This window comes from Ambystoma mexicanum, chromosome 12 (genome assembly GCF_040938575.1).
Source record: "Ambystoma mexicanum isolate Mex_15411 chromosome 12, UKY_AmexF1_1, whole genome shotgun sequence".
NCBI classification, from domain to species: domain Eukaryota; kingdom Metazoa; phylum Chordata; class Amphibia; order Caudata; family Ambystomatidae; genus Ambystoma; species Ambystoma mexicanum.
In genome coordinates, this window is record NC_090936.1 from 199,483,447 (window position 1) to 199,555,535 (window position 72,089).

The window sequence follows — 72,089 nt, forward strand, 5'->3', positions numbered from 1 at the left end:
TGCTTGCACACACTGCGGGGTGTTGAGAACCAAACAGCTGTTTGTCAATAAAGTACAATTGTAACTTTGACCTTGTGACTGGCGTATTTCTTGTATGCGGTATTAAGCCTGGATATTCTTTAATCTTTCAACAGCTGTAATAACATCGCACAATGGTGCAAACATGGGTGCTCTGCTCCCCTCGCAGGCTCCTATATCATATCAGGCCAATGCTTTGACAAATTAATTCACAACTGCAAAGGTCACCTACTCGTTCTCAGTCGACATGCATAAAGGAGGAGGAAGGAGAAGAAGAAAAGGAGAAGGCAAATCAGGAACAAATGAAACATCACAAACAAGAAATGAAGATGGAGGTGGAGGAGAATGTGGAGGAGTGGGAGGAGCTCAATGAGATACTATAATTCTGCATGGTGAACACTGGACTGCCCTATCTTGTTGTGTATATGCACAACAGGTTTCTAGAGCCATAAAAGCCTTAAATCGTATCTCAGATGTGGTAACCATCTAAAAGAAACTATAAGCTTTTACTTATGACCAATTGCTCTGAACGACCAGTAGTCCAGCTAGAATCAGTATGGATTAACAAAATCCCATGTGTTGTTTGGAACAGCTGATTTTAAGAATTATTAGACTATGAAAAATATGTAATGTGCATGCATGAATTATCAAAGGAAAGCTACATAATAAGCAAAGCTAAAATCTTGTTGATTGTGAGCAGTGCAAGTTCCCTTCTTTCTGAAGGTTCCAGGTGATAATATCACTGCAAAAATGTCGCCATACAAGAATGGCGACTTTTTATTATGGTGATATCACCCCATTGCACCTGCAGAGGACACCCCACAAGCCCCATATTTTTTTAAAGGGAGCGGGGGAACCCCGCCCCCATTTACCCTATATATTATCCCCATAAATTATGTTGCCTATGCCATTTCCCAGCGACCATATGTATGGCAACATTATTTATGGGGATTATTTTACCTGATACCTTTCTGAGGAGGTTCCAGCACCACACGACACATGTCTATAGTTTTCTCCTTGCATACTATATCCCACTGCTAATGCCATGCTACACCTGCTACACATTCTGCTCATGAATAATCAAATATTCTTTGCTGTAAAATTGGCAGAAGCATCTTGCTGGAGAAGGCAAGAATCTTGAATTTGGTGCCAAAATAATAGCTGCCACTGCACAGAGCTGTGATCATCATGAAGGCTAGGATTAGAGTAGGGTTCAGGAACCAGAGCCCAGCGTCTTCTCAAACAGCTCTTTCTCAAACTTTATTCCACCACAAGCTTGTTTGTTGATACAAAATGAACACCTGCATCAACCCACCCGAAAGGTGGCTTGGGATACTCCAAGCCATGCCGTGCAATGTTAATGAGGCCAACTGAAGTTCTTACGGTGAGACTTTGAACCTAACAAAGCAGCCATCGTGAGATGGTTCTCATGTATTTTGCTACAGAGTGACCACAGCCTAATTGTGGGTACTCTCCTATCACCAATTGATATGTCTGTACATATAAAATCATAGACAACTACAGTAACCTTGACAAAAACTCAGAACCGTATCTCCTTTTTCTTTCCATACCAGTTCTACTATCTGGTGTCTACCTCACCTGGCTCATCAGGTGTCTTGCAGTGATTTCCACATCAATAAATGAAAGTATACAGGGACCATAACTGTGTGGGCATGGTAAGCAAGCAGCACCAGCAGGACCAAACTGTCGTCAGCTCTAGCCAAATACAAGCAAGATCTAGCTGGTAACATGACCATGCAAACTCTACTTGCCAAAATAAAAGCAGGCAAAGACTACTCTGGTCAAGTCAAAGTGATAAGCTTCACCTAACACCACAAGGATCTTTACTTTGAAAAATATTGTGAAGTATATAGCAAGATTAAATTGATGCTTCAAGATAGTGGCAAATAATGATCTCTCATTAAAGAGTTCAAACATAGCATTTGAGAACTGTAGCAGACATCATTTCCACCTCTTAAGACTGATAGAAGAATTTGAGGTTCTGAGAATTGATGGCATCATCTCAGTTAGGAGGGCAGTCCAAAATACAGTTATCTGATATTTGTGAAAAATATGCATCTACAAAATTGTGCTAAAGAAACTGTCAGCATGGGGAACACCACCCAGGTGCTAAGGCCTAAACTAAAGTGATTAAACTACAAATATGGCCTCCACAATCTGGCCCTCATCTCTTTTTCTCTATACTGCTTTGGAAAATCCTTCACCGCCTCATAAACTTTGGCAACCAGACGTACTGCTTGCACGTCAAAACACCAAACACAGCCACGGCATCAAGGAGAGCTGAGTGCAGCAACCAGCGATTGTAAGCGATAGACACCGACTGCAATCACACACTGCTGCAATGTACTGTAAGGATGCAGATGTACGATTCTAACATAGTGGTGGCATGCTTGTTGGCAAGGGGTCATTACAAGTTTGGTGGTATCCGTCCAGTATTATTGGCAAGATACCACCAAACAGACTTACCATTACCAGCACTCGGTCTGCCGGAATTACCGGCAGATTCCAAGTGCCAGTAAGGTAAGTAAATCCCCAATCCATGGAGTCCTATACGACTCCATGGAGGGGATTGTCGGAATTACCGGAATTACCGGTGCTCTAAAAGTGCAGGTGGTGTTATTATTGTCCCTTTTGCCAGCACTTTGACCGCACTGGCAATGATGCCCAAGAGACTTTTATTTTTATATTTAAAAAAAAGAAAAGGAAAATCTATCTTGCCCTATTTCTATGAAGTGCTGCCCTACCTCACCTCAAAAAAAACACTAAGGACTCTGTCAGGATGTCCTGTAAAGTAAAATGTCCATCGTCCTGTGTTCAAACCTATAACTGTCCCTAACTAAGGAAAAACTGGGTGAATTCTTGCTCCAGAGGGATCAAACGCTAAGTCCCTGGCGTGTCTACATTTGTTCAGTGCAGAGAACTGAGACTGCACCAAACCATGAAGGGCTTCCACTGCAGAGCTGTTGCAGCACAGAACCAAAAGAGAGAAGGAGAGACCCCATCGAGGTCCTCAGGCATCAAGGGAAGCCGTCTACCTGTAGAGAACAAAAAACAAGGATGGCAAGGTAACCGGGAAGGGGCGAGGGCCAGGGGAAGTCCTGTGAAAGCTCCAAGGCATGGAAAAGAACTACAGACAAGGGTCTGGGGCCCATACCAAGTTAAGGAAACCCTGTGAGAGCCATACACAAGGGTCAGGAACCCCTATCGACTTGGTGTAGTCCCGATAAGAACCCAACCAAGGATCAGGGACCCATACGGAGTTGGGCAAGCCACGCAAGAGCCATACAAGGTTGGGGAAGTCCTGCGAGAGCCATATACAATGGTCAAGGACTAGGGGTGTACCGAATAGTGAAATTACTATCCGGCCGAATACCGAATAGTTAGCAAAACTATTCGGCCGGAGCCGAATAGTGAGCCGAATAGTTGGTTTTTTAAATACATTGTCCAGCACATGAGAAATAGTGCTTTGCAAGACAGTAAAGAGCATGTGAATGCACGCATCACTGATGCACACATTCAGCTGCCCTTTTCAACACCATTTGAGCATTTGCACAACCAAAAGAAGCCCTGGAAATAATCTCTTAGATGTACAGTTCTGCCACGTGCACAGAAAACAATGGGTTACATGAATAAGATGCTGCCAGGCAGTACGGTACGGAAAGAAACAAAACAACCGATGCAACCTCCAGTTTTGCATGAAGACGTGCATTGTCCTAGGATGTTGGTCAAGTGGAATGTTGGTGTCATTCTGGCTTTGTCGTGGTCACATGCCTCACGCGTTAATTGATTGTCATTTCAATACATGAATCATCTGCCTCAAGCATGGTCTACAACGGGTGAGCCTGATGTGTGCAGATGCAGTGATCTACGCTAGTGGCTGGGGTTCTCACTGGACCAGTGCACATTGCTGCCTCCCGCGCGGCTCTCTGGCTACACAATGTGTTGGTATTCCTCCTCCTTATTGCTGGACCAAACCATTGTAGCACCGGAAGGGAAGGCACCTGTCAAGGCACTCCTCTGGAGGCCCGCTGCCGCTCTATTCTGCTCTGAGTATAAGGAGTGCAGTTCAGCAGAACACTACCCCCAAATGGTGGGGGTGACCAGGCAGAGAGGCATCGGCTCGGTGCTGCACTCTCAGTGGCCCCTTGCCGCACCCCCCGGTGCCAGGCGGTCAACCTGCCCCTGCCCAGTCTGTCTGTCTGGTGCAATGGCGAAGAGTGGCTGAGCCCTGGAATGTCACTGTGGGTAGCAGCCTGAGCGGCTCGGTGCTCTGGGAGGATGGGGATGCTACAGTGGCGGAGACCGCAGGATCGTCGCATCTCAAGGCGGATAGCAGGTAAAGCAGGAGCGGTTGGGTCACGTGGGCTGCAACAGGGCAGGGTGCTCACATAGCTTCCACTGATTTATGGATCGAAATGCTGGGGAAACAGGAGGCAACGTGCAGGCAGCGCTTTTGTTTACTGCACGGGAGCTGATAGACAAGCGAAAGTGTTATCCTCTCTCTGCAACCATTGGCCATGATGCCTCCTTATCGTGTCTGGCCGTAGCCCCTGCACAACTTCACCTGCAGACACAGCTGCCTGCAATCAATGCCATGCGGCTGGGGTGAAGTGTGCACTTCCCAACGCTTGCCCTCTAAATGCACTTTATTGCCGTTCATATTCTGAAGTTGCCCTGCTTTGCATTTGCTATTTATCGAAGGTTTTGATTTGCTGGCTGCTGGCTGCAGTCGAGCGTGATTTTTCCAGGCTGCATATTCGGCCGCTGTGCAGGGTATTTTTCCTTGTGTTGCTTGTAGCAGCCAGTAAGCTATCAGCTATCATGGTATCAAACAGTGAAGACAGACACAAATGATCACAGTTCAAGGGTGTGTATTGAACTTCAAATGGGTTGGTTGAATGCCTATCGAAACCTAAATCTAAGGATGTAAGCAAGCTATGACCATCAAATAATAATAACGCAATCCTAGTCAAGTCTTTGTAAAATAAAAGGGCCTATACTAATATACTAATAAACCTATTGCCAATCCTTACTTGTAAATACAAAAGGATGTGGAACCATGGTGTATGCAAAAAGAAAAGTGTTCAATGCAAGGGTCTCCCTTCTTCAGGCTGAGACCGCCTTTGTATCACAATGTAAACACTTGGTCTCCCTCGTTCGCGCTTGGAACATCGATCTCCCTCATTCAGGCTTGGATCTTCTTGATATCGATCTCCCTAATTCGGGCTCGGATCCTCTTGATATGTATCTCCCTCGTTCAGGCTCGGATCCTACACTTTTAATATCAAAATTCAAGACTTTCGAATGTGCAATGGGTTTTGCTAAAACCGTCGTAGGACCACTTTGATTCATTTCACACAATTGTTCTCATCAATCTTCTACTTTAGTTTCTCTTGGCAGGATACCTTACAGAGACCTTCGATTGAGCACATCCATGGTGCTGGACCACTATGTCAACGTTATCGTATCTTTCCTTCTCATGTTCAAACATTCATCATAAGTTTAGCTTTATCACACACTTTTAATAATGTTTGTTCCAGCAGTAACAATGTTGCAGCTTGCAACCTTGACCTCAACACAGCCCGGTCTTGCATCGCACACCCCAACTCACCAACTGTGTTGATCTTTCTGGCGCTTCGATCTTTCTCGCGCTTCTTTATTCTTGGAGCCAAGGACGATACCATAGCGGCTGCTGCTGCTCTTTCCTGCCTTGGTCAGTTATGTGGGAGGGCCTTTGGTATCTCCGACACACAATGCAGGATTCTTCTGTCTGGTTTCCTGGCCTTACGCTTTCTGACTTGAAGGTTTCTTGAAAGTAACGGCGTCTTGCCGAATAGGTCAAGGGCAATTCCCTTCTTACAAACCCTTCTAAGTTTGCCGTCTTTCTCCCCTCATTCAACTGCCAACTCAAAACCACTGTACCTTTGTGTGCTTTGTCTCGCTCCGAGTGTGCTCTCATGCTCCGCCTTTTATCCGTGTGGGGAACTTTAATGGAAGTCAGGTGTGAGTAATTGTCAGTAATTGACTGACCTTGCCTGACCATAGAAGCGGGTCATATCAGTTGCACTCCTCAGGTGTGAGTCTTTTTTCTCCCAGAGTGGTGGGCCATCTATGTGAAAGTGTTGGAGAAGGTGAAAGAGGTTTGGGGGCTAAGGTTCCCACCTATCCTACCTGATAGTATGGGGTAAAGGAGTTACAGGGGGAGGGATACCATGTCTTGCCATCCTGTGTCCCACTCCCGGAAGACCCCTCACCCAGGCGATCCTCCCGCACTGCTCCACCCCCAGGATCTGGATCCAAAGGACGATGGTGTGCCCTGGCCACCTGAGAGAGAGATCTGCGGGGACTAGCGGGCGAGACACCTTCTGGTTTCTCTCACAGGGCAACCCATCTTAGAAATAGAGCTAAATAGGTTTTCTTTTCTTTACTTTTATTTTTCAATACAAGTTCTTGCCAACAACTATGCCACCACTGTGTCAGACTAGTACTTCTGCACCCTTACAATATGTAGACCTAGACCGTTTGCTATTATCTTAAGTTACTTTTCTTAGGGTTTGACATGAGCTCATGGTGCACATAGATGGAATATTAAGCGGGCCCCAGCCAGATAATACAAGTTTTATACATGATGATGGACTAAAATCTTGGTTTAATTTTCTGGTCATTGAATTTGTTTCTCCCTTACTAGAGTTTCCTTGTATCTGCCTCAGATTTTCATGCATTGATGCTCTACATCAACTCTGTATAGTAACACATGTGTGTAGTAATGTAGTAGTGTAGTAATTCTTATATTGTTAGCTGTTGATTCCAAGTTTAACATTAGTCAAGCTTCTGTTAGGACTGATGATTCTACTTGCCAAACATACCAGATTTTGAAAACTTTACTTCTATGGTGCTTGATACATCTATTGTCTCTGTTTATTTATTATTAGAGTGCTGTATTAACAACAGAACTTCAGTAGAACATTTCTGTTTCAATAAGTACATTTTGTGATTCATGGAGTAGTCCATTAGGGGCCTACCGATCACTCCTCATATATTGCTAGTGTAAGGTGGTTCTCCCAAAGGGCAGGGGGAGGGGAAAGAGCAGCCACCTGTAAGAGTCCTGAGCCAGGGATACTACACCTTACCGCACACATGTTGGAATGTGAACTCGGAGGGCGCGGTGGTTTAGGCTTTTCCCTATTGACAGCCCAGCCCTAGTGCTAGCCGTCCTATGGTTGCACCAGGTTAAATAAACAATCACAGTCTCATGTGATTTAGATAAAAACTCCTGATTTATATAACAGTAATTTACCAATCGATCTGCTCCTCAATATGCCCCAGTAATTTACAATGTCCTCTAGTTCAGTTGATGCACAGACATTTAGGATTCATTCTTACATTTCCTCCAATAGTTCTAGTTCTCTGTAATCCCAGTGTGGTCACTGGGTGGGGGGAGGAGGGGCACGACCATTCAAGGTGGATAAACCAATAAACAAATATTCCAGTGGGAACACTTATGACTTTGATCAGTCTCATTGGATAACTACATAGCTGTTCTCCCTTTGGTGGGAGTATTTTAGCGCAGAATCCTTCACATATTGTAAGTAACCAACTATTTCACAGGGATGTGGAGCCTTCACAAGTAAGCTTATTCACATTTAATAAATAAATTATTCCTTCACTTCATGAGAGGCATTTGCAAGTGAGATTTGTTACCTTTGATAAATATACCCACTTTCACTTCAATGGGAGCATTTGCGAGCGAGATTATTCACATTTGATATATAAACACTCTAATTTCCATGGGAGTATTTGCGAGCAAGATTATTCACATTTGATAAATAAACACTCTTTCATTTCCATGGGAGCATTTTCGAGTGAGATTATTCACGTTTGATAAATAAACACTCTTTCATTTCAACTGGAGCATTTGCGAGCGAGATTGGTCACATTTGATACATAAACACTCTTTCACTTAATGAGGGGCATTGGGGAGCGATTATTCACATTTGATAAATAAACACTCTTTCATTTCCATGGGAGGCATTTACGAGTGAAATTATTCACATTTGATAAAAAAAACACTCTTTCACTTTATGAGAGGTATTTATGATACGATATATGATATGGCATTTATAACGTGCCTCTACACAAGTGTTTCAAGGCGCGACGAGGCAAGGGGGGGAACAAAGGGAGGACAGACAACGATCCTACTAGGCCAGGTGTCATTCAGATCGCGCAAGTGCATGGGAAGGGGGAAAGGAAAAGTGCGTGGGGGAAAGGGAGAGGGGAAAGTGCAGTACATGGGAAAGTGGAATAAATAAGATAAATAAAACAAATAAAACAGCCAGCTAGTGGCAAGTGCAAGGAAGTGCAGACATAAGTGCTGGTAGGGGGACTGTGAGGATACAGAAAAACGGTCCCCATGTGCAGGGGTTCCCAGGGAGGCAGTGCAGGTGGGCAATTGACGGGCCTGGGCCAGAAATCCACAAGTGTGGCCAGGTAACCAGTGCAATTTCAGTCAGGAATTTGGAACGGGAGGGAAGGGGAGGAGAGAAAGCAGAAGCAAAGAGGAAGGTTTTGAGGTGCTTCCGGAACCGGAGATGGTTCTCCTCGAGTTTCAGGGAGGCAGGAATGCTGTTCCAGAGAGAGGCCCCTGCCGAAGAGAGTGATCTGCCACCAACTCATTGCTTGGAGATGCGACTGACCCTGAGGGAGTTGGAGGCAGTTGACTGAAATGTTCAAGAAGGAAGATATTTAGGATGAGAGAGTTGAAGGTATTGCGGCCCCAGACCCAAGATGGCCTTGTGTACAATACAGATGGTTTTGAACTTAATCCTCGCAGCCACTGGGAGCCAGTGCAGAGATTTCAGTCCTGGAGAGATACGATCCCTGGGCTTGAGGCCAAGAACAAGTCTTGCAGTCCTGTTCTGGATAAGTTGCAGAGGACAGAGAGTGGAGGCAGGCAGATTTAGGTAGAGGCTGTTACAATAGTCCATCTTAGAGAGGACCAGGGCTCTGGAGACAGTGAGCTTCTGGGGGAAGGAGAGGAAAGGATGAATACCTCTAAGGAGGTGCAGCTGGTAGTGTGACTTCTTAGAGACACCAGAGATGTGATGGGAGAAGGAGAGTGCAGAGTCGAAGATGACCCGAGGTTTTTAGCCTTGCAGGTGGGAGTGGGAGGAGGGCCAAGAGAGGCCGGCCAGAGAGCTGCAGGGAAGGAGTGAGTGGGTGTGCCGATGAGTAAAATCTCAGTCTTACTGGCATTAAGGCAAAGGTCATTGGCTGCAAACCATTCCTGGATGGCAGACAGACAGTCAGAGATGAGGGAAGGAGAGGAGGAGGAGGCCAGGGGTAGCCTGAAAATTAGCTGGGTATCATCCGCATAGCACTGAAAGTTGGGACAGAGAGCGGTGATGCGGTGGGCAAGGAGTGCCAGGTATTGGTTGAACAGCTAGGGAGAGAGGTTAGATCCCTGGGGGATATAACAGGTAGAGAAAAAGATGTCAGAGAGGTGCTAGGCCCTGAAGACCCTTCGCATATGGAAGCAAGGCATAATCACAATATACAAGTGATACGACAGACACGAGGTTCAATTTCCAAGTACTAGGCTTTATTGCAAATCAAATATATTCTCAGTCGGCTGACTGGGTCTAACGTCTCGCAACGTTTGTCATCCAGACCTCGTGAGACACTAGAGAGCGAACATTCTACAACAGTATTATATATATAAAAAGACAATCATACAATCACTTTGTGACACATCAAAACCGCCCATAATGTATCTTCTTGAGCTAGGGTCCGGTAATTGACATTTATGACAAATATGACACATTATGACACGTTTCTTACCTAATCTATATTATTCGTTTTAGCAACAGTTGCAATTTGCAGTAAGCAGACAGAGTTCTTTGTTATGGAGAACATAAGGCACTTGTTCAGCAAGGCTACTGTGTTCGTAGGAGAGATACGTTCCAAAGCGTGTTATCTACTGGTTTCTATTCGTGAACTAGGGGTCAGCCTGATCTAAGGAGGGCCCCGAAGGGGGGCCACTAGGAAAAGTATAATTCATGTTTAACGGCCTGTTTCTACAGTTTCTACAGTTCCAGCGAGACCGGCCGGCACCTTGGCCGCTGATTAAATGCCTCTCTGCTCGCCTTCAAGGACTTGTGAGGGAGGAAAACAATGTATTTCTGTACTGTTTGGCATTTCTGTCTGCGCCGGTCTCTCATCATGTAGACTGACTGTGGCCTCGCTCTGTGCATGAGCTTTCAGAATAAAATACATTTTTGCAAAGCGTTGAACAACAAAGAGAGAAAGCAAATGGCGGATGTTACAGTCAAAATGGATGCCCTATGGTTATGCTGACGATTCCCTATTGGTGATGTAGGGCATATGATGCGATTGGTTTTCGGTCAACATAATATTCTTTCTATACTTTGTAAGGGCAGTTTCTAGACTTACAAACCCTCCTTTTGGCTGTAAGCCAAGAGCATCATCCAAACATTGCATCTTCATCCAACCATGTATCTAGTTCTTTACTGTAATCGTCATCATCAATATTAATGGACATAAATTCTTTCATTGTTTCTATTTCGTTGTTTGCATTCGTATTCAACTTGGAAGTTCTTCTTTCTCTTACCATGTGTACACATTCATTTGTTATTTCAGAGCAAAGGATTGGCAGGCAGTGAATGCAACAACATGTCATGACGATTCCAAACAATGTTACTAGAATTGCAATTAATTTCCATCCCCATGAGTACAGTAGCTCCCAAAACCATGAACTTATATTCAGCTCCCAACCGCCTGTCGGGGTATGAATGTCAGAACTTAGAATGTGCAATTTCTTGATTGCCTTGAAAATTGTAGGGGAGGAGTCACTCACAAATACACAGCATGCAGACCCAACGATTTTACACACACCTCCACGGCCAGCCAAGATTATATCAAGAGCCATTCTATTTTCAAGTGTCATTAATCTAACTGTCTTTTCTTCTAATGTCATATTATATAATATGTCAGTTAATCCCCAATTTCTAGGCAACCAGGGATAAGCTTTTTCTCCACATATAAAATAAACAGGATTAACTACATATATTGGTTCTTCTTCTTTCTCAAGTACTGAAATATTCATGCATCTAGTGAATGTCCCTACTGAATAGGATGTAACGCTCACCTGACTCCCACGGGGGCGCTGGCCTGGTTCGCGCTGCTGTGACCTCGTCTAAGGTGATGCGCAGGGTTCGGAAGACGGACTGGACCGGGCCCCCAGATCTGGCTTGTCTGACTCATAGAAGTATCCTTCTGTAGGTGAGAATAGGGGGTTAACTGTCTGCGGGGTAATGCAATCGGCCTCCCACTTACCCCTCTCACCCTCCTCAAAACCCTTCTGTGCTTCCCCGTAGCGTCTCACCTTAGGGTCTGGAAGGACGAGCTCTCCATCCTGCTTCTGATGCAGGGATGCGTTGGTATCCAGTTACGTCACTGGATTTTCGGATGGGTGAGAACCAAACTTGCTTGGCTTCCAGGTAAGTTTTTCTATAAGTGGTTCCCCTTGTGTCCATGCATTAATGTTCTAATGCTAGTGTCTTTTTCCCCATAGGGGCTGGGGTACGGAATGCCGGGGAACAGGCACCGACCCGAGGTGAGCGGTAAAATCCTTGTGGAAATCAGGTAAGACTTTAATGAGTGTTTTGGTAATGTCTTTTCATTCACTCATTAACGCTGATGTCTTTTTCCCCTTAGGGGCCGGGGTCCGAAAATGCCTGGATGCGGCGCGGACCCGAAATGAAAAGGGAATGACCCAACAGGTAAGTCTTGACATGGAGTTTTAGCTTCCCTTTTCCCTTCTTTCTCTCACCTTTGTTCTTGTCTTTTTCTCCCTAGGAGCGGGGGCGCGACTGCGAATCCGGATGGTCGCTGCTGAACTTGGAGGCGCCTTGTAAAGGTGAGTAGAATGCGGCGCTGCAGCGATCGATGCGATGTGCTTTTAAAAATAAATGTCTTCCTTTTCAGGATTGTCGACGAAATGTCTCTGGGATGCAGATTTAGCAGGTGAGGCCTTTTCCTTCTTCTGTTCTCTTGTTCCCTTCCTTTGGAGGTGATTCAGGATGCTGGGAGGTGTGGCAGAAGCCAAGATGCAGGAGCAGACACGGTGAGCGTCCAGCTGCTAGATGCAGAACAACGCGAAGCACGTGTGGCTGATCGGGTGTGGTTTAAATAGCCTTGGAAGAAGTTCCTAGAATGTGTCCTTCCTCCAATCAGGTATGTATCCTTCCCCGACCACGCCCGGGTGGTAAATGAGTCCCACAGGTAAAGTAGTTCCTTTCAGGCCTCAAGGAGGCCGGGGTTCTGCAGCATGGTCTGCACAGGTAAGTGCACCCAAACACTTTCATAATGAGCCTGGCGCCTATGGCGCCAGGACTGACGTTTTCTATGAGCCTGGCGCCATAGGCGCCAGGATGCTGTCCAAAGGGCCCCTATAAGGGGTTGCTGGGACCTTCCCCGGGGACTTGATGTCCGCTTTCGGGGACGCAGGGCCTGAGCCGGCTCCCCGGGAGCGGGCATCGTGACATAGGAACCCTTCTTTTGTAAGCAGAATGGGAAAGAGAGCAGGCTGTAATTAATAGTATAGGAGGGGGCACAATGCCCTTGTCCCCTACCGGATTCATCTGAAAAGTGATTACAGATGATTTATAAGGCATATAAAGTCTATCTACTGGTCTTACCACTGGTTTGATTACCCTTGACCTGTTAAATATGGAACAACCCACCGGTTCCATTATCAACCTTTCGAACTCGTCTATGTTTGTTTCATCTAATTGACCTGTGTCACTCTTATTCCATTTCCCATAAAATAGTGCACTCAATGATGCATAACATGCCGTATTAAGGGGTAATGGCTGTACATACCAACCCATTCATTTCCCGCCATGGTGGGGTAAATGGGAGCAGATCCAACAATTTGTTCTATTCAGGATAGAGTGAGTCATATTCATGATCAAAAGCAACGTGTTATTGTCGTACCCTCTTCTGTGTCTCTCTTCTAGTGGAGAGAGAGTATAAGAGAGTACATGCAATGGACTGTCTGTGGCAGGTGCACTGGTAGCAGGCAAAAGAGAACTCAATGGATGCACACTCTCCAGATACCATAACATTGGGATCAGTGCACCCAGAGTGCAAAGTAGTGTTATAATCATTAGCATGAATTTCTTACAGCAAATCCTTCTAGACATCTTTATAGTCTCTATATCTATAATGTCATCAGCGTTGGTGCAGGACGGAACAGGAGTAAGTATAGGCATTGTCTGCAATTGTTCTCTCGGCAATGTTTGTTGCGTATAATTTCTTCACAGCAGCATCCGTTTAATCAGCAAAGGTCCAAATAAATTAGCAAAGCGTCTAGGCCAGTTCTCTCTAGCCTGCTTTATAAAGAAGTAGTAAGCTTATTGTGGCTCTGGACAGTGCTCCAGAATGTTGGAGCAAGCATCAGTTGTGTCGGTACCATATGCGCCCGCTGGTTCGCACGGGGTGATCAACATAGGCAGTTAAAAAAAAAAAATTCTTTCAACGATTGCACCGGAAAGCCGCGTTTTGGAGCTTTTAAGTTGATCCAGATTGATACAGCTCCCACGCTCCACTTCCCTAGGCCTCCGATTCCCAATTCATCCTTGTCGGGAATAGAGGCAAAACAAAACGTGCAAATCAGATCACTTCCGATTTTGAGAACATAGATTGTACCTTATCGCTCCAGGTACTGTGTGATCTATGAATAATGCAGTTTCACTTCCGTATGCAGGCTGAGTGCCAGCCTGTGATGTAGCAAGTGATGATGCAGCCGCAGCTGGGCAAGGTTCAGGAGGCACCTTCGGCCCTTTTTCCCTTGTTGCAATTTCCCCGGGCCCTTTCTCGTGCTTGGGCAGTACTTTTGGCAGAGAACTGGCGATTGTGTCTTTCTGATCAATTGCAGCTTTTTCTCCTTCTTTTTCGATGTCTGGATCAGGTGGCTCTTTCAACGCGAATGGAACTCTTTTCGTGTGAGAGGCATGGATCCATGCCTTTCGACCGTCCACCCGGACTGCAGTCTGTGTGGCCAGGAGGATCTGCTAGGGGCCTCTCCAATGCGGTGCAAATGAAGACTTTCCTTCAAAGTTCTTTACCAGAACCCATTCTCCGGGCTGCAGACAATGCTCGGGGCCAGCATATCTGACAGGAAGAGCCTCCTGCACCTGCTGATGAATCAAACGCAGTTTTTGAGTTAAAACGTTACAATAAGTGCTTAGCAAAGGGTATTCAGTTTCATTCAAACTCCTGGGCTGCGGGGCGCTCCAAACATTTGGGGGGTCTCCCCATAATGATTTCGTAAGGGGGGGAGTCCAGTTCTTGCCTGCACAGACGTGCTCATGCACAACAAAGCTAAGGGCAGCGCATCAGGCCACTTCAACGGACTCCCTGAACATATTTTACTAATCTTGGTTTCCAAGATGCCGTTCTGGCGCTCAACAAGACCGGCACTCATCGGGTGTCTGGCCGAATGGAATCGTTTATCAATCTGCAGGCCTGCACAAATTTGTAATATCATGGCGGCAACAAAATGCGGGCCGTTGTCTGACCATATGACACGTGGCAGGCCAAATCTGGAAAAATACTCCTTCAGCATCACTTTTGCTGGGCTCATTGCTGTGCAGTCTTTGAGCGGGTATGCTTCCACCCATTTACTGAATGCACAGACTACCACAAGGACGTACCTCAAGTTCTGACATCTTTCCATTTCTATGAAGTCAAAATGTATTACTTCAAATGGCAAAACTACCTACTGGGGTACTGGGGTAGTTGTTCCTGTTCCAATGTTGTGTTGCAAACATGTCATACAGTTCTGAACCAGTCTTTCAGCAGTTTTTCTAATGTGCGGATTCTGCCATACTGTGTCTAAATGCTGAATCATTTTCCTAGCACATATGTGTGTGGGGCTGTGGGCTATAATGACCATTGCGGTTACATAGGAGTTGGGCAGCATTCATTTTTTACTCTCTTTGTCTACCCAGCAACCCTCTAAGTCTAAATCTGCTGCACCCTCAGCCCAAGCTTTTATTTCATCTGCAGTTGATTCTGTCTGCATCTCCTTAACTGTGGCAATCCAATTTTCTATCATACAGGGTACTTCTTCTGACCTCTCAATAAACATCTTCATGTGTAAATCAGTGGCAGTTTATTTTGCAATTTTGTCTGCAAATGCGTTTCCTTTTCCAACGTTACATATTACTTTCTTATGCGCTTCGCATTTCATTATTGCTAATCATTTAGGACGCGCAAGAGCAGATAACAATCTTGCTATGAAAGGACCATGTTGAATCTTGGTTCCATGCGATGTTAGAAAACCCCTCTCAGCCCAGAGTCGACCGAAATTGTGTACCACGCCAAATGCGTACTGACTGTCAGTATTTATGTTTACATTCAAGTTTTCAAAAATTTCACATGCTCTGGTCAACGCTATTATCTCCGTAGCCTGTGCTGAATTATATGGGATCCTTTTTCTCTCTACAATACTCTTTAGTGTCGTGATGGCATATGCAGCAGTTGATGTAACATCGGGTAATTTGAAACAGGAACGTCACAAAACAGTTCTCCATCTGGCTCTTTCTGTGGGGTGTCTGTTAAATCAATTCTCCCTTTTGTTTCTTGTTCAGTAACCATTACACAATCATGGGTGGTGTTTCCATTTCCCCTGTTCTTTCATTGGGAGGGGGCATTAACTCTGCAGGATTCAAAGAGCAACATCTCAAAATTTGAATATGCGGTACGAATAGGACAATTTCATATCTCTTTAGCCTGGCCAATGTAAGATGTTGCGTCTGCGTTCTATTTAGAAGAATGTCTACTGTGTGAGGCACCATTAACGTTAAGGCATGACCCAAAACCATTCCCTCGGTTTGTTTTACTGATGTGGCAGCCGCAGCAACAGCTCGCAAACAGCGCGGCAAAGTGCATGCAACAGGATCCAGCGTGGAAGAAAAATAACCGCATGGTCTATTTCTTCCTCCTTGTTCCTGTGTCAAAACAGCCAAAGCACAACCATTATTCTCATGCACAAATAATTTAAAATCCTTTTCATAATTTGGTGTGCCTAAAACTGGAGCTGAGCACAATGCAGCTTTGAGCCGATCAAATGCATGCTGACATTCAACAATCCATTGCAAGGCAACGCAACATCTTTTTTTGTTAATGCCACAATTGGTTTCACAATCATGGCAAAGTTAGTAATCCCCTGCCTACAATAACATGCCTATTATAGCTCTGACTTCCTTCTGTGTCTTTGGAATAGGCATACCACAGATGCTTTCTATTCTTTCTGGTGTCAGTCTCCTCCCCTCTCTCGAAAGTAAGTAGCCTAAATAGGCCACCTCCTTTCGACAATACTGGAATTTTTTAATGAAGCTTTATAACCATGTGCTGCCAAATGTGTCAACAATTTAGCCGTAGTCTCTTTGCAAATGTCTTCTGTGTCAGCAGCAATCAATAGGTCATCAATGTAGTGCAATAGTACACAACCCGTTGATAACTCTATCATGTCTAGTTGTTCTTTTAATGCTCTGCTATAAATACTTGGGCTCTCAGTGTAACCTTGTGGAATTTGTGTAAATGGGAAAGAACATCCTCTTAATGTAAAAGCAAATAGGTATCTGCTGTCTGGATAAGTACCGGAATACTGAAAAATGCGTTCTTTAGATCTACAACACTAAAATGTGATGCGGATGCTGGAATCGTAGTTAAAATGGTAGTAACATCTGGGACCAATGGGAATTGGGGATCTACTACTTTATTTAATCCACGCAAATCAATTATGAAACAATATGGTATTTCATTCCCTCCTTTCTTGTAAACTGGAAGACTGGGACTATTGCAAGTGCTACCAGTAATTTCTTCAATTAATTTTCAGAAGCTATGCATTTTAATGCTTTTTCACCTTCTACTGAAATGTTATACAGTGGAATGCGTGGCAACGTAATTCCTTCCTTTAAACTATTTTTACTGGCTCTATTTTTAAACGGACAACATCATTATCATTCATTGCCCATATACAAGTTGGTACACTACTTAATTCAGTTGGTAATGTATTAGACATACATTTTTGCTGCAATTTTGTATCAACAGAAATGGGCAAGACTCTGTGAATGGGCCTAATGTTATAGGTACTGACTGTGACACAGGGCTAATTACTGGTGTACCTGCGAACCCTACTGAAACATTCTTTTGCCATGACAGTGGTATCTCCGGAACCAAGTGATGGTCAATTGAGCACTTTTGCGCTCCTGTGTCCAATAGGAAAGTATGCTCTCTATTCCCGACTTTCATCTCTACGTAGGGTCCTTTCTGGTCAACGGGAATAGATACTGGTTCCGACCCCGTCTTGGGCTGTCCTAGTTGAACAATACATCATCCGATGTAAAGTTGCCTGAGTAGTATGAATTGGACTGAGTATCAAAAACGTTTCCTTCTCCTCCACCATTCTGCTGATGTTGGTTTTAGTTTTGATTGTTATATCCCTGGTTATTCTGATCCTGCGGCATCCGTGAGTTTCTATTTTGTCCTTGTGTTCCCGGGCGACCTCTAGTCTGCCTTCTCGGGGCACTTCCATTGCTATTCTGTAAATGTGGGCACTGCTCGCCAATGACCTTCCCCTCTACAGTATGCACATTGATTCAGTCCAATTGGAGCTCCGTGCATGTTAGAAAAATCTCCTCTTGTTTGTGCATTTCCTCCACCCCTGCTATTATTTGCTACCTGCTGCATTAATACTCTCGTTTTCAGATTAACCCTGTCCCTAGTTTCTTTTTCCTTTTCTGTATTTACTCTATTCTCATAGTATTGTGCCATGTGTAACACTTGTGATTTCGTTTGCCATGCACTTTCAGATATCATTATAAAATTTTGAATCTTCGGTAGCAACCCTCTCACATATTTGTCAACAAATAATCTCTTCCCGGGTTCAGTGCTCAAATCTTGGCCACTAAAATCTGCAAATACTACTTCAAATCTATTAAAATAGTCAGTAGCCAATTAATCTTTACCTTGCACACATGCTGTTAATTTATCTCAGACAATTCTTCTCTCAGGTACTAGTATTTTTTATTTGTGTACTATGCGTGCTGGTAATGCTAACAAAACCGGCGATGGCTTCTCGCCAGCTTTTCTGTCCGTATCCTCTTTAATCAAATGTTCCCTTGTCCCACCCAAAATATCAGCATCATCTACATTTCTAATTTGTTTCCATATATCTATCGGGAGAATCACAGGAAATAATAGGTCAATATCACTCATTGTGAAAATAGACGATTTCAAATAGGACTCAATTTCTTTATAAAATCCTGCTGGATTCTTCCTCAAATCAGGGATTGTTTGTTTTATATTATTCACCTCTTGTCTGGAAAAAGGGACATGCATGAACTCTGCTGTATAATGGGCTTCTATTACCTGTGGTGGTTGTCCATCAGCGGCGGCAATCTCTACTTTCGGTACAAAGGTGGGAGGGACTTCTCTCATGGGCAATATCATACTAGGCGTTTCCTCATTGGTTCGTTTATTAAGCACTATAGCTAAATCGAGGGAGAGGACAGACTTTCCAGTTTCAGGTAAAAATGCTCTTTTGTATATTGTCATTAAATCAGGGGGGCAACAATACCTCTTTTCAAAACATTCATCTTGCAAATACTCAACCATCAACTGCAATGCCTTCCTCTGCATCTCTACCTTATACTGATCAAACGTATCATGCACCTCCATTGGAGAAATGGTAGCATCCGTAATCCATCTAATTTCCTCTTGCGTACGTATTTTCATCTCTTCACTAACATGTTTTGACGGCGGAAAAAATTGCCGCTTGACATATGGTACCACCTGCTGTTTCTCTTTTCACCCCTTCATGCAATTGATCAAGCTCCCTTTTAAACTCAAATAGCCTGTCTACGTGCTCTTTTATCTCTGTCATACTTTCCCTCATACTAAAAATGCAAAAAAGCATTTAGATCCCGCAACTTCTGCGGTGCTAACATATCGGTCAATTACTTCCATCTATCTATAAGATACTCTCCCATGCATTCTAACAATACCTGTTGTTCACCGAGCTTCTTATAGTCATACATTGCACTCAGCGCAGATCCCTCGTCCTTACCTTCAATGTACGTTTCTGCCCATTCTTTCAGTTCTTCTCCTCTCTCCCTGCTAACCGTACTACGGGTTACTCTAGTGCCCCCTCTTTGTGCAGGCCCCACCTCTGTAGCACTGCCTCCTGCGGCAGCTGCTAATTCATGCTCTGTCAGTGGTGGGGGAAATGGTGTCACGTGCACAGGGGGAGATAGTGCAGTTGGAACAACAGAAATGGGGGTGGCAACTGAAGTTGGGCAATATGTATTGGTTCAATAGGGTCAGGCAAAGGGTTAACATTACTTTGAGGACGTTCTTGTCTCTTCTCATTCAGAATTGTATTTATTACTTCATCTGATGCATGCAACTCTTGTTGCGGATATATATTTTTTGTATGCTTAATTGAAAACTCCTATCCCCTCTTCTGATATCTTCAGTCATTCTGAGCTCTTCTAGTTCTAACGCTTTTTCTGTGTTTGTTTTATGTCTTCATGCATGTTTCTCCCTACTTTTTAAACGAAGATTAGCTTCCTTTCTCCAGTCTCTTATGTCTGTCAAATGTTGCGGGCGTGCTTTCTTGCGCAGCAGTACTGATTCTAAGTGTTCTATAAGTGCCATTTCAAAAGTACCATCTTTCGGACACTCTGCAAATCTGCTACATGTCTGATCTGCCTATGCTAAATTTCATTAAACATTATTTCCCCAATCCCATATTTTACATACATTTCAAACGCTGGTGACCCTATGGGTGGCGCAACCTGGCCAGTTTCCAAAGATTGTCTACCGCAGTGGAAAAATCCCACTATACAGGAAGACAATTTCCCAGGCATATTGATCTTATTCGTACCTTACCCTGGGCGTTTGATCTTGCAAGAGCAACACTCAACCAATATCAGGGCTGTTAAGAATTGGGGCACGATTCACCTGATCAACCAATTCGTCACTCTAGACGCAATTGGTCCATATACAAATGCAACCATGAATCATTGTAACTGCGTATCTGGCTCAATCTGCCTCGTTTCGGGACCCTCGCTGCCTCAATGCTCTCTGGCCGCTGCTCGGCGATCAGGGATCAGCTGTGTACAGATCTGCAAAGGAGTCTCTCATAACTTTCACAGGGGCGCCCCGAGCACCTTTTGATCCTGGCTCAATGGCCTCGTCCTTGATTCATTTTTTCACCTTCTTCAAATACAACGTACACGATGGAGCAAAAGGGGGAGGGTCCCTATTCGGCTGCCATTTTTGCTAGGCCCTGAAGACCCTTTGCATATGCAAACAAGGCATAATCACCATATACAAGTAATACGACAGACACGCGGTTCAATTTCCAAGTACTAGGGTTTATTGCAAAGCAAATATATTCTCAGTCAGCCGACTGGGACTAACGTCTCGCAACGTGTGCCACCCAGACCTCGTGAGACGCAAGAGAGCGAACATTCTACAACAGTATTATATATATAAAGAACTATCATGCAATCTCTTTGTGACACATCAAAACCGCCCATAATGTATCTTCTTGAGCTAGGGTTCAGTAATTGACATTTATGACAAATATGACACATTGTGACACGTTTCTTACCTAATCTATATTACTCGTTTTAGCAACAGTTACAATTTGCAGTAAGCAGACACAGTTCTTTGTTATGAAGAACATAAGGCACTTGTTCAGCAAGGCTACTGTGTTCGTAGGAGAGATACATTCCAAAGCGTGTTATCTACTGGTTTCTATTCGTGAACTAGGGGTCAGCCTGATCTAAGGAGAGCCCCGAAGGGGGGCCACTAGGAAAAGCATAATTCATGTTTAACGCCCTGTTTCTACAGTTCCTACAGTTCCAGCGAGACCGGCCGTCACCTGGGCCGCTGATTAAATGCCTATCTGCTCGCCTTCAAGGACTTGTGAGGGAGGAAAACAATGTATTTCTGTACTGTTTGGCATTTCTGTATGCGCCGGTCTCTCATCATGTAGCTCTGTGCATGAGCTTTCAGAATAAAATACATTTTTGCAAAGCATTGAACAACAAAGCGAGAAAGCAAATGGCGGATGTTAAAGCACAAAATGGACGCCCTATGGTTATGCTGATGATTCCCTATTGGCGATGTAGGGCATATGATGCGATTGGTTTTCAGTCAACATAATACTCCTTCTATGCTTCGTAAGGGCAGTTTCTAGACTTACAGAGGAAGGACCCAAGTTGGACTTGGGAGGGTCGGTCGAAGAGGAAAGAAGTCAGCCACGCCAGAGCCTGACCAGTGATCCCCAGGTTATCATAGAGATAGTCGAGCTGGATGGCATGGGCGACAGTGTCAAAGGCAGAAGAGAGATCAAGAAAGATAAGAACGCACAGGGTGTTAGAGTCAAGGTTGGTGAGCAGGTCTTCATGGATGTTCCGGAGAGCAGTTTCCGTGCTTCTGGCAGCTCTGAAGCCAGACTGATGGTCATGAAGACAACCAACAGATTCAGTGTGGAGATTGAGCTGGGAGATGGCCAGTTTCTCCAGGAGCTTGCCCAGGAAGGGAGTGATGGAGATTGGGGGATAGTTAGCCGGGCAGGAGGGGTCGGCAGAGGGTTTCTTAAGAAGAGGATGCACAAGGGAGTGCTTCAGGGGGGAAGGGAAGACTCCAGTGGCGAAGGAGTGATTGCAGAAATCTGCCAGGGCAGGAGTCAGGGAATCGATGTGGTCCTTGATAGTTTTGGAGGAACAGGGGTGAACCTGTTTCGACAAGACTTTCATAGATCAGACTTGTCTAGAAACCTCGTCTGGAGAGAAAAGGGGAAAGGCAGAGAAGAGGAGGGAGGAGGGGTGGCTGCAGAAGGGCCAGAGGAAGAGCAGGGACTAGCGGGAGGTGGGCAAGAGGTGGAGAGTGAGGACAGGATGTCCTGAGTTTTAGAAATGCAGTGAGAAGCCAGTGCTGTGCAGAGGGCCTGGGAAGGGACAGGAGAGGTAGAGACTGTGGCAGGATTGACCAGTTCCTTGCAGATTTTAAAGAGTTCAGCAGAGTTGTTAGATGCCGCAGAGACGCGGGCTTGGATATGAGCTCTCTTCTTGGTGAGGACGGAGAGCCGGTATTGCCTTCGCAGCAGGCGGCAGGCCAGTTTGTCAGAGGATGAACTTGAAGCATGCCATTTCCTCTCGGCTACCCTACACTTGCGTTTTAGGGTGACGAGGTCTGAGTCATACCAGGAGTTACCCTTGACTTTGGGCTTCAGGCAGATTCTCATGACAGGGGCAAGGATATCAAGAGTATCAGATATAGAAGAATGGAGCGTGGAGAGGGCTGTGTCAGGGTGAGAGTGAGCCAGGGAGGGGGAGGGGGTGAGAAGGTGGCGGCAAAAGCCTCAGCTGACATTCGCTTCATGGGTCGGATGACCGAGAAGGTGGGGGGCAGTGACGGAGGTGGCTTGGCCTGCGGGGTAGGGAGGGTGAGGTGGGAGGATAGAAGAAAGTGGTCACTCCACGAGAGATGAGTGGAGAGAGGTACAGAGAGGGGAAGGTCTGAAGAGATCAAAACATCGAGAGTGTGCCCTGCAGAATGAGTCGGGCCAGAGGGGAGAATGGTGAGTGAGAGAGAGTCGCAGAGGTCGTGAAAGAGTCCAGAGGGGGGGCAGGAGACATCCAGGTGGATGATGAAGTCTCCAAGAAGTAGAAATTGAGTGGTTGAAGCCAGGAGTGAGGAGGAGAGGTCCGCCCACTCAGAGAGGAAGGAAGAAATCTGACCAGGTGGCTGATAGATAGTAGCCACAGTAAGGGAATGGCTAGGGGAGAGAGAGAGCCTGCAGACGAGGCATTCAAAAGAGGAGTAAGCCTGCATAGGAATGACAGAGGCAGGAATCCAGTCAGGGAAGATAAGGGCTATGCCCCCACCAGAACGGTTGGGCCTGGGCGCGGAGAGGATTTTGTAGCCATCGGAGCGAGTCAAAGCTGGTGACAGAGTTGGCCGTGAACCATGTCTCAGTGAGTCCGAGGACATCGAGGTCAAGTTCTACAAGAAGGCGGCAGATATCAGAGGAGTGTTTGACAGCAGAGCGGGAGTTAAGAGTGGCAATGTGAAGAAGGTTGCCCTCCTTGAAGGACTTCTGGGGATGGGTACAGATCAGAGGTACGCCCTGCGGAAGTGTAGAAATCGCCCGAAAGGGGGCAGAGAGGGAGGGGGAAGGCAAGGTAGCCAAGGAAAGGGGAGAGAGGACAGCAGGAGATGAAAGGAAGTTGATGAGGCGCGGAAAGCGTCTATCAAAGAGATAAAGGTTGGCCTAAGGGCCTTGGACCAAGATGGTCCCATTAGAGTAGACATTAATGATGACCTTAGAGGATAGGAAGGAGGCCAGGAGGTCATCCCAACGGGTGCCACCATTAATGGGAGAAGAGAAGAAAGGAGAGAGCACAGAGACCATATGAGGGGTCCATAGATCTGGTAAAGGAACACCAAAGAGGATGTCGGTGAGAGTTTCCTTGGCGGAGGCACTGATGTAGGTGTCGGCGATAGGGAGGTCTGAGTTGGAGACCAGGATGTCCTTTTTAAACTTCTTCCTACCAGACTTACTGAGGAGAGCAGGATAGTCAACAGAGAAGCAGTTAGAAAAGATAAGGGAGACAGAGAGCACCATGGAGTAGGTGGGAGAGGAGGAGGGGTACCAGGGTAGACAGACAAGACAGTGAGAGGCTAGTGAGTAGAGCTATCAGACAAGATGACGGCACTCAGGATGCGAGCGCAGAAAAACACAGGACATTCTAAGACAGGAGAGAAGAAATACCTAAATTTGAGAATCCTAAAGAGGGATAAAAGGCCTAGGTTTCACAATGCAATTTTTAGTGGGGCAGATACAAGCAAGTTTAAACCAGTGGAAGCCACCTAAATTTGAGAATCCTAAAGAGGGAAAAAAAGGCCTAGGTTTCATAATGCAATTTTAGTGGGGCAGGTACAAGCAATGCAATTTTAGTGGTGCAGATACAAGAAAATTAAAACAATGCAATTTTAGTGGTGCAGATACAAGCAAATTAAAACAATGCAATTTTAGTGGGGCAGATACATGCAAATTAAAACAATGCAATTTTAGTGGGGCAGATACAAGCAAATTATAACAATTTGCGAGTGAGATTATTCACATTTGATAAATAAACACTCTTTGACTTTATGAGGGGCATTTGCAAGCGAGATTATTCGCTTTTGACAAATAAATACTCTTTCACTTCTTGAAGGGCATTTGCGAGCAAAATTATTCACTTTTGATAAATAACCACACTTTCATTTCAAAGGGCGCATTTGCATGCAAGATTATTCACTTTTGATAAACACTCTTTTGTTGTTTTAACAATTCCCTGAAGCTTCCGGCTACCATCTATGCCCCCTCATACTGTGCAGAGATCCATCAAGTAATCCCCTACATCTTGAGAAAAAACATCCCTGATGAGAGCCACTCGGTGGACCAGGCCAGTATTGGCCGTTACCTAGATACCCCATGAAACACCCGCGATGAACGTGACTCCCGGTTTAGGAGCTCAGTTAGGTGGGATCTAAGGAGCAAAGTCCGGCAGAGTGCATTGAACTAGCTCTTTTTTGACAGTAGCTGCCAGTCTAATTTCTCTTCCAACAGACAGCAATAAACATAGAGAGACCTTTACAGGCGCCCCTACCCTTGAGGCTTTCTCTAATTTTCCCCCTTCTCTAGCTCTGCTTTCAGGAACACACCGCTGACTGTAGTATCAGCAATATCCTGCTGATCCATATCCCCCTACACTTTCCGTCATTTGCTTCATTAATATGTGACAGGAAATTAGCATATGGCGCTAAGGCTGAAAACGGCCAGACAATATAATTGTTTAGTTCCAATGTCCCACACTATGTTTCCGGCTCCGTAAACTTTTCCGCTAGCACCTCCTGTCACGGAGAGGGGAAGGGCAGACTCACGTCCACTCCCACCTGTCCCATCGACTGGCACGAACACCCGGGCACTACCAGCCCCCGCTGGGCTTCCAACCACACTACGCTGCTCGCTTTCTCGACCCTGTAGAGGGGAGAGCGCAAGACGGCCCGGTACTGCCCACAGTGGACCTCTTCAGCATGGAGGGCCTGGATGCACTGTGTGTTCAGGAAGACATCGCTCTCTCCCCCCTAACGCTGCTTGCCGCCGCTATATACAATCAATGGTCATGTCCACCTTTCCGCCAGGACGGGGAGACGGTGACAGGATATTTGTTAAAATCACTTCATCCACGCTCCCATACCCCATTCCCCTTGCAGGCCGGCCGTACAAGTAACCCGGGAACTAGGAAAGAGAAATACCTGTAGAAATAAAAACAGGACAGAATATTATGCACGTAAGCTCACCCTCCATACATTTCAATGAAACTCCCACGCTGGAATGTGGGGGTTTACCCTAGTAACACTCTAAACATGATCCCTTGTAGGGATCTCCCACCAGGTTTGTTATAGAGTAGTAATTCACACGTGATGTCATCAATGATGTCATTGATAATGCCATTTGTGTTAGTCTTAGCAGTGCATGGCGGTGATATGAGTTATGGTTGCATAGCTTACCAAAACTGGCAAATTTGTTTGGTTTTTCGATTTGACCTTGTAACCATGACGTCCCTCTAACAACGTTTTGGTCAGTGAATTTCATATATTTTTATTAGTGCAACTTAAACATAACATACCTTTAACAAAGTATTTCTGTGAATTTCAATTTTTTTTAGAAGTGAAAATGTTTCATGATGTTACAGCACTGTAAATCCTCTTTTAACATATATGAAAGGACTGTAAAACTTCTTTAACAAAAGATTTGCAAAAGCAGGCATTCGGGTCCTTGCCAATACTCCACGCACAGGTTTGCTGCAAACTCGTTCAGTACTTTGGGCTGTAGCTGTGAACAGAATTTTCTTTTCCATTCCAGCCTATCCTGATTTCAAAAATGTTATCACATAGCTGGTCCCTGGTGGCCATGCCCACTTTAACCCATTGCCGGCCGCTGGTGGTTATCGCCAGTGGTCAACCATGCCCTGGACAATCTAGCCACTGGTCATGGCCACAGGCTATGCTTCAGGCACCAAAGTTATATCACTTTTCTTTGTACCTGTCCTTATCATAGGCCAAGCATATTCCCACTTAAACCACATAGCCAGTCCACGATGCCCATGCCCACTTCAAACCCATAGCCAGGACCTGGTGGCCGTGGCCACTGGCCAAGGCCACAGGCACCGCCTCAGGCACCAAAGTTATACAACTATTTTTGTACCTACATTTTGTCACTTTTCAAAAAATAAAACACAGGACGGAGTTGCTGCAAATCTGTCAGGCTGTATCCACGAGCAGAATTATGTTCCCCATACAAGCCTATCCTGATGTAAAAAATGTTGGGACCCTCCCTACAGTTTTGCCACCTCTTGACAAAATCCCTTCAAACTTTGCACACACATTCAAAGTTGGGTCTATTATCTTTTTGCAAACGTTCTTTCAGATTAGTCAAACGGCACCAAAGTTATAAACCATTCAAAAAGTGTGTGAGTCCTGCTCCAATTTTGCCTGCTCTTGGCGAAACTGCACCAACCTTTTTCAAACATTCAAAGTTTGGTTTATATTTTTATTGCAAAAGTTCATGCAGTTTCATTGAAAGTTATAAGCCTTCCAAAAACTGCTCTTCACCGACCCTGTAATGCATGGATATGGCATCAATGTCCTTGAACATTCGCTACGTTCGCAAACAACACAGCAATGTCCCAGAACAGAAGAAAAAACTGCAGGCGCAGTTCACAAATCCAACATGGTGTCCACTTCAAAAGTTTTGATGCACCTCATGTTTTAAATTGACCAATCAGCAGGTGGGTACATCGTCCGCAAATGATACATGGCTCCCTGATTGGCTCAGAGGCATATGCGGACTCTGAACAAGGAATTGAGTCCACGGACAGGATGGATATGTCACTATATTTTTTGTTAGCTACATTATGGGCATTTTTAAAAAAATCTACTGGACCGATTAACACCAAATCTGCAAAAGCATGCTTTTGGCACCAGGGCACTGCTCCTCGCTCAAGTACGGTGTAAATCTGTCCAACGGTTTGGGATGTAGCCACAAGCAAAATGTGTTTCCATTCTTGTCTATCTGGATTTCAAAGGTTTTGTGACACCCTAAAACTTTGCCCCCTTTTGATGAAACCACAGCAAACTTTGCAAAGAAATTCGGAGTTGGGTCTATACTTTAATTTGCAAAGTTTCATGTGGATTTGTCAAAGGGCGGCAAAGTTATAAGCCACCCAAAAACTGCTCTTCCTATGGGAAGTGCAACTTAACGATAACTACAGGATCACTACAGCAGACCCTGTAATAGATATAGATATATTATACATATCAGAACACTGATAAAAAAAAAAACACTAACAAAAGAGGAGATGCTCCTGGTTTTCTTGACCAGCATTCATCAGACAGGAATGAATCAACACTTAGATTGGCAAAGTTTGAGTATATAAAACATCTATACTAACTAAACACCGAATGATGAAGTGTAAGGCATAAATCTCGATTAAACATAATATACTTTGAAAACTATGGGTATTTAAACCTTATAAGATGGCCGCTCGCTTATACTGCACAAATTAACTAATAAAAAAAAAAAAGACTCACTGCTTATAGTCGAACATTAGATCACGCATGCATCGGCAGTTGTAGATACAGTCCCGAGAGTCCACGCACGAACGGAGGAAAGGATACATTATTCAAGGTAAGATCCCCACATAACGCACCTTCGATAACAGCCAATTGTGTTAACAAATGCGGCACGCATAGACAACATCGGCTACCGTTCTTGTTTTCACAGAACCCTACTCCACAAATGGTCCAATGATGCTTGCATAACCTGTAACCAAACTATGAATAAGGCCATTGGGATCCACACTCTGACCCGCTAGACATCCTAATATATACTGAATCTGGCGCATCACCAGTATAACTAATGGATGGTGTTCTAACCATGTAACAAGAAGTAAGCACCTTTTTAACCATCATTGAAATTGTAATAAAGACCCAATACCGTGAATCACTTTTTCTGCATTTAAAATGTATTATGCCATATACAATACAAGAATACAGATTATTGACATCTATGATACTAAATCAGTCACTCTGAATTTATTGTTGCCTGCACTGTACGTCTCTCGGAACGGACGAATTACAACATGCCAGAAGACAATTCCACCCTTCAACAACAACGTTAGACTTCTTAAATCTAGGGATGGTGAGTAGGTGGGAGTGGGCAGCCCGGGTGGGTATGTTTGATTTGGATTTGTTAATTTTGCTGGAAAGAAATAGAGGAGCGCTGTTGGATAGCCATTTGTGAGTGAGTGTTTTGAACAGAATGCGGTATTGGACCGGTAGCCATTGGGCGTTCTGTCTGGCAGAAGAGATTTGCACTCTTTTAGGGATGTTCAGGGACGTTCTTAAAGTGTTGTTTTGTAGCACTTGGAGCTTTTTAATATTGCCAACGGTTGTCCCTGCAAAGAGAGCATTGCAATAGTCGATCCTAGATAGAATCAGTGCTCTGCCAATTGTGATACAGCTCTCCAAGAGTTAGGAAGGGTCTGCAGGCATTGATAAATTTAGTTGTGTATGCTGCCACAGAGACAATAGAGTTTGCATCTCGAATTGTCTTTTCAGGTAATGTTTGCACACCGTTGTATAATAGGAAAGCACAATAATAGATTACATAGTTCACATATATTAAATAGGTGTCTTCCATTGAAGCCTCTCAAAATAATACCATGACCAAAATATATGTATAACAATGGGTGTGAAATTTAGGCCAATAAAATAAGTTTTCACACACCCAATACCCCAAACTAATCCAATTAATATGTCCAATTAATACGTCTAAGTGAGGAAATGCCTACTTTATGCGTACAAGCTAGTTCTACTAACATCCGCACAAGAAGACTTACAAAAAATCCTGAACATCCTACCTGAATATTGTAGCATGGCCCTTAAAGATAAACAAAACACAAAACAAAGTAATAATATTAGAAAAGAGAGCGGGAAGCAGGAATCAACAATATAACGTTGAAACCATAGAGCACACCGCAAATTACAACTATCTAAGAATAATATTCAGTGCATTAAGAATCTTTACATTAGCCCTACCTCCAAGAAAAAAACAATAAAGGCATAATATGTTATAAAACACAAAATGACAGCCACAAACCCACCTGTCACACTGCGGCTAACACTATGCAACTCAGTATTAGCTAAGCCATTCTACATGGAAGTGAACTATGGTGACCAACCTAAAAATCAACTGAATCAGATAGGATGAATCCCCCACTGAAAGCGTCTAAGTCCACAGAAATGTACCTGTAATGGATGTAGGAAGGAACTAGGAAGAAGCCTACCGATGCTCCATCTCATGGAAAGTGATGTGTGGATATTGTGACAAAATTACTTCTGCTCTGCAGGAGTATAAGGACAATTAGTGACTAAACAGCCTACTTAGGCCCCACACTTCTACAAACTAACATTGATCCCAATCATAAAGGTAAAAAAAAGGCACAGCTACGTGATATACCTCCATCACCTTTTGTGGTAAAGTGGGTCAAGGGAAAGCTATCCTCTCAGAAAGGATGTGACTATGATCTAATATGAGCCCAAACAGCAGTAATACACAGTTAAAAAATAAAAGAATGTCCAACCAAGGTCCTTTAAAAATATATACTTTAATTAAACATATCAGTTGTTCGTCCAACTATCAAAAACACTATACGCCCACCCCCTAAAGGAAGACAGGGAAATGCATAATGTATTGAAGCAGCACTCTTGAAAATTAGGAGGAACAAAGTCAAGGAATGCAACAAGGAATTCCAAAAGGATATATCTTGTAGGGCAAAGGTGGAAAAGGGACCTGACCATACACTAGGACCCGACAAGCTGGACAAGGGGGGACAGGGTCACTTCAAAGCAACTGATGCCAAGTTTAGGTTGTTTGACGGTGTTGGAACCAGGCTCTTAGGTGTTACAGATGCCAGTCGAAGCAGGTTCGGGTGCAGCGAGTCCTAATGACCCAGCAGCAATCTACCATTGAGTCGGTTCGAAGCAGGGCTCGATGAGGGTAAAATACAGCTGTTGACTGATGCAGATCGGATGGCTTAGCAGGATCAGTCAGAAGGTCGAGTCGGCGCAAGAGGCTTGTAGCCGCTAGTTCGAGCCAACATGTGATGCGATGCTCTAGCAGTTCGAGTTGACATCCAGTGGTTTGAAGCTGTGACCCAGATGGTCAGTGCAATGTTCGAGCGGCGAACGGTTCAAGTGTGTCTGCAGTGGCAAGCTAGTTGTTCGAGCCAAAAAATATGATGTGTTCTACCTGGTACAAAGCAGCAGCAAGCCAGTTCAGAGTTTGATAGAGTACCAAAAGCAGCACCGGCAAATCCTTCTAGTTTAAATGTGATGAACCTGATATAAATGTAGTTCAATGCATTGACAGCAGGAATCTTGGCTATTTTGACCCTCTGAATACTGTGCGATGACCCACTGCAAGTGGTCAAGGCAGGCAGAGTCATCACATCTTCTGCTCTCCCAACCTAGGCCCAACGTAAGGACATTTCAAGCAGAGTGGCAGGTCCTGGTCCTCAGCATGTGTCACCCCCAATGTGCGATGGGAGTGGGTATGCTTGCCTCTGCTTTGGAGCATTCATTCTTCACCTCAATGTCTAGTGCTTCTGAAAGATGAATTCTCCTAAAAGAGGTCTCAGTGTCCTGATGTATTGTTAAATGCAGTTGGGAGTAAGATGTACAAGAGTGCTTTTCGATCACTAATCTCCATAAAACGATAATCATCTGGGTTTTCCCTTGAGTCAAATAGGAAACACCTGCTTCTTACAAATCAGGATGCAATACAGCCCTATTTAACACACAGCAACACACCTGTAGATCAGAGGCACATTGTAACCTATTGCTGCTGAGAGACAGTATGAGGAAATGGGAGGGCTATTTTATTTATTTATTTTATTGTGTATTACAGTACAATCTGTACTTTTGACACAACCCAACAGACTACTCCATTATCTGAACAATTAACAATTACATTTTCAATTTCAATACAATCATTAATAATTTTAAAAGAAAACAGTCACTTGATTACACAATATAATTAAAAGACCACTGCACATGCCTTTAAAAACCTTAAAATTCGAATTAGTAGAGAAAGTTAATTTGCATTTAAAATCATCCTCCACACATCCTCCACACATCCTGTTCTGTCGATATAAAATCCATAGATAGAATTTCACCCCTCAGTATCTGTAGGTTGGGACAGTACACACACACATTTTTCAACGTTTCTATCGCAATATCACAATACCTACAAAGTCTCTGTTTCCTCTGGACTTTCATTCGTCTGCCTAAGACTTCTTGGGTTAAGACTAGATTTCATCTAAACCTTAAAATTTGCGACCTGAAGTGCCTTGATGGGTGTTTATTCAGGTAGGGGGCAACAGTATTATAATGCTTTATTACCCACTCAAAATGATCTCCAAAGCATTGGTGTTGGATTAAAATTTCTCTGAGAACAAACCCCACGTGTCTGGATGATTTTCTCTTTACCAAATGGGCTGTTGCTCCGAATTCTTCCACTGTAGCCCCTATTGTTTGTAATGACATTAAACACTCGGCACCCCACTCTACCAAAACGTACATGTGCCTTTTACCCACAGTACATTTTGGATCTCGTAAATCGAGGCAAACAGCGGTACCAATATAGATGCAAGAATCTGCAGCTTCCCCCAATAAATCATAGTATGAACGGGGACCTGTCCCAGTTCAGGCAATATCCCCACTAGTTGGACTGACTGCGGCAGACAGAAAAGCTCATGCCAAATAGTTCCCTCCAGTTGTGCCGGTCAATTTGAATGTTCCTTGTCTGAGCACCATGTAATAGTTTAGGGACTAATTGTTCCTTATACAATTTAAGTTCCGTAAGGGCTGAAAATCTACCAAGTCTAAAATCAAACTGTAGTATGTTCACTAAAGCACCCCGAACCTGGGCTTTGAGGTTGGTTAAAAGATCTGGCCCCCCCGTGTTACTATAAACCGAGGACCCTAAATATTTGAACTAATTCACCACCACAAACCTCAGTTTGCCCAAGCTGCGATAGAACACTTTTGACATTTTGTTATGTTTTGTCCTTGCTATAATGATATTAGAAAACAAACTATTATTCCACTCCTGAGAGAAACCAATTTTAGTCAGTACTTTTATTTCTGTTGCAAGATGAACCTCTGGTCATTGCTTGGTGTTCCTTAGAATATTTTAGGAAGGCATGGAACAAAAGAAAGAGCATTATGGATGCTTAACATAACATGTTTTTACTGAATGTGACTATATATTTTTTTTCTTTTTTTTAATCAGATGTCAGGTTTTAACTGATGAGGGTTTTTACAGTGTTTTCTCATATTGCATTTTACTATTTTGGATTGTGCATATTTGTACCGATCTGTATTGGTTTATGGATTTTATCCGAATAAACTATGAGGGATGAATGAATTAATTACTTAAATCCTATATGATCCAAAAGTAAAATAAACAAGGGGTAGGAGATGCAAAAACAATGGAATTGGAAGACAGAAAGCCTGCTTCAAGGCGTCCAATCCCTATCCCTAATGCAAGTGGTCTTTGCCGAGTTGGATCACCCACCAAAGTTCTTTGTGCTAAAGGAAGTGTAGTAGGAGACGGGAAGAAAGGAGAGGTACAGAGAAATGTAACATGGTGGAGTCCTTACCCAACTGTGCTGGGCTCCCTCCGACTACACTACCTCCACCCTCTTGTCAGACCCATAGCATCATAGGCCCTTTGGTGACCAACATCCTGGTGTGAGGCTAGTTTTTTGTTTAGGGTGTACCCTTTGATTCCTGTTTCCTAGGACAGCTCCTGCTCAGGGCTGTTGTGCTGGAGAGAGGTGTCACTTGACCTCACAATGGAGCAAGAGAGAGGCAGCTCCCACTGGCTATTGTTATGCTTACTGCAGCTAAAACAGCCTGTCTAGGGAAAATACACACAGCATGTCCAAGACTTGCCTGGCCCAGGCTCACAGTGTTGACATATGTATGATTCAGCTCAGATGTGGTTTGCATAATCATGTGAATTACCAGCCCTTGTACCCCAAATCAGGTATGCCTTATATGTAAAGATTAGATTGTTACCAGGATGGTAGTCCATTATAATGATGTGGTTTTGGAACAGAGCTGCCTATTTTAAATGCAGCTGTTGTCTTGAAATCACTTTGTTGTCACCTGAGCAAACATGCAGGGCACCTTTGACTTCTGAGCCTGCTCTCTGTCACTAGAGAGCAGGTGCTGCAGATCAGGATACTGATGCAGTAGTGCACATATGTATATTTTGCTATAAGCATGGAGTTTGATGAAAGGGGGGTCTGATTGGTTGGCCACCATTTCTGAGATGGAATTACCCATATGATTGTATATTTTGCTATAGGCATGAAGTTTGATAAAAAGGGGGGTCTGATTGGTTGGCCACCATTTCTGAGATGGAATTACCTATATGATTGTATCTTCATATATAAAGCTTAATCTATGTATGTGTGTTTGTATGTTTGTCCGGCTGCACAAATCCACACAGTTGAACCCCCGTCTACCAAATCTTGCACGGATTTCTCTTTTGTCTGGGGCAAGATGGTAGTCTGTTTGGATGCAAACATCTTATTTGCAAAACATTTTTGGGATGTGTGTGAATATGTTTGTCCGGCTATACAAATCCACACCGTTGAACCCACTGCTACCATATTTTGCATGGATTCCCCAGTTGTCTGGGGCAAGATTGTAGTCTGTGTTTGGATGCAAAAAGTTCACTCTGTAGACACTGTCATTTACAGATGCTCACCCCGATTCACTACAGTAGGTACTAGAAGGAGGCAAAATTTGGAAGTGTGTGAAGCAAAATGTTCGATGTGTTGGTTATTCCTTTGAAATGTATTACTACTGTATACAGTTCCAAAGTGTTTATCAAAGCATTTTTAAAGGGAATTTATCAAAACACATTTTTTATCACGCCATTCCAAATTTGGGGAAGGGCAAGGTTACAGTTTACTTAAGTTCATTCACGAGACGAGAACACAATCAATCAATCTTTCTTAGACATTTTCTCAAATGTGCTGAAGCCAATGAGTGACGGAAACATGCAGCACAAAAAACAAACATCACTTGGAAAAGCTCCATCAGATGCAAAGTGAAAATCAATATTAAGAGATTCTGAAACACAACAACAAACAGCACCACGACTTACCGACCAGTGGACAAGAGCAACTTTCTCCAGGGCAAATGAGATGCCAGAGCAAACTGAAGCAAGACTTGCTGACATGAGCACAAGAGCAACATCCTCCAGGGCACATGAGGCACCACTCGATCAGGACACGGGCAATGTCAGGTACCCCAGCTAGTTCATAATAGCAATCAAAAAAGCTAGGGCTTTAAAACCCTTACCAGATGGCAGACATGTCACTCTTAGACATGCCATAAAGCAACTGTAGACCAAATAAATGTGTCGAAAATAATGAAAAGGAAACTTCACACCTCAAGGCAAAGATGCACAAGAACAATACATAGTTTACTTGGAAGCCCCAACCACGAAAACATAGCAAGTTGGATTGTTACAAACTGCTGAAAGGAGAATAGATCCTCACACACTATCTACTAACAGTTGAAACACTAAACTCAGACAACTAATGACAAAATACAAGATGAGTGACCATAGATTAGCTGTCTAAGCAAGCAGCTGTAAAAGTGTGCTAGGAAAGCTGAAAATGACAGGGTATGTAAACAATTTGATATGGTCCGTACCAAGGATGAAGCCCACTTCCTATCCATTGCACCGAATATGAAGCCATCAGGAATGGCTGATCTAGAATCCTTACAACAAAATCTAGAAACATTCCCCACCTAGAAGATGAAGAAAGGATCCAAAGTCTTCTGGGTCAGAACTGTAAGACAGCAGAAAGAGCGCATTGATAGCTGGCAGCATGTCATAATATAAGGCACCCAAAAGACCGGTTCCAAACAATATGTGACTATATGGCTTTATTGATTCATCCTAAGGTATATGCTTTAAATGAATAACATACCTTTGGTAACACTTGCGTTTTTGTTGCTGCCAATAAAGCATTATTGTATTGTGGTGAATTGTATTGTCAACAAACTTGTCATCTGAGCCGGTATGAGAACAACCAGGAGGCACTTACTGACCTTCCTTGAAATTCAGAAATTCTTCAAGGGGACACTTGCTAGTTGGCCTTTACGGTGCCCACCCTCAGACTCTAGAAAACAACGGCCCCTACTTCGAAAAATGACAACTTCTCGCATCATTTCAGCCAGGCGCCCACTAAGGGCTCGGGTGAACTATTCGTCCGTCTGGACAGACTCCACCAACAGGTACCCATGCCTGGACTACCCAGGCGAAGAGGCCTTTTGGTGGCCCCATCATTGCAAGATAACAGGGACAAAATGGTTCTCCCATTGCCTATCACATGATGATGCACCAGACATTTGTCTGAAATTGACTTATTGTAGCACCGGCTCTGCACGACCCCATGGTGCACTGTTCCATGCAGCACCCCTTCGTACCAACTTGCTCAAACTCTGTATATGCCATATACTAATGTTTACGAATGAAGTGTCATGCATATTCGATATATCTGTCCCCAATACCCCTCGCCTAACACAGTACAATGTTCACTCAATATTCACTATTTACAACCCTCTGCCACACTTACGGGCTTTATACAAGTGCCATCGACAAAAATGCATACATTCTCTATTACCTCCCAAACCTGTGAGGCAGAAGTAAACTTTGGAAATTCTTCTGCATGATTCATTTTGTTGGTGATTTAACCAGCTCCCGCTCTAGTATGTATTGTATGTATTGGATATCAGTACTTTTCACATGGTTAAAGGAAAACCCACCAGCTCCAGAAAGGTGCATATAGTATTTGGAATGTCAAGCATGGTTCAGCCAAAGCATTGCAATAAAGTGAGCAGGACTTTCAACGTCTCCCGGAACACAATGAAATGGCCTTCAAAGCTGCCGCGCCAATCAACCAGAATCCTGCACTCCAGCGGTTCTCTCAGAAATTCTGCCAAAAAAAGATAAAGTGTAAGTCAGTAAAGGAGTACAAAGTACATCCACAGCATGGGCAGCGATCCCTTTCAAGATGCCGCCTGATATGGCATGAGGGAAATGTTTAATGTTCAATCGAATTCAATCCCATGCCAACCCAATCATTGCATCGAGGAGCAGTGCACCCATGTTCTGTCTTTGTCTGGCCCTATGCCCCAAAAATATTGCCTTTATCAGCAGAGGGCTCTGCGCCTAGAAGGGGCACATTTTGGATTAATGTGCAATGCGCCATTACAGGCACTGTGTTTATAAATGCATTTGTGTTGCCACAAATCCACAGCACGTGCCATTTTCAATGTGCTATTTTTGGTTCTGTGTGATTTCTTGGAATGTATTTCATCGAGGGAGAATTGGTCGAATATTTTTTCCCTTTAAATAAGTTTTACCAAAAATGTATGCGGAACGACTGCCAACACCCCCCTCCGATCACCCAGTACCTTTATTTAATTTAATTATTTTTTGCTTGTTAGGCGCTTATACAGGAAATACATTCTGTTTCAAAGCGCTCACAGGGCAGAAGGGAGGAAACATGGGATAGCAGTACAATTAAATACAGAAAATACAGAGGGGGAAGGGATCGCCAAACCTACTATGCCTTGTGAGTATTCAGAACGTGCAAGTGCAGGAAGGAAGTGGTCAGGTGGGTAGGTGCTGTGGTGTCTGTTCTCGAGGGTGAGCCACAGATGAAGTTCAAGGTGTTGTAAGTGCTATGCAGCCAGGAGCCGCGTTGGGAGTGAAGTGTGAATCTCCAGTGCGGAGGGTGCGCCGAGGCAAGTGCTGAGGAAGACCGATGCTGGGGAGATTGGGTGTGAATGGTCAGAGTCCCAGGGGACACATAAGGGTCTAAGACACCAATCACAGAAACTGTGGGATTAGCAGAGAAAGGAAGAATGTAAGGAGGAGGAAAGGAGGAGAGCCTTGAGGTGCTTTCGGAACTTCAAAAGGTCCTGCTCAAGATGCAGAGGGATGGGGAGGTTGTTGTAGAGGAGGGATCCATCTGAGGAAAGTGAACAACCTACTGCTCTCTGTTTAGCAAAATGCTTTACACACAGAGAGTTGGTGCCAGAGGAGCGTAGAGGTCTAGAAGGAGAGTATTTGGTAAGAGAGAGTTGCAGATAGTGTGGTCCCTGGCCCCAGACATCCTTGTGGATGATGCAGAGGGATTTGAATTTGATCAGTGCAGCAACCGGGATCCTGTGGAGGATTTTTAGGGCAGGAGAGATGTGATCCCTGGGTTTAAGGCCAAGGATAAGTCTTGGTGCTCTATTCTGGATTAGCTGAAGCGGTCGCAGAGTGGAAGAAGGTAGATTGAGGGAGAGGCTGTTGCAATAGTCAAGCCTAGAGAGAACTAGGGTCTGGGAAACATTAAGCTTCTGGGGGAAAATGAGAAATGGGAGAATTCCTTTGAGAAGGAAGAGTTGGAAGTGGCACTTTCTGGCAATGTCCTGCGTGTGCGGGACGAAGGATAAAGAGGAGCCAACAATGACTCCAAGGTTTCTGGCTTCACAAGAAGGAGAAGGGAGAGAGCCCAAGGTGGGAGGCCAGAGAGAAGGGAAGAAGGAGGGAGCAGGGGTCACAATCGGAAGGATGTCAGTTTTCCTTGCATTGAGGCAAAGATCATTGGAAGAGTACCAAGCTTGGATGACAGACAGGCAGTGAGGGATGAAGGAAGTTGCAAGTGAGTCAACAGGAAGTCTGAAAAAGAGTTGAGTGTCATCTGCATAACACTGGAAGTTGGGGGAGAAGGAGGGGATGAGGCGTACCAGCTGAGCAAGTTAGATGTTAAAGAGCCATGGGGAGAAGATAGATCCCTGGGGGACACCACAGGTGGAGAAGGAAGTAGTAGAGGAGAAGGTGACCCGGATTACATGGGAAGAGCAGTCAGGATAGAAGTCAGCCAATTTGGTGCCCATTCCGAGATACCAAGGGTATCATGGATCCTTTTTATGAGGATGGAATGGTTGACAGTGAGCAGAGAGAGATCAAGTAAAATGAGGACAGCTGGAGAGTTGGAGTCCAGAAATGTGAGCAGTTCTTCAGAAGAACAGCTTCCGTGCCTCTGGATGCTCGGAATCCAGATTGATGATCGTGGAGACCACCAGCAAGTTCAGTTAGGGCAAGACCAGTTTCTCCAGAAGTTTCTTCAGGAAGGGGGGTGATTGAAATAGGGAGGGAGTTGGATGGACAGGTAGGGTCTGCTGAATGGTAGGCACACAAGGGAGTGTTTGAGAGAGGAGGGGAAAGAGCCAGTGGCGAAAGAGTGGTTGCAGAAATCAGCGAGTGTGGGGGTAAGAGAGCGAATGTTGTCCTTGAAAGTTCTGGAAAAGCAGGGGGGAACCTGTTTAGAAGAAGCCTTCATAGAGCAGACAACTCTGGTAACTTCTTCAGGTGTGACAGGGGTGAAGGAGGAGAAGGTGGAAGGACTAGGGGGAGTGGCCAAGGGAGTGTGTGATGGGTTAGGTGGGTGAGTAGCAAGGGTGTTTAGGATGTCCTCAGTTTTGGTGGCAAAGTGTGGCCAGTGTATTGCAGATGGCTTGGGAAGGAAGAGGGGAGGAAGATACTGCGGAAGGGTTGGCTAGCTCCCTGCAGATTTTGAAAGGTTCAGCCATGTTATTGGATGCACCCGATACCCGTGCCTGAATGTGGGCCCTTTTCTTGGCACAGACAGCAAATCTGTATTGCCTTTGGAGCAGGTGGCAGGCCAGTTTGTCAGAACGTGAACCCGAGGTTTGCCATTCCGTTCCGCTGCTCTGCACTTTCATTTCAGGGCTGCAAGTTTGAAGTCATACCAGGTGTTGCGCTTAGAGGCAGGTTTTAGGTGGATCCTCATGACTGGGGCAAGGATGTAAAGAGCATTGATGATTGCTGAGTGAAGATTGCTGAGAGCAGAGTCTGTGGTGGATTCTGAGGTACGGGGCAAAGGGGGATGAAGGTAGAGGCAAAGGCAGCGGCTGACACTCATTTCATCGGGACGAATGCTCGTGAACGAGGTTGGCAGGGATTTTGTGGGTGCGGTAGGAGGGCCAAAGGGCCCGAGGTGGGAGGAGAGGAGAGCGTGGTCTGACCAGGAGAGAGGGGCTGCCAGGGGGGGAGAGCGAGCGAGAGGTCGGAGTGGATGATGGCATCCAGGGTCTGTCTAACCGAGTGGGTTGGACTGAAGGGGACAATGGAGAGGGAGGTGAAGAGGTCAATGAACAGAGTGGATGCTGAGGCAGAGGCATACAGTTGGATGTTGAAGTCACCCAAGGGGAGGAGGTTGGACGTAAGGAGGAGCAGAAATCAGCCCATTCAGAGAGGAATAGGGTGGTAGCGCCTGGAGGCTGGTAGATGGTACCAGTGGAGTGGAGGAGGGAAAGATGACCAACTTGCAGACTAGGCTCTCGAAGGAAGTAGAGTTGGGTGGGTACGATGAAAGAAGGATCCCACTCAGAATAGATTAAGGCAACCCCACCACCAGCACAGTGAGGTTGAGGCTTGGAAATTATCTTGAAGCCGACGGGGAGGAGGGAGTCAAAAGCAGTTACTGAGCTGGCATTGAACCATGTGTCGGTGAGAGCGAGAAAGTCGAGGTCAGTGTCTTCAAGAAGGAGGCAGATGTCAGCAGAGTGTTTGTTGGCAGAGCGGGTGTTAAGAACTGCCAGGTGGAGGCGATCTCTGCCTTTGAAGGTTTTCTGAGAAGAAGTACAGGGGCATGATACTCTGGTCAGGGGAGGAGGCACAGTGAGAGTGGTGAGGGGAGAGGCAGCAGAAGGAAGGAAGTTAATGAGGGAAGGCAGGATCCGGTAAAACAGTAAGAGGTTGGGTTGAGGATCCTGAACCAGGATAGTGCCAGTGTGGTAGACATTAACGATGCAGCGTGAGGATGACAAGCCAGTTAAGGGGACTTCCCACTTGGTCCCATGGTTAATGGGAGAGCAAGTGAAGGGGGATAGAGTAGAGATGATATGAGGAGTCCAAAGTGAGGTGACAGAGAAGAGGATGTCCGTGAAGACCTCTCTGGAGGCTCTGCCGACGTAAGTGTCTGCGATGTGAATGCTTGGCTTTGCACGCAAGATGTCTTTTTTGTACTTTTTCATTCAGGACTTAGTGAGTGAGAGGGGATAGGAGATAGAGTGGCAATTGGAGAAGATAGGGCAGATGGTGAGTGCCATTAGGGTGACGGAGGGAAGTTAGCAGTAGCAAAGAACACAATGCAAAGAAGTTAGAGTGCAGGATGTAAATACACACAGCTAAAAACAATGTTCATGAAAGGGCACAAATGCAGTGAATCAGGGTGCAGGATGTAAATACAAACAGCTAAAAACGATTTTCAAAGAAAGGCCACAAAGAAAATGGTAATTTTTTGAATTAATTTCCCATTCAGTCTGAGCATATACATTGCCGGTGGGATGTATGCAGCATTCTTCAGCTGCTTTGCCTGCGCTCGGCTCTCCCTCTGGTGTACTGCTGGTTTAGGTTCTCACCACTAAGCATGTTGGTACTTGTAGTCCTGCAGCCAGCAGCAGTTTAATCCACTCTTTGGTGCGCGGCTCTGGGGAACAGCCCGCTATACAGCAAGGCGGGACTCCTCCAGCTGTTCGGGAGGCAGACAGGGGCCCTGGGCAGCAAATGGCAGCCTCAGATCTATTAGCCTAGAATATGTGCCACAGCCGCCACGCATTTGTAGGCCACTCCCGGGCTGCAGGCTCTCGCAGCCGCACACGCCGAACCTTCACCACAGGGGGTCCAGCACCTACCCCTGACAGGCCACACACTCTCCACCAGTCAATGGGCCGAGCTCTAAGAGGCCGGGCTTGGTTGCAGTACACACTTTGCCCCCCGCCGACTCTTCGTGCACCACGGGCCTCTCGCAAACTGTCTCCACCTGGGGCCTCCAGACCGCACCCCCCCATACATTTGCAGTAAAATGCGGCAAATAATTCGACCTATTCTCCGTCGATGAAATCTACTGCGGTCAAACCTCTCATTACCCTATTTCTTTGGTGGCTAGCACTCTCACCCTCTATTTGTAGCATTTATTTCCCACTGTCCTATCCTCTACACCTCCCCTTGCTCATTTCATTTCCTGCAGCAGACTCGGTTCTGGATACCCGTGGTGGGAGCACAGTAATCCATTCCACTAAGAAGGATAGATGGTCTGAAACTACCACGGTGGTGATTTGGCGCGTTATAAAAGCATATTAACATGACACCGCCCTGTTCTTGATGAGGCCAGGTCTGGTGCTACTGTTTGGATTGAATAATTGCATGGTACTTAACTCTGATAGGCTTAACAAATATGCTGTTTATGAAGATAGGGAGTGTTTTTCACAAAGGGGATCCAAGTGGCAGAACAGTCATGGAGAGAGAAGCTTGAGTTGTCTATGAAGTCATGTGGAATTGGTGTAAATGTATGTCACACAGAGGTGTTGTGATCCTAACCTTCGAAAGTGCATGTTGCGTGTGGTGCTGTTTGGGCTGCGATGTGCAATTCCCCAACTAAGGTTCAGTTATCATGGAAAAGTGCACAAGTTGAGCCTGTGCTGAAGAAGCTTGGGGAAGTGGCTGGACAGAAATATTTCTTTCCATGCGCAGAAGATGCAGTAGAAGCTCTTTTTCTCTACCTCCTCCATTACAAAGGAAAAAGGGGTCAACCAAATGGCATATTTCTTTGCCCCCAATGTGTGCAGGGAGGTGAACGGGATGGGACAATGGGGGACACCAGACTGCCGGGCACCAGGACCCGGAGGAAGGGGCATGGCAGGTAGCACTTATCATACCAAAATAGACCAAAGGACTGCAACCACCTGGACTGGTGGGGGCATCGGGTCTCACAATTAGGACATGAGGTGTCTCTCTGCCCTCTAGCTAATTGTTGCCCATAAGAAGCGAAGGCAAAAGTACCCTCTGTTACTTCTCTCCCAACATGGCAAAGCAACAGAAGGAAGAACACATGTATTACAGATTACCTGCAGCTATTGTCGCTTTAGCAGTGGAGCAGTTTGCCGGTAGCAAGCAGCCTGGCTACCCGTGTCCACGTTTTGGATGTGTTTGTTCATTTTCCTCTGCAAAAAATAATTTTCTGCAGCCCAGCAGATTTGAAGGGTACAGGTCCCTCCAGCTAAAGTCGGAAGAACAACGGGAAGCAGAGACAGCCCGGCGGGGAGCAGCGGAAGACGGAACTACCAGAGTTCAGTCTGGAGAGTCCGGCAGGGGGAAGCCAATATCGGAAGACGAGAGGCGGCAGTGCGGAGTGGCTCAAAAGGTCTGAGCAACAGGGCTGCATACAGCAAGGCAAGGCCAGAAACTACCCTGGCCCTCCTGGCTTCAATGAAACTCCTTTGCAGGTGGCCATCGCGTAGCAACAGCGTACAACAACTCAACTGAACGTGCGAAGAAGAAGGCAAGCAACCGTCACGCAATCTATAATCATCATCTGAGTTTATCGAGCGCATGTTTTAAAGGGACAGACATTTCTTTTGCACGGTCGGGGCACAAGCTACAACAATAAACAAACTGCAGCAAGAATCAAGCCCAGTTCAAACAGGCCATTTTTCCAGTGCTGGAGAAGCAACATTTCAAAAAATTTGTTTTCGAATTCGGCGGATAGAACCTAATTTAACCTTCTCCTTGAATGGCCTAAGGAGGCTGAATTGCCACATGGCATGGACGCGGTGAGGAAGAAACTAGCAGAAGTACCACCTGGGGGAGCAGAGGGCGAGGCAACCAACAAGTGGGAAGCAAATGAAGAGGATGAACAGGGCGAGTACGATGATCAGACAAGGAAAAGGAAGTGCCAGGATGTGATCAGCATGCCAATAACAACAAAAAGCGATGCGAGAAGGAAAAGAAAAGAGAAGTCAGCGACTGTGCAGAAGGATTTAGGGCGATATTAGAACAATCGTTGCAGTGGCATAAAGAAGGGGGCGCGGTAGAAGAGAAGTAGAAGGGACAGGGACAGCTCCAGTAATGAGGAAGAAAGTTCAGAATCTGAGCCTGACACCAGCAGTGAGGAAGATCAAGACCATTTAGCAGCATGGACAGGGCCTGTTGGGGGGAAAGAGTGACCAGGGCCGGCTAATACCAAATATGGAAGGAGGACAGCAGGGAAAAACATTCACAAAAAGATAAAAAAAGACAATCACTTGGCACATCGAATCAAAGATTAAGCAATTCATTGAGATATTTTTGTTACTAGAATATGAAGAAATTGGTTATCACGTAGTGAAAAAAGACAGAAAAGAGGAAGAGAAGGAGAGGGCTAAGAGACCTAAGGTGGAAAAAACCTTACAAAACTGGGAGGTAGATTTTCACATCCTGTCCACCATCATTCTACAAAAATTCCCAGAGGGCACAGCTTTAGTAGCATACCACCACAGGATCCTCCAGATATACAATCCATTCAGGGGGAGAAGCTTGGTTAAATTATGACAGGGAATTTAGGAAAGAGAACAAAAAATCCCGGATTTAGGATGGCAAGAGGAAGATTCACGGTTATATATGTTTCAGGTATTGAAAGAAAACACCCCGCATAACACACATAATAACAAGGACGGGAATGATTTTCAAGGCCAGATAGGGGGTTTTACGAGACACAGCAACACACAATAAAAACAAGCTAATACATCACCTCAGAACAGGTCTAAGCAGCCCTTTCGGAAATCTGCCCCAGGGGCAGAAAAATAGCCAACAGAATTACACATATGCATCTATGCAAATGCAAGTGGCTTTACGGGGTAACATCACAGCATACTGTTGGAACTAAGAGAAATGTTTCTGCAGTTGGGGCAAGGAGTGCACATTTAATCATCAATGCAGCACATGTGGGTTATACCATGGCAGTGGAGGATGCACTACAAACCCATCCCCTGTCAAGGACCCAAAAACCCAGAGGGAAAAAACACCCACTAAATTTGCACTAGGGACATCCCCGGTTAAGTTGGACAAATTAGAGCAATGGCTACAACATTTGCCGGATGTCACAACCAGATATGTTATTGAAAAAGGTTTTAGAGAAGGTTTCATAATACCATTCAGAGGGCAAGGTTCACAGCACTTCCCCAACAACATGAAATCCACTACAGTTCATCCAGAAATAGTGGGGGCAAAAATAAGGAAACAGGTGAAACTGAGCCGGTGGAAGGTCCTTTTGACAACATCCCTTTCAAGGAGTGCAGATGCTCCCCCTTGGGCCTAGTACTCGAAAAAGATAAAGGGAGATTCAGGCTAATCCACCAGCTGTCCTACCCACATGGCAACTCAGTGAATAATGGGATTTCCGCCACAGAGGCAGCAGTTTCTTAAAGTAGCTTTCAGGAAGTAGTCGACATCGTGAGGTTGGCAGGAAGGAAAGCACAGATGGCAAACGCATACATACAATCTGCGTTTAGGCTGTTGCCAGTACACAAGAGTGCTTTCCCTAGGCTCTGTTTCCAATTTGACAGTCAATTTTATTTTTATAAACGCCTTCCTATGTGCTGTGCCATTTCATGCTTGTATTTTGAACAATGGAGTTCCTTTTTACAGTGGACACTACAGAAGGCACTGCCAGGGGTTTTAGTTGTTCATTACCTAGATGATTCTTTGTTTGCAGGACCAGAAAGATCTGATTTGTGTAACACAACTCCTAGAAAGTTTGAGGAAATCATGGCAGGTCTTGGGATCCCACTAGCTAGTGAGAAAACACTGGGTCCAATGCTAGTACTGTCCTTTCTATGGATAGAAATTGATTCCGGCAAGGGGGAATGTTGCATACCCCATGGGAAGGTAGTGGATTTACTAGACACAATCAGGAAACGAATAAACAGAAACAAGGCGACACTGAAGGAAATCCAATCCCTAGCAGGCAAGCTACATTTTGCAACAAAGATCATACCACAAGGAAGGGTATGATTTTCATCTCATGGAAACCTTGAGATGAAAATGAGAGGGGCAACAAAAAAGCACCATCATATAAGGCTAGGCAGCACAATGCGAAAGGATCGAGACGTTTTGGAGGATTTGCTGAAAAACTTTAGTGGTAAAGTCATTTGGCGCACGCCTGTAAATGACAGGAATAAAAGAGTCTTATTCACGGATGCTTCAGGTGGCAAGGGTTTTGGAGTTTGCTTTGCTAACAAGCGGTGCTCAGGCCACTGGCCTACCCGCTGCCGGAACAGAGGTTGGACAAAAAACATCACTTAGTTGGATATTTTTCCCATATGAATGGCTACATATATATTGGGCAAAATACTGAGAAATACAGACCTGATCACCTGGTTATACAACATGGCGCTGGTGCACGTCCTAAACAAGGCGTCCACCTCATGTCCGCTGGTACTAACTGTACTAAGATAAATAAGTAAACATGCCTCGAAATACAACATTAAGAGCCCAACATATTGCTGGCACGAATAATGACGCTGCTGATGCATTTTCTCACTTTCAGCTACAAACCTTCAGAACAATAAATCCACAAGCAGAGTTGCTGAGGACATCAGTACCAGAGGAAGTATGGAGGATATTAGCAAAAGTCAATTGATTTCACATCCAGACAAAAGAAAGGGTGGACCAAGGCACACAACTGCACATGACCGCACCCAAGGCACAGGTGCTGCAGGCCTCAAAGCAATCCATCCAGCAGGGACAGGTGAGACCACAGGCATTTTGGGGGGAATTCATTGGCCCAAAAAACGGCCAAGCTTTACAGCAAATTCCTAAAAGAATTTGGTGAAATAACTAAGGTTTTTAATATCAGAGATTTTGAGGAACAGGCATGTGAATGATTTTCCTGAATGGTAATTCAAACAGAACAAGAAAAAAGCATGGGCATCATCCCATTTGGAGGCAGTCTCCTGTTATAGTAAATTAGCGGGAGAGGGTGGACCCTACACACAGCTTGCTTACACGTTATGCCCTAAAATGCTGGTCCAAATTGGAGGTAGTCAAGAAAGACACAAGGCGCCCCTTAAACGTTGAGAAGCTAAAATTATAATAAACATCTTGCATAAAGTATGAAATGAAACATATGTGACAGTATTATTCAGGGAGGCCTTCACACTAAATTATTTCGGGCATTTAGGATCAGCGAAATAGTGGCGAAAAACACTCTATCCGAGGAAGGTTTAGCATTAGGTGACATTTATTTGGGCAAAGAATGCATGGCCATTTGACTAAGTAGATCCAAAACAGACCAGCTAGGAAAAGGGAGAATAATTAATTTGTACTGCATAAACAAGAGGTACAGCCTCATTTTTGTCACCAGATTATTCCTCTGCACCCGCCCACAACCTGATGGGCAACTGTTTAGGCATAAAATAGCTAGGCCCTGCGCAGGTTTCCAACTGCAATCAGGGCTGTAGACTGGGATCCCGCCGAGTATGGTTCTTATTCTTTTCGAATTTGGGCAGCAATCTCAGCCTGGATCGGAGGGATGGAGGAGAAAGCAATCAAAGGAATTGGGCGCTAGACATCTGTTGTTTATAAGAGATACATCAGGAGAGAATGAACACTGGCCTTTCTCCCCACAGACCCCCTACCCCCTTCAGTACAACTTGGATTGTTAGCCCCTCTTTTGTGACAAGAGCAAGCATAGGGTTGGAGGACACCCAAGAGGGTCTACATTTTCAGAGAACAATTACATCATCGTGGGGCATGCCAGGCATTAAGTGGGATGACCTACACGACAGGTTTGCCAATTTGTTAGGGGTCAGGGACCCTCCTCGTGAATTTCGGATAATAAATTTGGGAGGCAATGATTTGACACAATTGGGGAATAAGGCACTCTTGGCTGAAATGTGCACTTCACTTAGGCGGATTGCATGGTGTTGGAGGCAGACAGAGGTCATGTTATCTGAAATGTTAGCTAGGCATCACTGGCAGGGAGCCGGCTCAAATAAAGCAGTGGAAATATCCAGAAGGAAATTGAACAAAGCATTAAATCAATTTTTGCAAGTACACCGGCCTCAAGTTTATCAAACACGGGGCCATTTCTTTAAATAAGAACGATTTGTTCTACCAAGACGGGGTTCATCTCTCAAAAACGGGCCTGGACATTTTCACGATAAACATGTTTTGGACATTAGCAGAAAGAGGATGTATATAAGGGCCTTTCTGGGGGACCTGAGTGGCCGTACACCCTCTCAGGAGTGGTGGCATGGATCAGTCTCGAGTTGGCTCTACGATGGAGCAAGACCCCCACTCACCTGATCCCATGTTTCCCTAAAGCATATCCCACATTGTATTGTTATTTGCCTTTTTATTATGACTATTTTTGTTTGGTGCAATAAAGCTTACAGCCGATGATTTCCCAAGTTGCCTTGTTTCTGGGGTCGACATTACAGGTGCATGCAATGTATGGTTTAGGGGTGCTCGTTTACTGCATACACCTACCTGCTTTCTAACAGTTCACTGCACTAAGCCACTTTCAAGCTTATGTGTCTGACCCTTTTAAATGTCTTTACTTAGCAGCAGACTGTGAGCTGTATTTCTGGTCATGCCTGTGAGCCGCCCACACTCATCCTATCCCCTCCCACCCCATGTAATGTCAGTGACTGGGTCCTGGGAAAAAGGTGGCATGTTCTATACAGCAATTAGTGCCCTACTGGGATCGTCCCAGCATACTAGCCCACACCCTGTCTACCCCACTATAACAGAGCACGGACAAGCTGTGCGTATTTGCCTTTCCTCTCTGTTGTATGGATGGGTGGTAAATTGTTCAGAAGGCCAAGGACCCATTCATTGAAATAGAAAACAGGGAAATGCTCCTCGGAGAGACTTGGAAGCCTCTTGAAGTAATAGGATTTGATTGACATTCACGTGACCAACTATGGGTTGAAATGGGCGTCATTTCTGCCTGGAGGGACCGTACACCTCTGTGCATTGCAGCTGTGGGACACACATGTGTCTAATTTTCCATTAACTAGCTAACTAATATAATAGTACGGTATCACACCAAAATGCCGCAGCCCATCACTGAGAAGCCCAAAATATCAAATTCCGAGAGCCCCATTTCACCGTATATAAATATGTGTGGGGTGGGTTAAGTTAATAAAAGGAGGCTGTGGGTGCTCTCCCCCCATATATATGCAGTGAAAGGGGGTTAAAAAAAAATCAGTATTTTGTGCAACGCGATTTTTTTACAATGATCACATAGATCCATATTGTACGAAACTAAACATACATGTTATTTATGTAAGCGTGACTGTGTTTGTGAGGCCCTTCAAATGGGAACCAAACATTATTTCCTTCCTGTGTAGATATGCACAAGAAGTAAAAAAAAAAATGTAAAACCTGCACCAATACGCTAGTCGCTCTTAGGCACCAGGCTTGAGAATCTTCACAGCATCCTACATCTGACTGCAACGTTTGGCTTTCCAGGTGTTTTGGACTACACCTCCCATCAGCCCTAGCCAGCATAGTCAATGTAAAATTATCATAGGAGTGGTAGTCCAAAGCACCTGGAGAGCTACAGGTTGTAGACCCCTAAACCACCTTATTTGTGCCCACCAGTCTGGACTCAAACGGAAGCTAAAGCAACACAGTCCACAGCCAGCGTTGTAGGTAAGTCATGCTTGTGGGCATTACTACAGTGGGAGTGGTTATATCACCTCATCGATTATCGCCCTTTAGGAAACTGCTAAACATGAGCTGTTGATTGCAAACATGCTGCACCAAATATAATGTACATTATTCGGTATCAGGTAAAAAAATATAGCGGCAAAAATGCTGCCGTTTGACCCGGTAAAAGTGTGCCCCATTATACCATTTAAGGGGAGCAGGGGTTGCGGGGGTGTCCACCGCTCCCCTTAAATGGTATAATGAGTCCGGGGATTGCGGGGGTGTCCCCCACATGTTTTACATGGACTGCGGCGCAAAAACGGCGGCATTTTTGGCGCGATATATTGTTACCCCGGCAGTTTTTGCCGCGATTATATCACATGGAACCCATTATTCCTGAAATGGCAGTAAACATAAACGATGCCATGGAAGCAGCCTGCCATCAGGGGTCGGTGGCCCTTATCTGGAAATCAATCAGCCGTGTACATCAAGACGGTAATGACGCAGGTGAAAGTGCATTTCACCTTACTCACTGCATGCTGACTGACTTAAGTGGGTTCCTCCCGTTCTCTGACAAAGAGGGCCTCACTGCTAACTTGTGCACTACAGCCAGGAAAATAGTGCAGCCACTTTATCAGACATGGGGCAAACCTGCAGGCCACTACTTCAATCCCCAACAGTGCCCACTCAACGCTTCGTGCTTCTGACGTTGATACATTGAGTACCATTGCATTGGGTAATGATAACACTGTTAAAGTGTTTTGGTGGAAAAGCGCATTCAGCGCTTTGTTAAAACATGAAATTATTGCACGTTCTAGGTACAAGGCAAGCCAATGCAAATAAACATACAGAAATTAGTCTCCTAAGTACTGTAAAATTAGGAAAAGCCTTGTTACTTTACGAAATACTTTTATACAGTGCTTCATACCAGAGTATTCTAACGTCTAAGCACTGTGAAAATTGGTGTTTTTATTACCCCATTTAATGGAACACAATTGATCAAGTTTGGTTTAATGAAAGGCTGAGTGGGCTCTCAACCTGTGTCCTACATGCTGAACACAGATGTCAGGGTCGATCGCTTAACATGCAGAGCTATTTTGGCAAAATCATAGTGTAATGAATGTTCTTAATACTGGTTACGATTCTGCTAAATTATTTTGATGTTGGTTCTGCCACAGGATTCAATACCAAATAGGAATGGAACAGTGGGCTGCTTAACACATTCAACACAAGCCTCCCTTAATCCTATTAGGCTATACGTGGAGAACTGAACCTCAAAGAGTCAGTGAGGCACCTGTGGGATTCTGAGCAGAAGTCAAATAGTTGCAGAGAAATAGACTGTGAATTTGCCATGACCTGACACCATTGCATTTCTTCTGATGTGTATTGGATTACACATTGTCCTGGCCAGACTGAGCTAGATTGGGTCTTCTTATACTACAAGCCCTAGTATCCATATACACTCACACACTTACATGTATACCTACATCCTGGACACTTTTCATCCCCCTTTCACTGTGCACTAATGTATGCCTCTCTTTGGACTTGTCCCACTGACTGGCTTATATCAGTGGGCGGGGGGTTGGGTGTCCTCCCAACCCGCTCCGAGCCTCCTTGGAAGCGGGAGACCACCAAATTCCCTGCTGGTACTTAGGTAAGGGCGCCTCTGCACCCTCTTCCCCACCTTCCTGTTTCCCCCAACCTAAATTTCCACATCCCCCCAAGCACCCGTCACCCCTCCCCACTTACCTTTCAGTCCTTCATCTCTCACTGGCGCTGGGAACACTCTGTGTTCCTGACGCAGCTCCATTGTGGCAATGCAATAACCACCATTGAAAGAGAGAAGGGACAATGTGTAGTTCACTTCTCCCTGATCCATGGTGGCCATCTTGATTGGTTGATAAACAGCGAACACGCTGTTTCTCAACTTGAAAAAAAAATATTAATATCCTGGTACAACATGCCGGGATACTAATAGCAATGCACCCCTCGCTTGGCGGGGCATTACCTGGTCAGGCTTGGGATATATTGCTTAAACATTGCTATCCAGGTAATGAAGAACACTGTTGAGAGGGCAAGTGACCAGACTTTATCCATGTGACACTTCTTGAAATATTCCTTGTCCTACCACCCCAGCAATCTTTATAGCCTTCCCACTATAATTTAGCTCTTCTATGTCCCACAGTAATTTGCGCCCGACAGTGATTTTGCTACATGGTGTGCTACTATAAATTTGCTCGCTGGTGTTTGACTGCAATGTTTCGCCATTCTATAATTTTGCTCAAACATGTTCTAGAGCAATTAGTGCCCAATTGGGATATAGTCTCCAATATACTGGATGGGCACTCTAAGTTGGGCACTCTAAGTTGCCCACCTGGCCTTCACTAACATCCCAGCACTAGTATTCTAAATGTATATGCTTAAACAAACTATAACTAGATCAACTAAACTACTCAAAACAATGTAATATCCCACAACTAGCATAAAGCAACATAACTTCTCTACAACCAAGTTAGATACCACATACAAGATTCCCCTCTGGACACAAAAGCCTCTATGTCTAGACCTAGTAGCAGAATTGCACGCAGAGTTCAGGGTATTTCCATTCTGAACAAGCCAACACAATAGCAACGACATCTTGCATTTCCGCACTCCCTTAACTGACCTGACCCACATCTTTTTCAGATCTGCCAGAACACCAGGAGACCATGCAAATGGCAGCCGTGCTTAGCATAAATCCCAGTTACAGCATAACATCACTAACCTATTCTTCCCCCTTATGAACCATCAGTGCCTTCTTTTGCCAAATATTCCCCTGACAACCATACTTTTATTTTATTTTCATTGTTTAAATAGAATATCCCAGCGCTATAGTTGCTCACTATTTACTGTCAATGTTTTTTTTAAAATAAAAGGCAGGCTTTGCTGAGTCCGGGGGATGGTTGAAATGGGTGAATATTAATATCACACACCTGCCGGCCTGTCCGGCAGCACTTGCTTGGAAAATAAATCATTAAAAAAAAATTTAATTATTGCTATCCTCCAAATCTGGGAGCAAATCGGAGAAATGGGTGACAGTGATGAATGCAGATGCTTAAGCTATGAAGCAAACTGTTAGCAGAGGATCAAGTGCAGCCTTGAGTGCAGAGACACTTCCTCCGCTGTGCTAAAGGAAAGGCAATAGCATGTCCTGGCCAATAAAAACAAACAAATATAGCTCTCGTTACCCAATCCACTGCCAACAGATGTGTTTGCCCCTGAAAGATTCTGAGCCATTGATATTGGTCAATACTTTTTAGGGTAAAACAAAAAAGCTTTAGGGGGGTGCTTGATGATACTCTGTTAAAGAATTGATGGGAACATTTGTATTTAATTGGCCATATAAACCACTCAAGTGCGCTCCGGATGTGTTTATTGTATATATGCTTCCTAAAAGACGGGGTCCTTTTCGCCCTTAGGAAATGCTTAACAGGGGATTTGTCCTACCTGAAAGAGGATACACTTTAATGCACCCCCTTCTAGTTTTCACACCTAGAGCTAGTCATAGAGTTATCTCCAGTGCTAGGCAGCATATAGGGATTCCATGACACCATTAAAAAACCAAGTGAAAGCTGTAACCAGCCAGCGTGAGGTACCAGTAACCGTAGGTAAGGGGAAGCAACAGCTGGAGCATGTGGACCAAGGGCTCTACCAAGAAAGCTGAAGCTGAAGGTAGCTAAACAATCAGTCAGAGAGGATGGCAGGCAAAGATATGGGGGCTATAGGTAGGTACGTTGCTAGGGAGGCAGGATCCAGTTAGCAATGACGTAGGTAGGATGCAGAGCAGAAACAGAGATAACACCTCTGACAGGAAAGATAAAATTGCAAAGAAGATAATAATAAATGACAGCCAATATAACATGGCCGGTTAGACCATTCTGGTTAGAGAAGCACCATAAGCCAATAAACAGTGTGTTTTTGGATATTCAGACACCAATAGAAAAGGAGCTAGAAAGAGGAACAGAAAATCAGTAGCAATGTGAAAGAAACAAGGAGCATTATAAAATGTGCAACACATACTACACCCAGTCCTAGTGAAGGTATTAGGAACAGAAGAAGGCAACAAAGACAACCCCACTGTGAAAGCCAGCACCATGGTTGTGTACAGAGAGCAATTCTGGCTTGGATGACACACCATCATGACAATTGGGAGCTCACGGGCTTGTAGCAACATAGTGGCTGCCAAGATTAGAGCTGATGGTGTGTGATTTGTTTCACCATAGCACCAAGAAAGTGTGGCAAAGTTGCAAATACAGCGCTGCCAAGGGGGCACATTTATCAGTGTCGGGAGTGATGGGTAGGGGGCATCCCTGGAGGGGGGAACATCATTGATCGCCGCACCTTGCAACTTATGTGCCGTATGCGCAGGTGCAGCTTGAGGAGTTTGCAGGATAAAGTGGGGGGTAGGAGCACCCAGGGGGGAACCAGGGTGATAGAGACCCTGTGGCAGGGGAAATGGCAACAGGGGTAATACAGTATAATGTGACCCTTACAACAGTCAACCTGATAAATAGGTCACAAGTAAGTAAGCCACTTGGCTTTTCACACTGACGGTTTCAAATCGTCCCTTGGCAGACGAACCGGGAAGATGGCTGTGGAGGAAGGGGATGAGCTGGGAGGGGACCAATCAGATGGAGACTTTTGGTGTCCCAAGAGTGCAACAGTGTTTTTTGCCCTTGCAGATGTCAGCAGGGCACCTCATCGGTTAGATGCTGTGTGAATGATTTTTCATTGCCATACCCAGGTTGGATTGTGTGTCTCATGAGAACTGGCTGCTGGCAGTTGAATAAAGTTCTGCTGGTCAGCACAAATATGTCATGTAATATTTATATTGTGGGGTGGTGTGAGAAGGTTCATGATGTCATGTGGGAGGTGTTGGGTGGAAGGGGTCGACATTGTTTGCACCTATTACTAACTAGTAGCGCATAGGGAGCCAAAAGGGACTGATGTATTCCCACCAATAAGATTTGTAGGCTTTGGCTATGCTAATAATGTTCAAACCTATAAAACGTTTAGCCACAGTAGGCGGCACCAACAGCTCCCTTACTTCAGTTCCCTCCACTGTGTTGATTGAATTGTGCTCTACCAGCTGCGTCTGGACCTGCAATAAACAGTGTTACGTATTGCTTGGTTTATGCTCTTTTTTGGACTACTTTGGTATTTTTGGAGTTACCTGCCCTGGGAGAACATTGATAAAAGCGCAAGGAGAAGACCACAATAGATCTTAAAGGACAGTAAACAATGCAGCACAGGGTAGAGACACAAGAGCAGGGACACTGACAAATGGTGCATACTGAGATGCATAAGGGAGATTTGAGAACAAGAACCTGACGAGAGATGTCAAAATTGCCCTCTGATACATTTGTTGACAATCCCAGGAGGGACTCACAATTTGTCAGAAACTGAAGCCTTTATCATTCGTAGTGAGACAGAACCAGTGATGAAACAACTAGAGTAACAGAAACTGATGTCATGAATAGTGAGCAAAAAACAGGTTTACTATTAATACGTTTATTCCGAAAATCACAAGTGAAGGACGATAAGAGAAAGGTGAAAAGAATTAGGATTCACCTATTTAGACTCCTTTTTGCCGCAAACAGCCCTCCCTTATGAGCAGCATGAGGTGACTCATGCCTCCTGAAATCAGTTCTCTCAGCTGAGGTCAAGTTGGTTGAGTCCTCAGGTAGGATTAAAAGATGGCCTGCAGTTCTGGTATGCAACTCTAAGCAATGATGTGGAGTGATAGAAGACAACAGTAAGTTCTGTGAAAGGGCTTAATCTAAAGGTATGGATGTCCAAACCCCATTCCCCAGTATAGCTTCAAAAACTGCCAGGAGTCCGCCCAGGCCAATATTCATCCAGTCACTTACAATCACAGCCTTTTTAAGTGTTTCAGCACACTCTTTTCATAATGGCGTCTCCTGAGCCAAAGCTGAGAGTCTTTGTCTTCTTCCTGCGCTCCTGCAGATGAACCCGATTAGTTGAGCAAAAATGTTAAATATCTTAGATGAAAAAGTCTGTTACGCGGAGTGCATTCCCAGATCTTGGCAGCAGGCACTATTAGTGCCAGTATATAAAAAAGGTGATCGTTCTCTGCCAGCGAACTACAGGCTCCTTTCCCTGTTAGATACCACAGGAACATTTTTTGGGTAATTTGTGCTGGAAGCTTTAAAGGATTGGGTTAATAACTCGGGAATATTGAGCTTCGCACAAACTGGTTTCGGACCTGGCTGAAGTACAGTCCACAATATTAAGGTTATGGATACTCTCTACAGGGAAGCCACGGCTAAGGGGGGTGGGGAGTCCCCTGTATTCTTTATTTGTGGACTTTAAGGCAGCCTTTGATGGGGTCTGCAGGCATAGATTGTGGACAAAGATGAAGTGGTGGGGATGCCCCGAATGGCTACTTAGTGCGTTAAAAGGGTTACATCACAAGACATTGGTCCGGATACAGATGGATGACACTGGGGGATTGTCAGCACCTGTATTTACTAGAGCTGTAGTTAAGCAGGGGTGCACTATTGCGCCCCTGCTATATTGTATTTACACGGTGGATCTCCCAGTGATATTTAAACAATATTTGGATTGTTTTCCCAGAATAGTTGCCCGTGCGATTCCTTGCATGTTATATGCGGATGACCTAGTGATGTTTAATTACACTTATATTGGAATTAAGACTATGTTTGAAAAGCTGGTGGAATACACGAAAGCCAATGACTTGGTTATAAATCTTGAGAAAACTAAGATAATGATAATTGGATCGAAACAAGTAACATGCCAGTATTTGCTACTAGTCTCAGAGTTATCGAGAGGGTGGATAGATAACCCTATTTGGGGCTTGAGATGAGTCCCTCGAGAAAATATAAGTATATTATAGAAACTAAGAGACTAAAAGCAAAGCAATTAGTAAACTTAATCTGTAAATTCTCTAATCAGACAGCAGGATATTCACTTGAGGGTATTTTCATGCTGTATAAACAGTGTTTTAGCCCTATGGTGCTGTATGGATTGGATACCCTCTCTAATCTAGATAATGCGGCAGCTTGATAGAATTGACGGCCACTTCTGGAAAACTATACTCAGCTTACCAGGGTCTATGCCGATTTATCTCTGTCTCGAGTTGGGATTGGTTTGATTAAAGGGGCTGGCTATTTTGAGATGGGGAGTACTTTATATTAAGAAGAACACAATGTGAATTGCTTGACTTGTTGCCTAGCACACCGGATAGTGCACAGAAAAATGTTTGTAGGGACAATGATGTCTAGGTTGAGAGCTGTGTAGGGAACATTGCATGGAAACTTGACTTTGGACGTGGGACTTGCTTTGAAACGTTAAAGAGAATATTTAAAATGAAGATATGTCTATGGGACTGGACGCAGTCTAGTGCCCATTTATACACGTTACGGTCCCGTTCCAAAGTATCTAATGTTATGCATATGTATCCCAAAGTACAAAGGTACATCATGTGCTGCCCTAGCCCGACCCTTAGAATGTTCCTGTAAAAACTTAGGACAAACCAATTACCAACTATGTTAAACCTTGGGCCAATATATTATATAGACTGGAAGGAGCGCACATGTAGGGTTTGTAATAAAAACAATATGTTGGAATCTGCCAGACATTTGCTCACCGAATGTGCAGGGTCAATGACGTATATAATTGCGAACCTGGGGTGTTATGTACATGATATTGAGACTATCAACTCAGATTCCTTTTGGACGTACTGTCTGAATACAATTAATGGTAAGTTACATCTGGCACTCTTCCGGTTGTGGAAAATGATAATAAGAATCTTACAGAGTGAACAATCTGAATACCAGATGCTTGTTGGTATAAGGTAAACCATTTTGTTTACGATCTGGTTGTCCTAGGATGGTACTGGGAGACAATATGTGGGGGTTTTATTATGTAAGATGATTCTTAATATCTTACATTTTTAGTATTCATGATTTTATGTATATATTAATGTGAATGAATTTTGATAATTAAGATGATCAGTAACTTAATGTGCTTTATTTATGAGTATTTATGAGTATTTATGAGTACTTGTATTATGAGATTAATGGTTTTCGATGTTAAAATTCGGTTTTAATATTGGAATGTTATCTTGAATAAGTGTATGTTTGTAAAAGTTTAATTATTATATACATAAATAAAAGAATAATAATATATTTAGTATTAAGCTCTAGGTCTCCTTATATGAAAAAAATGGCAAAAGATATAGTGTCAAGACCGGAGGTGATCATAATGCTTAATTTCTTTATTTCTACCCTTCCAGCAGATTTAAAACTTTCAAAAAAACACTTTAAATTTATATCTCCCATGAGTCTCAGTGTCTCTGGTAGTCCTATCTCGACTCTGTGTCCCATAAAACCCCTCCTTGGTCCAGGCTTTTTCCTGTTCTGCTTTTCCATTCACATAATTTGCATGCATGTGTGGCTCCTGTGATTTTCAGAGTTTTGACCTATGTGGATAGCATACCACGTTATGCTTTAATTGGATGTTTATCCTTTCTAACATTAGTGAATGTTTTGTTCTTCATTGCAATGTATTATTGAATGTTTTGCTCTTCATTGCAACGTATGGTAGCTGGCGATATGCCCACTCACGTTTTACAGTCTGCCGGTATAGGTAGGACAGAGCAGAGTTGCAGCCGGACCAGCGTGTAACTAGCTCGCCTTTGGGCTCCCAGCTGTGCTAGGTGCGACATATACAGTGCTCTGCGGCCATGCGGGAACCCGTTTTCAGTTTCCCCCCGGCCATGAGAGGGCACTAAAACAATTGCGCGATGGTGAAGACATTGCTATTCGCCTGTGCGCACTGACGCAAGCACTGCAGAAGGTGCTTTACCCTGCATTCAGAGACCCGGCTCAAGCAGGGGATTCTCCGTTATGGCACACCTTTGTAAATAACTTGTCCCATGTGCCAAATACATGCAGTTGACTGCAGCTTGCTGCATACTTGCCAACCCTACAGATTTAGGCAGTAGACTACTGCTTTTTAAGCAGTCCTACCACCTACAGATTTCAGTGACAGATCCTGCTGCTTTTTACAGTGGCAAGTAATTTATGTGACTCTATGGCAGGCTCTAGGACAAAGCATGGAACACGTTCATTAGTCTGTCTGTACAGTGGGCTGGTAGGTGATTACTTTGATTGGGCTCAGACCAATCCACTGACCTGACAGCTGCGTGGCTCTGTCCTGCACTCTTGCCGGGGCAACCCTTAGGTGAACCACCAGTGAAGGCAAGTGGCAGACTGTAACACCACCAGACAGCATCTGCCTATCAGACTGAGGGGGGTATCAGTCACCCTGTAGTGTTCAACTTGCAATAAATATGTACTGCCTGGCCTGCTGCTACAGAGCAGTGGCAAACGTTGCCCACCAGCTTTGTGTGATTACCTTCTGTGAAGTTAGGTAATTGAATTTGGTGTAAACTTACCATTCAGAATTATACATTTTTAACATTTCAACATCTTTCCATGTTGTGCTGTTTGATGGGTTGTGTATTTTAGAATGTTTCAATGGTACCAAAAATGTATGTTTTGTATTTTCTTGTGATGTCATCGTTGTGGGAATTATTATTTTGGAAACTTGAAAAATCCTACATCTTTTTGGTCACAGAATGTTGGCAAGTATGTTGCTGAGCACACGACAAGCATCTCTAAAAGGCTGCAGACAACTTGCAAAGAAGCCCGGCTAAAACAGCCTGCTGAACAGCCTCCCATTCACCAGACAACACAGGAGAACTACGAGCCACGTTCTCAGAGAGAGCAACTTGATGAACACATGACAATCAGCACTAAAAGGCTGCAGGCTGTGCAGGAAGGTATCTACTAGCTAAACAATACTCACAGTGTGCTACAAATAGGTTTATACCCCCATTCACACCTATCACCCGATCCCACTTTCCTGAGGAAGTGCCATTCAGCCTGCACAATCCAGGCACCAAGGCACCAGAGTGAATAACGCAGAGAGATAAGTATGAAATCAGATGACAGGAAGTGTGGGTAGACAAGGTCAGGTATTTTCCAAAGATGACTCAGAGCTTACACTCAGCTTTAAGAGGGTGCTTGGGGATTCCCTCAGAAATTCTGTATCACAGGGGCTACGCCCTCTCCAATATGGACTAGAAGCCCTGGAATCTTTGATTGCGGAAGGCCGAAAGGCAAGAGTACCTAGGTGGTTGAAAGCATGTCCTCAAAACAGCCTATCGCTAGTGTGGTTGAGAAGGGGAGAGAACAGACCCGTAAACTAAAACACCCCACAACTCACCCGGGTCATAGCGAGAAGGGAACTAGAAAGCCTCCCGAGGCATTTGAAGCATTTGAAAAACTGAAGGACGCCTTAATGTTGCGGTCAACGGTGACGAGCCTCCTACCCCCTTCCCCAGGGGTGAAAAATACAGGGGATGACGACTCCTCGCCAGAGTTCATAATTTCCGACTCGGTGGGCTCCCAGAAATCCAAGAGTGGGAAGAGAAAATGCAAAGAAAAGCATTTAGAGTGGCACAGAGAAGAATTGGTGGATATGTTTGACCCAGAGTCAATTGTTCACCCAAGGTCAAATTACTGGCTTCCATCTCCAAGAATGGCAGCATACATGACACAAAGACTACGCAAGCCGATGGCGAATGAGGTGCGATTACAGATGCGTTCAGAGAGTCCCAGACATGCCTTTCTTGGAAAAGTGTCGGAGACACCGTAATTAGACCCTAAGATGATCACTTTCATCTCAAAGGTCTCCAGAGACCTTAGGAAGGGCATGGACCATGCCTGGAAAGGGTGCCAGGAGAAGATGCTGGACATGGCGGGTCTTATAGCCAAGATAATATATCGAGCCGAGTGGGCGAAAGATATTGGGAAACCAGTTGACCCGGAAACCCTGGCCAATTGGGCTCAGCGGGCCGCATGCCTACTAGGAAATGCAAATTTTGCCCTTTCCTCGAAAGAAGAAGGGACTGCTGCTAAAGATAGAGTCGAAGCTGGGCAATCTAGTGTCCTTTGAAGCCGGCAAAGCGGCGCAGGGAGTACTATTCGGCAAAACCTTTGCAAAAGAAATGGGTTGTTTCATTGGAATGTATACAGCCTTTGAGAAGGCACAGACTTCCATCAAAAAGATGTTTCCTCCGAGAGGTTTTGCCAGGACTGGGCGCAGTAGAGGCTGTGCGTCCAATCGCTATTAGTCACATAGGAAGCCTCAAAACTCAAGAGCCCACTATTGTGAGTCCCAGTAGCAGGACACGTTCTTGCCAGCATAAAGGCACAGCAGCAGAGGTCACAGAGGATGAGGATATTACCGGCACCCAAGTGCTCAAACAGGTGAGAGCATCTACCTACCCCCCCCCCAGTGGGGGGTAGGACACTACAATACTTAGAAAATTGGCACATGCTTTCAAGCGACGAGTGGCTTCTCCAGACAGGTTTCCGGTTGGAGTTCATAGCTATGCTAGTGCAGCAGAAGAAGCCAAGAGCGTTTGCATGGACATGCGAAGAACGCAACCTGTGACGCTCACCTGACTCCCACAGAGGTGCTGGCCTGGTTCGTGCTGCTGTGACCTCTTCTAAGGTTATGCGCAGGGTTCGGAAGACGGACTGGATCGGGCCCCCAAATCTGGCTTGTCTGGCTTGCAGAAGTATCCTTCTGTAGGCGAAAATAGGGGATTAACTGTCTGCGGGCTAATGCAATCAGCCTCCCACTTTCCCCTCTCACCCTCCTCAAAACCCTCTGTGATTCCTCGTAGCGTCTCACCTTAGGGTCTGGAAGGACGAGCTCTCCATCCTGCTTCTGATGCAGGGGCGCGTTGGTATACAGTTACTTCACTGGATTTTCGGATTGGTGAGAACCAAACTTGCTTGACTTCCAGGTAAGTTTTTTGATAAGAGGTTCCCCTTGTGTCCATGCATTAATGTACTAATGCTAGTGTCTTTTTCCCCATAGGGGCCGGGGTACGGAATGCAGGGGAACAGGCACCGACCCGAGATGAGAGGTGAAATCCTTGTAGAAATCAGGTAAGTCTTTAATGAGCGTTTTTTGGTAATGTCTTTTCATTCGCTCATTAACACTGATGTCTCTTTTTCCCCTTAGGGGCCGGGGTCCGGAAATGCCAGGATGTGGCGCGGGCCCGAAATGAAGAGGGAATGAATCAACAGGTAAGTCTTAACATGGAGATTTAGCTTTCCTTATTCCCTTCTCTCTCTCACCTTTTGTTCTGGTCTTTTTCTCCCTAGGCGCTGGGGCGTGACTGTGAATCCGGATGATCGCTGCTGAACATGGAGGCGCCCTGTAAAGGTGAGTGGAATGCGGCGCTGCAGCGATCGACGCAATGAGCTTTTAATAAAAGTCTTCATTTTCAGGATTGTCGGCGAGATGTCTCCGGGATGCGGATTTAGCAGTAGTTCCTACTACCCGGCCTCCTACTGGAGGCCCGGATCCTGCAGCATGGTGTGCATCAGGTAAGTGCACCCAAGCACTCCCATAATGAGCCTGGCGCCTATGGCGCCAGGACTGATGTCTTTTATGAGCCTGGCGCCATAGGCGCCAGGACACTGTCCAAAGGGCCCCTATATGGGGTTGCTGGGTCCTTCCTTGGAGACTGGATGTCCGCTTTCGGGGACGCAGGGCTTGAACCGGCTCCCCGGGAGCGGACATCATGACAGCACTCCCCCCCCAGGGCCCCTCCCAAGGTTGTTCCCTCCGGGGGTTTTGGTTTGTCTGGGAAGAGTCGGTGGAATTTCCTGACTAATCGAGGTGCATGCACATGGTCGCTGGGTTCCCACGACCTCTCCTGAGGTCCGTACCCCTTCCATGCAATTAGGTAGAACAGTTTTGACCTAAACATTTTTGAGTCTAAAATGTTCTTCACTTCGAATTCGGGCTCCCCATCTATTAGAATAGATTCTGGAGGTTTGAGTAGTCGGGTTCCGGGTACCACTGGTTTCAGAAGTGACACATGAAAAACAGGGTGAATTCGCATACTAGCTGGTAAATCAAGTTTAACAGCCACTGGGTTAATTATTGCCGTAATAGAATAAGGTCCCAGATACTTTGGGTTAAAAGTTTGAGGCCCTTTGAGTGGTAAATGTCTGGTAGCTAACCACACTTGATCCCCAATCTGATACAGAGGTGCTTCACTCCGATGTAGATCAGCATTCTCCTTGTATTTTCTCTTGGCGTGTTGTAAATGCGTAGTTGCCTCTTTGAAGGCTTGGGTAATTGTAGAATGCAGATTTTCTACTGCAGGTATTCCGAGGTTCTGAGGTGAGTCAAGGTTTGAGGTTCGAGGGTGATGCCCAAACAAAGTATAAAAAGGACTGTGGCCAGTTCCAGAGTGTACCGAATTATTATATGCGTATTCGGCTATCCAAAGAATGTCTTTCCAGTTGCTTTCAGATTGCTGTAACATACACCGTAAGTACTGCTCAAGGGTCTGATTTGTCCTCTCGGTCTGACCATCGGTCTGAGGGTGGCGACTGGTCGATAATCTTACGTCGATCTGCGCCATTTGACAACATTTGCGCCAGAAGTGGGAAATGAATTGGCTTCCCCGGTCAGAGATTAGTATAGATGGGAATCCATGTAGCCGAACAATATTTTCGAGGAATTCTTTGGCTAGGACAGAAGCTGAAGGTAAACCTTTCAAAGGAATAAAGTGGGCCATTTTGGAAAACAAATCCACAATTACCAGAATAGTATTGTACCCCGAACAAGGAGGCAGGTCTGTAATAAAATCCATTGATAGGGTGTGCCAGGGTGCTGGCGGTATGTCTAGAGGTTGAAGGAGACCGGCTGGTCTTTTCTTTTGACTTTTATTTTGGGCGCAAACACCACAGGACATCACAAAAGATTTAACATCTTTTCGCCAAGAGGGCCACCAAAATTGTCGTTTCACCTTTTCCTCTGTCTTGGCAATACCGAGGTGTCCCTCTATTAATGTATCATGATAACCGGAAATAACTAGTTCGTGTAATTCCTTATGTGGCAGGAATAAGCGTCCTTGGAAATAAGGTAAACCATTATCTATGGTAAAGTCTGATCCCTTTTGTATCCAATCCTGTAAGGTTGTAGGGTCCAGGAGTTGTTTCACTCTGGCTTGAATATCTTCAAGCGTCTCTAACGAAGTCATGCCTAAAATCCTCTGTTCGGGAATTATTGGTACTGGTTCTGAGTTTGTATCAGATTCTCCCATTCCAATTCGGGATAAGGCGTCTGCTTTGCCATTCTTGCAGCCAGGTCGATAGGTAATTACGAAATTAAATTCAGCAAAAAACAAAGCCCATCGGAGCTGCCGTGATGACTGAGCCTTGGCGGTTTTCAAATACTGTAAATTCCGGTGATCAGTGATCACTGTGATGGTATGTCGAGCGCCAAGCAGATAATGCCGCCAGGATTTAAAAGCGGACTTAATGGCTAACAGTTCTTTGTCCGTGATTGCATAATTAACCTCGGGTGCCGAGAATTTTCTGGACCAAAATGCTACGGGATGCAGTTGGTTGGTTTCGGGATCTCTTTGGGACAGGACAGCTCCCATGGCTAGGCTGGATGTGTCAGTCTCGACGACATAAGGGAGATCTGGACGCGGGTGTTTCAATATAGGTGCAGAGGTAAACTTAGCTTTTAAATCCTGAAAGGCCTGCTCGGCTTCTTCAGACCATTCAAAACGTTTATTTTTCCTCAAGAGTGCAGTAATGGGTTGTGCCACGCGTGAAAATTCTGGGATAAACCTGCGATAGAAATTGGCAAAGCCGAGCATGCTTTGAACCCCTTTTACAGAGCTAGGTGACGGCCATTTGAGGATGGCATCCACTTTTCTTGAGTCCATTGGAACTCCTTTGGGTGTCAGGATGAAACCTAGAAACTCGACTTCTGTGGTATGGAACACACATTTCTCCAATTTAGCAAATAGTTTGTGTTGGCGCAGTTTTTCAAGTACTGCCCTGACGTGTTTTCTGTGATCAGATTCCGAAGAGGAGTACACCAGAATGTCATCGATATATACGACAACACAAACATCGATGAGTTCCCGAAGGACATCATTCATGAAGTATTGGAAGGCAGCCGGCGCGTTACACAATCCGAAAGGCATCACCTGGTACTCGAATAATCCGTATTTAGTACGGAAGGCAGTTTTCCATTCGTCGCCTTCTTTAACTCGTACCAGATGATAAGCCCCCCGGAGATCTAACTTGGTGTATATGCAAGCGTCCTTCACCTGGTCAAGGTGTTCAGGGATCAGAGGCAGAGGATAACGGTTTTTAACTGTTATCTGGTTCAATGCGCGGTAATCGATACAAGTTCTAAGGTTGCCTTCTTTTTTGGGCACGAAGAACAAAGCCGAGGATGGCGGGGACTTTGACGGGCGAATAAAACCATTAGCTAGGTGTTGATCCAAATATTGTCTCAAATGCAGGTTCTCAGGTTCGGTAAGGGCATAAATCCTGCTACAAGGGGGTTGTGCACCGGGCACCAGATCGATTTGGCAATCGTACGATCTGTGAGGAGGTAACGTGTTGGCCTGTTCCTTTTGGAAGACGTCCTGAAAGTCTTGGTATTCCGGAGGTAGTTGCATGAAGGCAGAGGTTACAGATGCTAGATTAATCTTCAGGTTTTCTGGGTAGCAGGTTTGTGTACAATCCGGGAAGGTTATTCTCTTAGCTCGCCAATCAATTCGAGGATTATGTGTCTCTAACCAAGGGATTCCAAGAATAACCTGAAACTGTGGAGCCTTGATTACATCAAACACAACACCCTCCCGATGGCCATCGGGACCAATAAGAGTCACCTCAGTAGTGGAATGTGTTACCGGTCCAGAGGCAATTTCAGTTCCATCGACTGTGGTGATGACATCTTTGCTGGTTTTAGGACGGAGAGGGAGGTTAATCCTAGAGACCAATTCACGATTCACATAGTTTCCAATAGCCCCACTATCGATGTATGCCTTTATTGCATGCAACCGCTTAGGCTGTTCTGGATCTACGAGAACCATTGGCACAATGAAATGCGAGGTCTGAGAGTTAGTTTTCAAGCTCGGCAAGCGGACCCCTACACTTGTCGGGCGGAGTCGTTTCCCGAAACAGAGTCTTCATGGTTTTTATCAGCGGCTCCTACCGCCTTTCGGGGCGGTTTTGCCGGGCAATCTCGAAGAAAGTGTCCAGAATTCCCACAATAAAGACATAATTTTAACTGCCGCCTCCTTTCACGTTCCTTTTGAGTTAAGGGTCCTTTAACCCCTCCAATTTGCCTAGGCTCAGAGACATCAACTCCCTTGGGATTAGCATGGGTCTTGACCAACACCCGGGTCTCAAACCTGGACCGATCTGCTTTTCTGTTTTGAAGTCTGTGATCCAATTGGACCACTAAGTCTATATACTCTGTGCATTCTTGGGGCGGATTTACAACTTGGGCCAAGGCATCTTTAAGTTCTCCGCGTAGGCCTCGATAAAACAACGTGACTCTTTTATCCTCTGGCCATCCCGTTTCCACAATTAGTCTATTAAAAGTTGCAATATAGGATAGGAGGTCCTGATTACCCTGTCGCAGGGATAGAAGTTCGTCATCCAGAACCTGCTCCTGAGAGTGTCGAGCAAATAACCTTTCCATGCTTGCTTGAAACCTTTGAAAATCACAGAGAATCGGGTCATCTTGAGTAACCAGTGGAACTGACCAATCGGCAGCGCAGGTCTGCATAGGAAGTGCAAACGACACTGATTCATGAATACAGCGAATCGTTTGGGGTCCCCAGCAAAGCGTTCGGGTGGGGCCAGCGGCATGTTTCCAGGTAGATTAACCTGCACAGGGTTACTGGAAACCACAGGAGCGGGGTTCCCTCCGGAACCGGTTAGAGGAGTTTGCCCAGCTTGACCTTGCAAAAGCTGTCTGGCCAGGTCATCAGTTCTTTCCTTCGATATTATTAATTCCCTCCTGAGGGCATTAGTCTCTTGACGAGCGGCATGTACTTCGGCCGGTAATTCCCCCAGTAATTGGGCCAGCTGATCAGTCTCAGAAACTTTCCATAGCGCCTGGGTGGGAATTTGTAGGAAGGCTTTGCGTTCTGTGACGCTCACCTGACTCCCACGGAGGCGCTGGCCTGGTTCGTGCTGCTGTGACCTCTTCTAAGGTGATGCGCAGGGTTCGGAAGACGGACTGGACCGGGCCCCCAAATCTGGCTTGTCTGGCTCGCAGAAGTATCCTTCTGTAGGCGAAAATAGGGGATTAACTGTCTGCGGGGTAATGCAATCAGCCTCCCACTTTTCCCTCTCACCCTCCTCGAAATCTTTCTGTGATTCCTCGTAGCGTCTCACCTTAGGGTCTGGAAGGATGAGCTCTCTATCCTGCTTCTGATGCAGGGGCGCGTTGGTATCCAGTTACTTCACTGGATTTTCGGATTGGTGAGAACCAAACTTGCTTGACTTCCAGGTAAGTTTTTTGATAAGAGGTCCCCTTTGTATCCATGCATTAATGTACTAATGCTAGTGTCTTTTTCCCCATAGGGGCCGGGGTACCGAATGCAGGTGAACAGGCACCGACCCGAGATGAGAGGTGAAATCCTTGTAGAAATCAGGTAAGTCTTTAATGAGCGTTTTTTGGTAATGTCTTTTCATTCGCTCATTAACGCTGATGTCTCTTTTTCCCCTTAGGGGCCAGGGTCCGGAAATGCCAGGATGCGGCGCGGACCCGAAATGAAGAGGGAATGAATCAACAGGTAAGTCTTAACATGGAGATTTAGCTTTCCTTATTCCCTTCTCTCTCTCACCTTTTGTTCTGGTCTTTTTCTCCCTAGGCGCTGGGGCGTGACTGCGAATCCGGATGATCGCTGCTGAACATGGAGGCGCCCTGTAAAGGTGAGTGGAATTCGGCGCTGTAGCGATCGACGCGATGAGCTTTTAAATAAAAGTCTTCCTTTTCAGGATTGTCGGCGAGATGTCTCCGGGATGCGGATTTAGCAGGTAAGGACTTTTCCTTCTTCTGTTGTCTTCTTCTCTTCCTTTGCAGGTGATCCAGGATACTGGCAGGCGTGGCAGAAGTCAGGATGCAGGAGCAGACACGGTGAGCATCCAGCTGCTAGATGCAGAACAACGCAAAGCACGTGTGGCTGTTCGGGTGGGGTTTAAATAGCCTTGGAAGAAGTTCCAGGTATGTATCCTTCCTCCAATCAGGTATGTATCCTTCCCCGACCACGCCCGGATGGTAAATTAGTCCTACAGGTAAAGTAGTTCCTTTCAGGCCTCAAGGAGGCCGGGATCCTGCAGCATGGTCTGTATCAGGTAAGTGCACCCAAGCACTCCCATAATGAACCTGGCGCCTCTGGCACCAGGACTGATGTCTTTTATGAGCCTGGCGCCATAGGCGCCAGGACACTGTCCAAAGGGCCCCTATATGGGGTTGCTGGGTCCTTCCTTGGGGACTGGATGTCCGCTTTCGGGGACGCAGGGCTTGAACCGGCTCCCCGGGAGCGGGCATCATGACACAACCTCTAAGAGAGGGAACTGACGGAGCTAGCAACCAATGGTGCTATAGAGCTCAGCCGTTATAAGCAATATGCTCCTAGTTCTCAGGAAGGAGAAAGTGCAACCGGTAATCAACCTGAAAGATCAAAATGACTGGCTAGTATACAGACACTTAAAAATGGAGGGAGTACACTTCCTCTTAGACATTCTGCAGAAGGGGGCTGGCTGGTCAGGTTTAGATTTGAAAGATGTCTACCTGACAATCCCGATAGGAAGGGATCACTGCAGATACCTCGATTTTCTACGGAACTCACATATGTGGCAATTTACTTGCCTCCCCTTTGGGCTGGCATCAGCACCCTGGGCCTTCACAAAATTCATGGGAGCCGTTTCTGCGGTCATGCGGGAAAGAGGTATTCTCATGATTGTGTATTTGGACGATATCCTCATTCTAGCAGATGACAAGCAAGTGCTTCTCAGCCAGTTACAGTGGGTGTCTCAAGTGCTGTCCTCCCTGGGCTTTGTGATAAATCAGGAGAAGTCAGAATTGGTCCCAAAGAAGCGCATAGAGCTCCTGGAGTTTGTAGTGGATATGACGAGAGCGAGAGTTAAGATCGGCACTAGCAAAGCCCATGATATTACTCTGGGCCATAGCGAATATCATCAGTCTATTGGTGGCCTCCAAACAAGCCATCTTTCCAGGACCCCTAGCACTACAGGGCCCTGCAGAGGCTGAAGATACGGCATCTGCAAGGCGGCTAGGGTATTATCAGTGGATACCCCTTGACCAAGAAGGAAACTTAGATCTCCAGTGGTGGCTCCAGAACATGGAATCTTGGAAAGGACGGGTCATCTTTGTAAACATCCCGGAGCTCATCATAGAGTCAGATGCCAGCAGAGTATGATATGATATTGTATTTGTATCGTGCTCATACATACGTGTTTCAGAAAAGTGCAAGAGAGAGGGCATAGGTGAAAAGTGCCAAGCAAGGGAATAAGAACATCAACTGGTAGTGCAGGCAACAGAGTGGCAAGTGCAAGGTTAAAAAGCTCATACAAGGGGTGTCTGATAAGTGCAGGTAAGGGGAGTGTAGGGTTACAGATACAGACCCAAATGCAAGGGTTGCCAGGAGGCAGTGCGGGTGTGTGGCTGGGTGGGCAGGGACCTGGGCCCGAAATCAGAGCAGGTGCACGGAGCCGAAGCAGACAGACCAGCAGGGTAGAGGCAGAGCAAAGGCAGGAGCAAATAGGAAGGTTTTGAGGTGCTTCCAGAACTGGAGATGGTTCTCCTCAAGTTTCAGAGTGGCAGGGAGGCTGCCCCAGCCGAGAAAGAGATCTACCCCCAACTTGTTGCTTGGATAAGTGACTGACCCTGAGGGAGTTGTAAGTGGAGGAGCGAAGAGCTTGAGTGTGAAGGTATTTACGGAGGGAGAGTTGAAGGTATTTTGGACCCAGGCCCCAGAAAGCCTTGTGGACAATCAAGAGGGTCATGAATTTAACCCTTGCAGCCACTGGGAGCCAATGAAGAGATTTCAGGGCTGGAGAGATACGATTCCAGGGCTTGAGGCCAAGGACAAGTCTTGCAGTCCTTTTCTGGATGAGTTGCAGAGGGCGCAGAGTAGAAGCAGGCAGATTTAGAAAGAGGCTGTTGCGGTAGTCTAGCGTAGAGAGAACCAGAGCTCTAGAGACAGCAACCTTCTGGGCTAAGGAGAGGAAAGGAAGAATACATCTGAGGAGGTGCAGTTGTTTGTTTGATTTCTTAGAGACATCAGAGATGTAGGATGGGGAGCAAGATGCGGACATCTGCAGACAGGTGGCAGATGGTCGGTGCAGGAGTTGTCCCTCCACATGAACTTTCCGGAGTTGCTCACCGGCTCTTTCACGATCAAGGTGTTCATGAAGGGCAAAGCAGAGTGCAGGATAGACAGTGGGCCTCATTATGACATTGATGGTAGCTGTTCCTGTAATACAGGCACGGCTGCTGCCAGTGTCATTTTTTTTCTGGCGCCTGCATATGGACAATTACTGGGTCATTACGGCCCTGCCCGACCCGGTAATTGCCCATATGTGGGCGCCAGAAAAAAGATGCTCCCCATTCCCATTCGGCCCCATAGGGCTGATTGGGAATGGGGAGGTCGAATGCACCGGCACCGTTTGTAACGGTGCCGGTGCATCCGACATGCTGTGCTCGCGGGTGCCTTTCTGCCCACCAGGTCCGACCGGCTCTTTCACGATCAAAGCCTTCATGAAGGGCAAAGCAGAGTGCAGCATTCTTTTCAGGATGGACAATGTGTCTGCAGTCCAGTACATCAACCTTCCAGGGGGCACTCGGGGTGAATGCTAGCAGAATTCACCAAAAGTCTTTGGCATCATTGCCTCAACGAGAAGACCTCTGAGATGGCAGAGCACATCCCGGGCATGCAGAACGTAGTTGTGGATTGGAACTTGTGCTACTGGCACGACTCCAGTGACTGGGTGCTGCACACAGAGGTGTTCACTCAGATGGCAGCCCTCTGGGGCCCACTGGACATCGATCTATTCACATCCAGGTTGATCCAGGTTGAACAGTTACCAAAGTTTTTCAGCTGGAGACTGGACCTGGAAGCTCAGGGAGAGGACACGTTCTAACATACATGGTTAAATGCAGTGCACTACGCATTTCCCCCTTCATGATGCTAGCACGGATACATGGGATCAGGAGAGAGGGGGCAGAGGTGGTCACAGAAGCCCCGAACCGAAGGTCACAAGCATGTTTTCCAGTTCTGAGGATGCAGTCAATGCATTTCAGACCAGGAGGTTTAGCCCACAGCTTTCTTTAGAGATTTTGTACTGCTCTATTTAACATTAAAGGGTTAGTTCAGCGACAGACAGCCCTCTGATAGAGACAAGATTCCAGGCAATTGAAGGCCTACCGATATCACTCCAGGATTTGCTAGGAAATACAGATTTTCAAAGGAGAATTCTTATGCTAATCAGGAGATTACCTCCACAGAGATCAGATCCTCAAGCATCCATCAGTATGTTGGTAGATAGAGAAGGAAGAGTCAGTCCTGAGGCTGGACCTCCTGGTCCGAATTGCATTGGCTGCAGTTTCCTCATCCTCAGTTGTGAAAATACAGTGAACACATCATTAAAGGATGCAAAAGATGAAGACTTTTTACCTTTATTGAATGTACACTGTATACGGATAAGAGTCACATATCACATGCAGTAGTTTCACTACGTCTAGGGCATCTGCAGATCTGGTGTGGACACACCAGATTATTGCTCTAGGTACTAATGTAAATGTCTTGTTAGTTAATGCTTTAAAGACAACATTTGGGAAGAAGTGCAGCACTCCAATTTGTGCTGCCTCTCTGGATTATTCAGCTGCATACAGCATGCTTGATAGACATATGCTGGGGCAACAACTGGCACAGTGGAGACTGGACAATGTCCTATTACAATTACTTCTTCTTTTATATTCAGACATGTCTGACATATTCGACTTAACTTATGGGGGGCCTTTATGAATATAATCATTACAAATCATTCCCTAAAACAAGGCTGTGCCCTGCACCTTGCCTTTTAAACCTTAATTGGATCTGCAAAAGATCCTACTAATCATGGAATACAGCATGGTTCTTAGTTGGCCTATATTGACGACATGATTATTTTTGACTTTACCAGGATAGGCATTTAGACAAGTTTGATTACCATGCAGAATGGAATGAGCTCTCCTTAACCTAGCTAAATGTAAAGTTATGATCTGGGTAACTCAAAATAAAATAAAATGGAAGGGACAATACTGGTATTTGAATGAGACGAAGCTCGGGGTAGTGACTGAATATGGAGTATGGTTAGGATCTAAGAATTTGGATATAGGATTTAAAGGAACACTGTCTGAAATATGAGGGCTCATATGGCCTCGTTGAGGGGATTCTATAAGAATTATGGGGGCTTTACGCTGTTATTGTTGTTGCAAGTCTATACAATGAAAGTCACCCATATAATACTTTATAGAATGGAGGTGGGTTGATAGCCCTAAAAGTGGTTGGATACATTCTAGGGCTCTGTGTAGAAGCTTTTCTTGAAGTCGCCTAATTTTATATCTGTACAGTGGATTTGTGATAAGCAGAGTTTATTAGCGTTGGAAACTCTGCTTTGGATCAGAAAGGTGTGCCTCTTGTATAAATACCTGATGGCTAAGGGGAAGCTTTCTTCTGGGATGTCTGAAGGAGTTAACGCCCAAGGTTTGTGATGAGCTTAATACGTGGAAGGCTGTTTAAACATTTTAATGGCGATTGCATATATATGGAATGAGAAATGTAATTATGATGACAGAGAGGTATATTTTAAATGATTTCAGAAAGAGCCCTAAAATTGAATGCTCTTAATAATTATCAATATGTATTTAGTAAAACATTTAAAAACATTTCTTGGAAGTGATCCCTGTAAGTGGACAACTTCAGAAATACTTGATGTGCTTTCCATTTGGGGATTGGAGGTGCATTTACTTAATATTCTGAGTGAATAACTCTAGAGATTTTTTAACCACAATCTAGGAATAAGCATTAGGATGTCTCTCAACTGCTACGTTAAGTATACTTGTAGAGCGCTCTGACACCCGAAGGTATTCTATCGCTTGAAGGAAACATCCAGATCGAGCTGAGAGAGAATGGAGTAGTTACCTCGGGAAGAGGGAGGTCTTAAGTAATATCCGGAATTGACTATGATCTTCTGTCAGACTCAGTGCTAGGGTATTCCACAGCTGAGGGGCAGGA